Genomic DNA, 72,089 nt, shown 5'->3' on the forward strand with positions numbered 1-72,089 from the left:
TTCTCCTTCCACTGCGCTTAACGCTCTTAATGACGGCCCCGTTACTTGCCCTTTTACTTACAACTGTTTTACCTTTTCTGTACACAAATTAGTTCTTCCGAAGACTTACATTTTTCAGTTTCATCACATTTTTTTGTCATTTTACGTGACTTCCCTATACTTTCTATTTATTTCATTCCAAACTTACTGATACTGCTATGTTCTGGTCTTCCCCTGAACATTTCTGTACTTCCTTCTTTCGTCAACCAACAGAAAAATTCTTCTGCTACCCAAGGTTCTCCAGCTCCTGCGGTTCCCCTATTTAGACATGCTAATTCCTCTTCCGTTGTACCTACAAGCTCATAGACAGTACCTACAACCCCATAGATATTCATACGCATATCGCTCCTCAGCGCTTCAGTATTCCACTACCTTCCACATTCGTTCTTGATGAAAGATATTACTAGCATTTTCCCCTGTTATGAAGGTAGTATCCGTGAAGATAGTACCGCTTTGGCAGTACTTTCTTCGCAACACTGAGAAAGTTTGTAACAGCATTCGTTTTAATTCGGGAGCTCGGTTGTTCACAGTCATCTAAGTACAGATGCAGAGGTACTGTGGCCTGCTTGCCGTCACTACAGTAACAGCTCAGCAGAGCCTCGTTCTCCAGCTCTTCTATTGATTTCGCTGAACCCCTATATGAGGTGATCATCGGCCAGAACTTCGTTAGTGAACCTACTCATGCTGTCGTGTATCATTCGCAATGTACAGCTAACACTATTTGAAAAACAAACTCGAACCGGAGATATTTCTGTGTTCTGACTGTTGAGTAAAGTGAACCAAATTACTCATAAAATATCTTTAAACGAATTTAGAACTTTGGTCGTTGGAATATGGGTTCATTTTGTATATATACTGAGGGTATATGTATGTCGAAGCAGAGAGGATATAAAATGGAGACTGGCAATTTCTAAAGAAGAGAAATTTGTTAACATCGAGTATAGATTTAAGTGTCAGGAAGTCATTTCTGAAAGTATTTGTATGGAGTGTAGCCATGTATGGAGTGTAGCCATGTATGGAAGTGAAACATGGACGATAAATAGTTTGGACAAAAAGAGAATAGAAGCTTGCGAAATATGGTGCAACAGAAGAATGCTGAAGATTAGATGGGTAGATCACATAACTAATGAGGATTGGGGAGAAGAGGATTTTGTGGCACAGCTTGACGAGAAGAAGGGATCGGTTGGTAGGACATGTTCTGAGGCATCAAGGGATCACCAATTTAGTATTGGAGGGTAGTGTGGGGGGTAAAAATCGTAGAGGGAGATCAAGAGATGAATACACTAAGGAGATTCAGAAGGATGTAGGTTGCAGTTCGTACTGGGAGATGAAGAAGCTTGCACAGGATAGAGTAGCATGGAGAGCTGCTTCAAACCACTCTCAGGACTGAAGACCACAACAACAAGTGAGGGTATTTTTTGTAACATGAGATAGAAAAAGTGTACGTACTGTTTTACGTGATGTTTATGGAATTCGCCAAATCTTCCTGTGCCGATGGGGAGACGATCGAAAGTTCTTATTACCATGTCAAATGTTCAGTTGAGGGAGGTCATATTCTGTCTAAGAATTATTTGAACAACCTTGTGTCTGAATTAGGATGTTCCACCTCCGACATTTTTTAACTCTTCCGAAACATTAATAACTTTAATAAGGAGTTAAAGCAAATAGAAATATCTTGCTTGTGCTTCTTTCATTATTTTTTCGCCCTTACGTTTATACACTTGAAGGTATTTGACGTGCAGTTATAAATTTATGTAAAATGGCGTCTGTTTAGTACAACATGAAGGGAAATCAATCTCGTGATTGGAACGTAATTTTATCACAAGACGTTTCTAATATTGTGCACTCAGTGACGGCTTCTGGCATCCCAGCATTCCTTTGTTTGCTTTGTCACAGGCCTACCATGTGTCGTCGATAAGGAGAATAAACTGGCACGTCACTTGCGTCTTGTAGTGATAGTATTTTTTTGTATAATTGCTCTGTAGGACCATCATTCTAAATACGATTCTTCTGGACAAACGGAGGTCTAGTTTTATTTGTCATAAAATAATTTATGTTGCTTTCAATCAAGATTTTTTATTCATTTGTACATTGCATCATATGTTTCACGAAATAATTCCCATTTTCTGGTTCTTTAGTTGCCTGTCATGATACTTTATACGTGAATTGGAACTGTTTTCCTAGAGGTGTGGTTCAGAAAAATGGGAACAAATCGTAACTGGTAGCAGCAGACATTATTATTTTTATAATAAATTTGTCGCTGGCTTTCAAGACCCATTTGTAATCGGTAACATAAAAAGTACATCTAGCCTACCATGAATCTTGCAAGGACACGTAATATATGTGACCAAAACTCTCCAAGTTAATGGAACATTCGTGGTTATGCAGGTTTTCTGGTCACTGGTGTTCGTGTTAGATTTAAAATGTGTTCGCCGTGTCGCATTCATTAAGAACATCAGAGGCTTTTATTGATAGTTGTCCATCTGCAAGCCTTCAACGTCAGAACCGACCGTGGGGTCACGGTTGTCAAGACTCTGAAAGAGTGACCTGACGGAATGACTTCTAAGTCCCTGACAAACCTTCCTGAAGTATCTTCCGATGGACACTTAGGGTATCTTCTGATGAATGTCATGCAGTGGCGTTTTCAATATCTTTCTTCAGTTTAGTGAATCCTTCTCTGCAAACTGGCCTTGAAGCTAATGTTGAGGTAAAATCTATCGTATATCTGTTCGAAAGCAACTTGAGATCCAATCATTTATCTTCGGGCACATTAGTGTGCAGGGGACAAATTCAATAATACGTCAGATTATAGTCGTCGAACTGCTAGACGGAAACTTCGATGAAGTACTCATCTGTTAAATATGTGAAGGTAAATTCGTATCATTGTGAATTTTGTGTGTGTGTGGTTTTGTCTTCCTCTCAACGGTCGGGAGGATTGGTAGAGAACACTGAAAGACCAACAGGAGGTATAAAAATCACACTACTATCCTACTGTAATGATACACACAATGAAATACGACACTCGCTGGCATCTGTTCTTGCCTTCCTCCGGTGTGTTGTATGCATGGTGTTTTAGGAGGAATGGTCAAAATTCAGTGATATGGCCGTAACGATCATTCAAAGCAAATAAGTTTGATAAGCATGGACTGTAAAACACATACCTTGAACTATGTGCGCTCCTTCATCTTACTGTGAAACACATCTCTTCTACTGCAAGCTATTTGGTTTCAATATTTTTAGAGGAGGTAATATGGGCCGAAACAAGAAAAACTTTCAAGTAAATATGGGCTCTAATATGCGTGCCTTACGAGATATGAGCACTTGTTTAGTAAAAGAGATGTGTTTTACTACAGGGAAGATGAACAACAGGTCACAGCTCGTAACGTATACAGTTTATAGACCATGTTTACTCGACATTTTCTTCTTGTTTTGGTCCATACTACCACCTCGCAACATATGAAAAGCAAAGAGATTGCAATAGAAAAAATTTATTTCACGCTATCGGTGATGAAGAAGGGCATGCGGTATGCATTTTGTAGCCTGCGTTTAATGGAGTTTTTGGTTCTAATCATCGTTCCTATCATACCCCTGAAGGCCGACCAGTTCTCTTAGTCTCCCTGTATACACTGAGTCCTCCAGTGCATATGCAGTTTGAATAGAAACTGAATCACTACATCAGCTGTGAGCTAGTCTTTTGTTAAAATACTGGATGTGAGAGACCTATAATTGTCGTTTGTCTAGCAGAATATAATTGTATAAATATTATCCGCCGGTGTGGTAGGCCAGAATAATAACTGACGAGATGTGGTCTTAAACTCTCCACGGAATATAATTGTAGGATTTTTTTCCATAATATTTATTTTTATATCAGTTATGGTCGAACCTCGCAATACTTGTAACCACACAGTTACTTCGAAAATAAAATATCCATTTCTAATTTCAGGTAGGGCTTCGAACAGAAAACCAAAACATTTGCTCTCTCAAGAACAAATTAATTTAAGCTACGCAACATTAACAGTCCTTCCCTCTAAAATACACCAGAATGGCGGAAGGGACATATGGATATCTGTAATTAATGATATCAAATTTATCCTTAGGCAAATAACTCTAGCACGAGACAGAAAGTAGGTTCATTACATTGTTTTACTCACAGTGCATTAATTTGCAGTTGCAATAACACGTGGCCTGTAAGAAAAGTAACAGCAGGTAAGTGTTAACAGCGTAGAAGGATTTGGGGATTAATTTGTTGCTGTCACACATCTACACGTTAACACTACTGAGCAAAGAGGTATACTGATTCGTGAATATACAGAAATTTTTTGGTTGGCAACTACATTTTAAATTTAAGTAAAATTCTAAGCAAGACCTTTGTTAAAGTCCAATGTAGCAGATCGTAAGATAAACTGATCCTCATATGCCATTCGGCAGTACTAAAATTCTAAATTGAAATTCAATGCCTAATATCAACTGAATTTGTATCTACTGATCCTCAAATGCCGCTAGGCAGTAGTAAAATTCTTAATTAAAATTCAATGCCTAATATCACCTGTACTAGTGTAAAAGGTGTTTCAGTTGCATAAGTGAATATATGATCTTTTTCCAAACATAGGACATCTTCAAATGTTACGACATATCATAGCATCTTTGATACTCATGTGTTTTTAAGCACTTTCTATGTATGAATACATGTGGTGCGTAGTGGAAATATTGTCAGTGACAAATCTAAAGTTTTCAGCGAGAAAAAATTTACGTGTGCAACGATTAGAATGCAATGGGAATGTTGGACGAATGTTATGAAAACAAATACTCCAAACCGACATTTCACGTAACTCACATCCAATGAAAATTTGTAACTGTGGACTACTTATAATTATGTATTATTTATATTATAGGACAATTAATATTGTAGAACAATTAATCTGTAAAAAAACGCACCACTTGTTGTAAGAAAAGCATGTGAACCGTCTGAAGATGAATCACAATGATTCGAATCCTATAACGGTACCCTTTGAATAAAGGAACTGAAAGTAAATTTGTGACTGGTTGCTGTCCCAACACCATTAACCGAAAGTTCGCTTAGTGACACAAGGGGAGAATAAAGGAATCGAAAGTTAGCTGCCATTTCCAATTGTAATGTGCCTAACCATGAATTCCGTTGTCCTATATGGTCACATATATATTCCAACATAAAAACAAGTCGTATTTACGATGAGTTGACGAAAGTCAAGGGATACTTCCTAATATTGTGTCTGATCTCCATTTGCCTACCGCAGTGCGACAACTCGATGTGGCATCAACTCAACAAGTTGTTGAAGTGACCTGCTGAAATATTTAGCCATGCTGCCATTACAGCTGTCCATAACTGTAAAAGTGTTGCCGGTGCAGGATTTTGTACTCGGACTGACCTCTACATTACGTCCCATAAATGTTCGACGTCATGTCCGGTGGCCTTATCATTCACTCGCATAATCGAGAATGTTCTTCAAACCAATCGCGGACAACTATGGCGCCATAACATCGTGAAATGTATTCCATAAAAATTTCATCATTGTTTGGGAAGTTGAAGTCCATGAATGGCTGAAACTGGTCTTTAGATAGCCATTTCCTATCAATAATCTGTTCATTTGGACTAGAGGAACCATTCCTATAATGTGCCACCACCAGCTTTCACAATACCTTGTTGACAACTGGGGTGCACGGCTTCATGGGGTCTGCGCCATATTCAAACCCTACCATCAGGTCATACCAACTTATTCTGGACCCTTTTGGTCAAGCAACTGTTTTCCAATCGTCTGGTGTCCAACCGATATGGTCAAGAGCCAAGGAGAGTCATTGCAGGCGATATCGTGGTGTCATCAAAGGTACTGCCGTCGGTCTGATGCCATAGACCATTAACGCCAAATTTCACCACACTGTCTTAACGGATACGCCCGTAGTACGTCCCACATTGATTTCTGCATTTAATTCATAGAGTGTTGCTTGTTTCTCAGCACTGACAACACTACGCAAACGCCGCTGTGTTGCCTGTGGAGAGAGGTAATGGCTGAAATTTGGCAGTTTCGTCACACTCTTGACATTTCGGAATATTGAACGACTTCCTAAATGTAATGTCCCATGCGTCTAGCCAAAACTACCATTCCGCGTTCAGAGTCTGCGGATTCCCTTCGTGCGGCCATAATCTCGTCGAAAACCTTTTCACATGAACAACCTGAGTGCAAATGACAACTCCACCAGTACACTGCCCAATTATACGTGATGTACGCGGTAACACCGCCGTGCATATTGCTGTCCTATGACTTTGAAACTTCAGTGTGTTGGCGCGACCTAGATGTGTTTTCACACTCGAAGCAGAGAAAGTGAGGTACTAACAGTCAAGCCATTACGAAGAGAAAAATCCGGATGAGCATGTTTCAGCAAACCAAATTCATTAACTTAAAATGGTAGTCTTTGAATACGCTGAGAAGTGTTTGACGCAGGTTAGAAAGTTCGAAGTAGAATCAACAGCAAGCCGTTGAGACGACTCTGGATCTGGCCATAACTTAATGAATTTAATGAACAAAAACAAAATTTGATAATAAAAATAGTTTTAATATATCAAAAGATCTGTAGAAATGTATCTATTCTTTAGCTCACTGAAAAAAGCTCACAAAGCAATTGGTCGTCTGCCATTATTTCCATATTTTGAATTGACAGGGTCCGGATCACAAAAGCGCTGAAATCATATATCAGAAAGTAAGAAAAACACAAAATTCTAAGTAATTTTCGAAGCTGAAATTTAGAAACCTTTCATCAGCAAAACTGGCGTTGCGAGGAAACGGATGCTTACCACGCGTCCCACACCACTGGTGAAATGGTGAAATGCAAGACTCGCTTTAAAATGGTTGTCCACTGTCGCCATAAGGTCAACTCGTGCATCATCTGGCCTATACCTAGCAGCTTAATTTGCTGAAATGTTGACATAATGCGTAATCCTACGATCTAAACGGTCTATGTTGGCAAGTTTAGCGAATTTAATAAAATACAATTTGCATAATTAATAAAATATGTGAAAAAACTGTATCCCTTCCTGTAAATGCTGGTAGGTTATCCCAAAGGATTTAAATTAAACGAGTTGATGATTGATTTATGTATTAGACAAAGAAAATAATCGAAATGGTGGACTAGTAAGATTCACACACAAGCATAAAATAAAAATAACTCTATTATAAGATTGCTGTAAGGGTTGTTCATGTGTGTAACAAAGTGATAGCAGATTCCTCAAAAATTAACTAAAGACCTGTAGCGTTTGAATTACAAAATGATTGTCAGTACACAAATACTTAAAGCTCAATAAAGCGATTAATATACCTAAACTCACAAAATGTGCAAGTATTCCAAAAGGATAAACCATAATGAACCTTAAGTGTAGCCAAAGTAATTCAAATTCCAGACATGCACATCGCCAGACACTCGCGAAATACTGATAGTCCCAGTTGGCTCCTAGCTTCTAAGTTCAACCGAATGCTGAAGCATTCATGCGACCTCTCCTTGCCCAAAACCTAACTATTTAGAAGTTCCAAACCACCTGTGCATTACTGTGAAAGTGGATGACGAAACTGGGTTCGCCATAATGAAGCATGTGACGAATTGAATGGTGGACATTTTGAATACTTATTGTAGCAATGGAGTAAGAGGAAAGAAAATAGTGTGGGTTTCATTTCCGTTGTAGTGTTGTTGTACAAAATAATAATAATAATCTGAATTTAGTTTTTCTTGTAGTTTTTTTTTTGTAAGAAGAGGAAACAGTATATTACAATTAATGCACAACGAATTACGTGATAAATGCTTGATTTTGTACTAATATTTGATTTTATGTTAGCTTCTCTTTACTACCCGACTTTCCTTATGATAATGTTGTAAAGAGGAAACGTCTGGTTGTACATAATTTATTGTGTATGTAAAACGAATTACAGGTTCTTGACTACCTGGTGTCGTTGCACACGTCCAGTGTTTACATTGCTCTGTTTTGTCGCCGTTGTCTGACCACAGCCACAATGTCGCTAATACATCAAACAAGAGCGTGTAGTGTCAGCTGGCATTGTAAATAGATATGCGTCCACTATCTATCCTACAAATATCTCTTTTAGAAATACAAAAATTAAGAATGTGATACGATATTTCTATAGACTCTTTGTCAAGCACACCGAGATATACCGTCTGTATAATTTTGGCAGCTTATACCGTTTCCACCCTGTATAAAACCGTTGTGAGCGCTCACTGTTAACAGTATTTAACGTGGTACAAGTGTGCGGGCGACAGCTGAGTGTGTGTGTGTGTGTGTGTGTGTGTGTGTGTGTGTGTGTGTGTGTGTGTGCGTGTAAGTGGGGCTGGCGTTCCGTTTTTTTTTTCTTTTTTTTAATTGAGGCATTAGTCCCTGTTTTTATCTTTTAGTGTTGGCTCTTTTCCTTTTTGTCTCGATTTATTAACACTCTTTATTAACACTCAAATTTGTGCTTTTCGTCGGTTTACCTCTGGCCCCACGAAACATGTCGGGTTTGTCATTACCAGCATATGCAAACACCCTGTGGGCATGCTCGTTTGCCTGCCTGGAATGTGCCATGTAGCTGGTAAGCATGGTAAGCACGTAAGCGTACCCATGTGGGCAGACCCTGTAGGAAACATCTGAAAACAATCTTGTGTTAAGTACAGATTTTAATTTATTAATTTCCTTGCCATTTTCCAGATGTTTACTATTATCGTAGTTCGTTCTACGAAAGTTAGATGCTGAGTTTGGAAACTGATATATGTAAAAACATAAACGTGTCTACTAATTCCTTTTGCAGTTGTGCGGTTTTGGCCTCTGACCACATAAGCTCTCCTCTATTGTCTGAATATGCGCCTGCGTCTTTGCGTTTGACGTTATAACTTGCCAGTGGTGCCATCATTTGAGGGTATCACCGAAAACAGAACGTATTGCATTTAAACCACAAGCGACTGTTGTTTTCAGGGCAGCAAAACTGAACAAAAGAGATAGGAAACTGAAGACACAGATGACTCAGTAGAGCACGAAGCAGAAAAACGCCGCGCGCTCCAGAGGGCAGCCAGCTTGTGGCTCCGCTCTGTTCGTAGTTCATTGCTGCGCCGGCGGCGGCGCTGACAGCAGATGACGGGAGCTGAGCCTCTCCTTACGTCCGGCCGCTTCGTGTGCAGCGCTGCGAGCGCCAGATAAGCCACGACTTGGCTGATGCCTCATTCGCCACATTGCCCACGGATTCCGCTGTTACTCTTTTCGCCCGGAAGACTGTCGAGGGATGAACTTTGTCTTTCGCTTGTGAATCACCATCTCTCGCAACGTTTAATCCGGAGGTTTGCTACGTCGTGACACATTTCATTGTCTCCTGGTTTTACTAAGCGATAATGTCCAAGAGTTCCATGAGACGATATATATTCGGAGGTCAGTCGTGGCAGCTGGCACACGACAGAAACCTCACTTTGAAGCTTTACATGTTACCGAGGAAAGCATCTACTTTCGTAGAGTGTATCTCATATGTCATGTTTATGTATCCCACTTGGTAGAGCTTAGTCTGCGCTTTCACAGTGAGATGACGTATTAAACTGCTTTCAGATATTACCTGCGTGCAAAGCCACTCAAACAGTGTTGTTTCTGAAATATAATTACTCAGAAAACCACTGGCGTCATATGAGATTCTACAGTAGAAGTGGTCTCCTTGTCTGTTGCGTTTCTAAACAAAAATGAGGAAAAACACTAAAAACAATATAGCTATATTTAAATATGCATATGTTTTATTGATTTAGTATAAACTGCTTTTCATTATGTGAACATAGTGGTTAGAATTTTGCAGACTAAAGACCTCTGTGGGCATGGAACATTTGCTCACATTTATTAAATTTTAACTATGCATCTATAATATCAGAACGGTTTTGGGTACTTTTCTACGCTCTGTCATCTAAACACGCATCCTACTCGTTTCAACTAAATTAATTAAGACACTAGAAATTTGTTAAATTACATATTGTGAGACTAGTGTGTACTGATAAGACTGTTAGTACAGACTATCTTTATGATGTTCACTGATTTCCAAAACAATTCCACGTATGCAGAATTATGATTTTACTTGTGTTTATGTCTCAAAAATATTCAGAAATAAGTGCTTGTAACTAATTGTCTCTTTCTTAATTGATCTCACTCTTATTTGGACTACGACATATTACATGGGAAAGTTCTTAATTTGCTGCTTGGATTTGAAATTAAGAATTGTTAGGAATTACGTGGCTCCTTCCTACTGTATTTAGATCCACTTGTAATCTGTGTCTGTGATTATTGTATTTGACATTAAACAACAATCGGAATATTTTTTTTACTGCCCATTGTAATGGTAAACAATAAAGATGCTTATTGATGTGTTTTCTGATACAAAAGGAATGTCTAGAAAGATTAAAATCATTAAATAAAATGCAATGACTGAAAACGACGCATATGAATCGAGTACCTAATGAGACACAAAAAAGTCTATAAATAATCAATGAGAAGTAAGAGACAGAAATTTAGAGGCTGTTTTAGACTGTGGCAGATACCTTAAAATCCTAAACTATCGTGCCATGCAAATTCAGACGTGGAAGCACCACAGTTGCATCAGGGACAACTGCCAGAACGGTTTTTCACAAATTTATTTATTTATGCATTTATTTTACCTGGCAAGATTAGGGCCTTCAGGCCCTCTCTTACACCTAACCACGCATACTCAGACTGAACGAGTTACAGTTTCTACATAACATTAAGGACATATAGCGTATTATGCAGTATTGATGTTAAAGAAAAAAATAGATATTATAAAAGTAGTACAATGATAATTATAACAATAAAAATAATTATAACAATCAATAATAATAATAATAATAATAATAATAATAATAATAATAATAATAATAATGACTATGTATATGAAAGTAAACATACTTTTCTTTTGTGAATGTCGGTCCCATTGTTAGTTGGGAATTTTCTCGTTATGTTCGTGCAGCTTGTGAGTTATTCTCATCGAGCAGAGACAGAAGACGATAGAATGGGGTGAAAGCGATATATAAGAGGTAGATAGGTTAGAGGAAGAGAAATAGAATGGTAAAATTCGAAGCTGTGATGGAAAGAAGAAAGAAAGAGATGGGAGTGGCACTAGAATGGTGGCTATACCGTCCCTAATATGTAAGTTTTAACTTCCCTCTTGAATGTTGAGTAGTTCTGCATAAGACGCAGATCACAGGGGAGCGCATTCCATAGTCGTATGGCTGAGATGGAGAATGACACGGAGAAAGATTTTGTGTTATGCAAAGGTACAGCCAAGATGATAGATGTATCCGATCTGGTGTTGCGATTGTGGAATGATGATAGGTGTTTAATGTGAGAAGATAAGTATTGGGGGCACCAGTGGCTAAGAAATCGATGAAGTAAGCACATCGTGTGGAGATCGCGTGCCTTATGTGGGCGTATCCAACCTAGCTGGGAGTATGAAGGACTGATATGATCGTACAACCGAATATTGCACACGTATCTAACGCAAGCATTCATCACTAGCTCGAGGCATCTAGAATTTTCACTGTTTGTGCCGTGTTCAACTACATCACAGTAGTAAAGATAGTAAAGATTAGGCAAGACTAGTGTTTGGACTAATTTTTTGTTTAACATGGGTTGGAAATGTTTTTCTAAATTTTTGAATTCCATGTAGGGAGGAGAGCGATTGCTGGCAAGCTGTGACTGTTTGTTCTTCCCAGTTTAGGTGTTCATCCAATATTATTCCAAGGTCTTTTACTGTTTTTTGGAATGGTAGTTGGGTACCATTGAAGAGTATTTTAGGGACTGTTTCGCGAAAGTACCGGCTGATTAACTTTGGATGTGATATAAATATGACCTGGGATTTCTTGGGGTTTAGTTTCAGACCTATGTTCTGTGCACATCGAGAAACAGAGCAGAGATCTGCGTTCATACTCGCTACTGCGCCAGCAATGTTTTTGGGGCTTGCACTTATGTACAGTTGGATGTCGTCGGCATAAAGATGGTAGTGGCAGGAGTGAATCACTGAAGAAATATCATTAATGTACAGTGAGAAGAGTAGTGGACCAAGGACGAAGCCTTGGGGAACTCCAGAGCGCACGCCTTTCCATGATGACTTTTCCGACCCACAAATGACTTGTTGACTTCTGTTTTTGAGGTAGCTGTCGAACCAGTGTACTGCGCTGTTTGAGAAATTCAGCTGTTTCATTTTAATTAGTAATATATCGAAGTCAACTGTGTCAAAAGCCTTGCTAAAGTCAAGCAGTGTTAGGATATTACGTTCACGTCTGTCCATAGCAAGTTTAATGTCATCAGTTACTTTGATTAATGCGGTTGCTATACTATGGTGCTTTCGAAAGCCTGACTGATATTCGTCATGGATGTTATGAGTTTTGAGGTAATCTGTCAGCTGTTCATGGACGATGTATTCTAGGGCTTTAGATATTGCAGGTAGTATGCTGATCGGCCTGTAGTCACCTGGCGACTTAGGGTTGTCAGTCTTGGGTATAGTCTGAATTAAACTTTGCTTCCACTCAGTAGGATATGTACTACTGGCAAGAGACAGGTTGAAGATGTCTGTGATAACTGGAATAATAGTGTCTACGACGTTCTTAATCATACCAATGCTCACTCCATCATCTCCTACTGCCTCGGAAGAGATTCTCATAATTGCCTTGTGTACTGTGCCGGTAGTGACATGTTTTAGGAAAAACTTGTCTCTGGAGAGATTGATATCTTGGGGCTGGTAATTTGTCGCTGCGTGGCAGTTTACAGCTGTTGAGAAGAAATCGTTTAATTCTTCTGCAGACGCTTGATAAACAGCGTCAGATCTTCGCTTCCCTATACCGAAGCTGCGCAGCTTTTTCCACAGTGCAGCAGGTTTTGATATGCCGCATACGACAGAGCGGGCATGTCTGATTTTGGCATTTCTCACGCTTTGCTTGGTTCTGTTTCGGAGTTTCCTATAAGCTTCGTATGCCTCGGGAGTTGGGTTACGCTTGAAGGCCCTATGTGCAGCATCACGTTTATTCATTAGCTGGCATTATTGCAGTGGTGAACCACGGAGCGGGAGCTCTCTTTACCTTGACAGTGCGTTGAGGAGCATGTTTATCATACAGTGCAATAATTTTGCGACATAATTGCCTTCTAAAGTCGGTTCATTGCTTATATCATGCCAAGGGATGTCTGAGCAATCCTTTTGAAGAGCGTCACGCTTAACATTTTTTAAGTTTCTGTAGATTTCCAGGTGAGATTTTTCTTTGGTAGTATGCATTGAGTAATTTCAGAATATCACGTCATGAGCAGAGAGTCCCGGAGCAGATGTCTGATTGGCGCGGATTATTTTATCTGGTCGCCTTGTTGCTATTACATCTATGAGTGTGTGGCTGTGTGGCGTGTGATGAGTTGGGTCCAGCGGTGTAACTCATATCATTGGAGTGGAACAGTCGCCTTAGTTTTTCGGCAGAGGGAGATTTTAACTGTAAGTCGATGTTTGTGTCGCCCATGATGATTATGTGTTCATACTGTGTCACGAGTGAGGACAGGGCAGACTGAAAGGAGGACATGGCACAAATGGTGAAACAAGTAAGGATTTTTTTAATGATGGCCCTGTTAACAGTAAGTGAATTTACGTTTCATTTGTGATGAAACAAAGGATTACGTAAAAAGTTTGAAAATCTCCAACACAATGTAGATACCAAGAACAGGGTTGCAAGAAAATATAGTGACTTACCAGGGAAACAGAAAGAAACAGGTCGTATGAGTAAGGTACGAAGTACTTCAGGTTTTAGGGAATTTTTTTATCACTTGTGAAAATTTAGGAAACAGAGAGACGTTCAGGGCAAAAATAGTACGAGTGGTGGTTGTATCTAACGAGAAAGGAAGAACATTAAGAAGGGTATTTGTGGAAGAAGCACGAACAACATCAAGCCAAGAATGAAGAAATACTGGTGACAAAAAACGGAATTCAAGAAATGAACGCAGTTGTGTAATTGCAGCTCGCAGGTAGCTGGAACTGTCAAATAAAGCAACAAATAAGAGGGTTGTAAAATGGTAGAATTCTCAGACTTTCGCCTGTAGCCAGCCCTGTAGCAGAATAATATATATTCATATTCCATTTTTGAACTATGGCATTAGTTTTTTAAGTACTGCACTCTTCTTAAAAATTGTAAAATTACTCAGGAAAATTTTGCAAATGAGAAAACATGTTTGAAATTACAGCAAATATTGTACTGTAGTTTAAAACCGGTGCAAACGCTGACATCTTGTCAAGTCGAGTCCCTAACGGGGCACAAAAGATATTTATAATGAGAAATCAGAGACATAAATTTAGAGGCAGTTTCAGACTGTGGCAGATAACTTAAAATTCCAAACTCTAACTTTTATGTTATTACTCTAATACCCAAGAATATACAGCAAGTGAAACCAGATGAAGCAGAAGTGTTATCAAAAAGCAATTACAAGTTAAATAGATTTTGAAATTCAAGCTTTGATCAACTAACACCAATTTCCATTTTCGCCAACGACATTGCCGCAGTGGTAACCCCGGTTCCCGTCAGATCACCGAAGTTAAGCGCTGCCAGGCTGGGCTAGCATTTGGATGGGTGACCATCCGGTCTGCCGAGCGCTGATGGCAAGCGAGGTGCACCAGCCCTTGTGAGTCAGACTGAGGAACTACTTGATTCAGAAGTAGCGGCTCCGGTCTCGGAAACTGACATTCGGCTAAGGAGAACGGTGTGCTGACCACATGCTCCTCCATATCCGCGTCCAGTGACGCATGTGGGCTGAGAATGACACGGCGGTCGGTCGGTACCGTTGGGCCTTCCAAGGCCTATCCCGACAGAGACAAAGTAATTCCATTTTCAAGGCAGGTGAAACTTTTAAGACTTCATTTGCATGTATCACACATTTCAGGGTACATAAGCTTCAGTTTCCTGGTATGATGCACGACTGGCCAAATGTGGCTTAACTGTCCACATGTGATATAGATAGCTCTAAAAACAAGTAACATTTTACTCACTATAAAATCCTGTACCTTAACAATTAACAATGTTTTCCCAATAACTTTAATGTATTTCAAAGCACTTCAATATGTAGAACGCGAAATATTTACAAACGCTGCGCAAAACACAACCTCATGTCTCACAACAACAAAAACTTTACAGAATGGCGAAAATCGCTTGTGTTGGTCCCTAGTGTGTATTCCTTCATGTTATAAAAACCAGTGAATAGCTTGAACTACCGACAAAAATATCAGCGGCTGTTCGTAACTATACTATACTCCATGTACGAAAGTCTCTCCTTGTGATAAGCAGAATCTTGTAATTTCAAAGGTACGAAGTTTACTCATTTTCTCGTGGCTATTTTACTGCTATGTGACTATTCATTTGAAAGCTGCTAGGTAAACAAATTAGCTGCTGAGACATAATACCTTGCTATATGAGTCTTCACAGCAGCAAAACTTCACCGGTATCGATGACTAATGGTCAGTGAATAACTGTCCTAGCCAAATCAGTTCTCGAAGGCAGCTGTACTCAAACAACGACGTCCCTAAAATTGGGACTAAGAAACATGACGCAGTAGATGAGACACTATCTTCATACTCTGGAGGACCATGGTTCAGTTCACGGTCGTCAGTATGTACTTTTTCTGAGCTTCCCTAAATCGCTTGAGGAAAATTCAACACGGTTCTTTGAAATGGTACGTTTTGTTCCCTATTCTTCCCTAAACTGTGTCTGCTCTTGAGTTCATGGAACCCGTCGCCTAAATTACCTTCATTTGTAGACTTTAATGCATTCCTGCACCAGGTTCTAGAACTGTCCGTTGTGAATCAAATCCCCGACTCTCTCGGTGAAGTATGACCCGATGTAAGCAAACATTATGACTTTATCAAACAAGGCTCCAGGTGTGACGCCCCTAATTAAAGTGGTGTAGATGCAAATATAAATTCCAGATATTTGCTACCTCAGCGAAAGGATTCGTTTCTGCCTACATAAAGGGACTCTACAACATAAAAGGGCTCGATACAGTACCTTATTTTCAGTCCTGTGAGGCGTACTGATTTCAATGACCAACTGTACTGCTGCGCATCCCTCACACACTGTTAGGAACGAGACCTGTTTCCACACTTTATAGACCCGTCGGATTTCACTGCTCGCTGTATCAGGGAAATTTCACGAGGATGAATCGAAAGGCACGTATCGCGAGGATACCTGCTCAAAATGGGTGCCATACAGTTTCAGGTTATCTTTGTTGCGCAGAATTTCAGAAAGGAGAAGAGTTGAAAATCTGTAGTAATTGTTCTCTCTTGGAGGAGAATGGAAAATAAAAACCGACGATTTGTTTGACGACGATCGTTTTGGCTCTGGGAAAGTTAAATTTCCTTGAGAGGCAGTTCTGATGTTGTTCTAAATTATGGAAACAACATTTATGGAAAATCGAATCACCTTCGTAGGGTTTGTAGGCTTATAACAACAGTCCAAAAACATAAATTGGTTGAAGATGTTTTAGATTATCAAAAAAATAGATTTAAGCTACACGGAAAAACGGATACCAGAATAAGGTAGGTGCAAGTAAGACCAAGTGAGAAGTGGTCGGGTCAAAACAGGTGCAAGGAGCGGTCTTTCTACCCTATTCTCGAAGCTATACGTCGAAGAAGTAATGGCGGAAAAAAAGGAAACTTCAGGGGTGCCACTGAATTTCTAGATGAAAGAATATGAGAGATGAGATTCGCTGATATAAACAGAGGAAGAATTACAGAGGTTTCGTAATGGTAGGAAAAGGCTAAAGTACAGAAAATACAGCCTGGAGAGTTCGGAGTGGCCGCTGTGAAGGAATTTGCAATGTTAGAAGCAAAACAGCAATGCATGACGGTAGGTAGCATCAGACTAGTACAGATTAAGAGGGCATTGTTCTGTAAAGAAAGTGTACTACGATCACACACTGGTCTCAGCTAGAGGAAGAAATCTCTCAGAACAAAGCTTAGCACTGTATAAAAGGGAATAAGGGTCTTCGGGAAAACAGGGAAAGAAGAGAATTGAAGCGTTTCATTTGTAGTTCTATGGAAGGGTGTTGAAAATTTAAGAAATAATATAAGATATGAGAAGGTTCTTTGCAGAACTGGTGACCAGGCGATATGTAGAACAAAACCGACTACCGACAGGAAGAAGCGGTAGGATGATAGTACATGTATTAAGAAATTTGGGAACACAGATACTGCCGTATAGGGTATTCAAGAAGTAAATGAGAATGTTCAGCGTTAAGTACATCTCCGAAATAAATGATTGTCATGGAGAGGATGTTGTGGCGGCTAGCATCAAACCAGCCTCATAAGCGATGCAGAAGTGACAGTTCGTGAGGAAGCCGAATTGCCCCTGCGATATTGCTATGTTTCGGCTTCATTTCTGAGATGAAGAGGTGAAATACTGGCTTCTGCAGGTAAACCCACAGGTCACTATGCATCATAGTAGCTTTAGACCCAGTCACATTTCTAATTGTACACTGACACCACTCCAATGACACCACCACTCTACACTCATAGTTGCACTTAAACAATTATTATTTCTTCTTGCCAAGGTCATTCCAACAGTTTTGTGGGTGGTCGGCTGTTTGCAACAATCCAAACAGAGACGCAGCAGCAGAACCATTACTTACGAAAGGCATATCAATACGCATCACATGTATTCTTGGACAAAGAGGCACTTCTTCGTCAGTGTGAATGCTTGCTATTAGCTATTAACATCTCCTTCTACTGTTTCTAAAATACGCCAGACGTTTCCTATTTTTTATTTCACCAGGCAATGAAGTGAAGATTATTTTAGATACACACAGTGTGTTTCTGATATAGGCCCTTTTATGTGCGGAAAACATTTCCCACTTCTAGTAGGATCTCGACTGTTTAATGCTGCAAAATCCAAGTATGATTTACGGTAACACAATCACATTCGTATACATACAAGAGTCAATGGTTAAAATTTTTTAAAGATTCCTCCTTATCATTCCGGATCGGTGACCACTATTGTTATTCTTGCAGCTTGCTTTAGAATTTTAAATCTCTTACAATACTTAAATTTCCACAGAACATCACTGTAGCACCACATTAATAATTTATCTGCATATGCATAGAAAACTCTTGTACTAGGCAAGTTTTACAGTAATCCCTTAGCATTCTTAAGATATAACCGTATATCCTCAACCTTTTGTCAAGCAGTTCAAAATCTCTAAATCTATCGAGCACATTGCCCACTGAAGATCGCACCTGACATGGATGAGACGGTCAGGAAAGTGTCCGAGCAAGAGAGTCATTGGCATTCGCAACGTGTGAGCCGTATCGAAGTTTTGTTGGAACCAAACATCCCCCACATCAATCTCTTCAAGTTTGGTAACAAAAACTCCTTTATTATCTGGAAATAACGCTCAGAAGTAACTGTAACTGCCCTATAGTCTTTTTCGAAAAACCATGGGACCATAATAGCACTTTCAGATAATACACACCAGTCACACGTTCTGTATGCAGGAGCTCCTCATGACGTTCTCCGGGTTTCGCGCTACGCCCATATGGCATGTTTTCTTTATTCACGTATCCAGACAAATCAAAATGCGCCTCGTCTCTGAGGAACATAAGGGCGTCATGAGGCAATTTTCGATAAGGGTTTCACAAAGGTTTTAGTCATGAAACAAAATGGTGTGGATGCAATGAGCGCACCACTTCCAGTCCATATGGCTGAAACCGTAAGTCTTCGCGAAGAAGTCGTCTACTGAGCGATCAGAAAATGCAAAAAGCAACTGCGTGTTTGGGTGCAGATTGCTTGGGGCCAATTCAACATTTCCAGTCTGCTTTCTTGACTTTTTCTGGTGCCCTGGTGTCTGGTATTTAAAGGTTCGGCACAAGGTGAGGTATTGACTTCTTAAGTAATAGAACCCAGTACGTTGTCCTCGATGCTCAATGTTCATCGGAGGAGAGGGTATCATCTGGAGTGCCCCAGGGAAGTGTGGTAGATCCGCTGTTGTTTTCTATCTACATAAATGATCTTTTGGATAGGGTGGATAGCAATGTGCGGCTGTTTGCTAATGATGCTGTGGTGTACCGGAAGGTGTCGTCGTTGAGTGGCTGTAGGAGGATACAAGATAACTTGGACAGGATTTGTGATTCGTGTAAAGAATAGCAGTTAACTCTAAATATAGATAAATGTAAATTAATGCAGATGAATCGGAAAAAGAATCATGTAATGTTCGAATACTCCATTAGTAGTGTAGCGCTTGACACAGTCATGTCGATTAAATATTTGGGCGTAACATTCCAGAGCGATATGAAGTGGGACAAGCATGTATTGGCAGTTGTGGGGAAGGCGGATAGTCGTCTTCGGTTCAATGGTATAAATTTGGGAATATGTGGTTCGTCTGTAAAGGAGACCGCTAATAAAACACAAATACGACTTATTCTTGAGTACTGCTCGAGAGTTTGGGATCCCTATCAGGTCGGATTGAGGGAGGACATAGAAGCAATTCAGAGGCGGGCTGCTAGATTTGTTACTGGTACGTTTGATCATCACACGAGTGTTACGAAAATGCTTCAGGAACACGGGTGGGAGTCTCTAGAGGAAGGGAGGCGTTCGTTTCGTTAATCGCTACTGAGGAAATTTAGAGAACCAGCATTTGAGCCTGACTGCAGTACAATTTTACTGCCGCCAACTTATATTTCGCGGAAAGACCACAAAGATAAGATAAGAGAGATTAGGGCTCATACAGAGGAATATAGGCAGTTACTTCTCCCCCGTTCTGTTTGGGAGTGGAACAGGGAGAGAAGATGCTAGTTGTGGTACGAGGTACTCTCTGCCACGCATCGTGGTGGATTGTGGAGTATGTATGTAGATGTAGATGTAGAAGCGTATTCGTTTGTGTTAAGTTGTGAAAAGAAACCACAAAAAAAGAATATACAGACAACTTCCGAAGAACTGAAACTGGTATCATTCGGATACCAGTCTGGTGAGTTAAGAACTGTTCCACCTCGCTCACTAGTATTAAAAGTACATAATAATGTGTATGACGTTTGTACGAATCCTTGTTAAAAGCGAGGGACACGTTGGTACAACACTAGACACCATAAGCAGTTTAGCAACGCTATGTAAAGGACAGCGTCTGCGATTTACGTAAAAATTATCTGAGGATTAAAATCATCAAGCTTTCAGTAGAGTTATCCAACATAGAACGAGTGGGAGAGCCAGCACATATTTCCTCGCTTCATCTTTTACAAATGGTTGTGCAGCATCGATACATGCATGTGCAATTGCAGTCGACAATGGATGAAGAAATGACGTCAGATCACATTTCCACGGAAACCGCGCTTAGCATTGTTATACTTCTATATAAGGAAAGACGCTGGGAAGTTAAGGCACAGTTTCAGAGACTGGTCGCTACGTGTAGACAGCGTGCTGCAGATTCGAACGTGTTTGTACGACGCCACCACCACTTACAAGTCGCTGGAAGAGCAAACGCTGAGGGAGTGATGGCGTCCAAGCTGTTTGCGAACGATAGGAAGGTATGCCCTGGTGCCTGAGCGCGTACAAGCTCCCACGTTCTCACTATAAACTTTTCGTCATGCGCTCTCCTTTTTTTCAGAGCCTTGGATTTACTATGTGACGCCCCCACCGCCTACAAGTAACTGGAAGCGCAGAAGTTGAGGGGGTCGAGTCGACGAATATGTAGTGGCGTCATAGAAGTTGTCTGCCAACGATAAGAAGGTATGCCGTGAATTCTGAGCACGTTTGAGCCCCCATGACTCGCCGTTAACTCTTGCTCATGTACTCATGTTTTTTTTTTTTTAGCGAATTGTATTTATTTTGAGAGCGATGGTGGCTTCGTGTACAAGTCACTGGAACCGCAAAAACTGATGGGGTGGCGGCGTTGAAGCTGTTTGCCAACGATAAGGTATATAGTGTACGAGCATGTACCAGCTCCCATGACTCCCAAGCAACTTTCTGATGTACTCCTTTTTTTCAGAGTCTTGCATTAATTTGAGAGTGACGACGACTCCACCGACGTGTACAAGTCTCTGGAAGCGTAAAACCTGAGGAGGCGTCGGCATCGAAGCTGTGTGCGAAAGATTTGAAGTTATGCCATGGGGCCTGAGCATACGACTCGCAGTAAACATCTGCTGATGTATTCCCTTTTTTCCAGATTTGTGAACGACGACGACGACGACGACGACGACGACGCGGGGTACAAGTTGCTGGAAGAACAATAGGTGATGAAGTGGCAGTGTCGAAGCTGTTTTCAAACAACACCAAAGTACGCCATTACAAGACTAAGGTCACGTGAGGATGACGGAAGAGCAATCCAACCCAGCTGCAACTGACGAACGTAGAGGAGAGCGTGTGCATGCTGAATATCTGGATTCAATGTTAATGCCCTCGCCAATAAAATGAAACAGAATGAAGTAAACTGATTTTTTTCTAACTGCTGTAGTAGTAAACATAAGGAAGGTATACTGGTTTAAGGTTCATAATTTTCACCAGAGATGCAAAAGTATTTCATTTCAGACTTGAACATAATTTTCACCAGAGATGCAAAAACTCTTTCATTTCAGACTTATAAATACACTGCGTCTGTGTAAAAAAACACTAAAGATGGACGATGACCATTGGGGTTATGCTATTAGAAATAGCGATAGACGGATGGGAAAGATACGCGTTTCAGTCTCATCGAAGTTCATATAAACCTAAAGCCCATACAAAAGAAATTCATTATTACGTATTTGATACTAAATTTCACTAAATTTCCGATCCTGAAACGTACAGTACGTATTTGATGCTAAATTTCCCATCCTGAAATTTGTACAGAACGCTGCATGTTACGCAGAAGTACGTGTCGCCCATAACCAAGAGGCTATGATTCTTGCTTATATCTTCCTCACGTATAGAGCCTGTGCCTTCTACTTCGAATACTCACCTGCAATTCCTGTACGTGCTGGCGGAACGTTAACTTCGTCTCCAATGTGACACCGAGGTAATGCACGCTGTACTGTAACTGCTAACTATAGAGCCATGTCATGGGTGATGGAGCACTGTGACGTCAGACGAAATGGAAAGGTCGACGTTCTAGGACAGAGGGATAGAACCGTATCACAATGTTCCGTAAACAGGCCTGCTTAGAAGTGTGACGGTAAATCAGACTCAAAGGATAACAAGTGGCACATACTATACGAACTTTGGAGAAGAGATTATGCTGATATTGTGCAGGACATCCCTGCTCAGCAATGGTACACCTTTTAGATGAATCATAGAAAATTCATCGACAAAAATTTTCTCGTGTCCGCTTTAATAACACTTGTGTAGCTGTGCTGCGAAGGAGCGTTTCCCATAAGAAATATTGTCAATTAGAATTATTTTTATGTTCCCTTACATTACAGAAACTGCTAGCCGTTTACGCGTACTTGATTTCTTCAGGCAGTGGAGAGAACGTTATTTTATGTTGATACACTGCGGACCCTGTGTGTGTGTGTGTGTGTGTGTGTGTGTGTGTGTGTGTGTGTGTGTGTGTGTGAGTGAGTGTGAGTGTGAGAGAGAGAGAGAGAGAGAGAGAGAGTGAGTGTGTGTGTGTGTGTGTGTGTGTGTGTGTGTGTGTGTGTATGTGTGTTTGTGTGTGTGTGTGTGGGCGCGGGGGGGAGGGGAGGGAGGGGGGCGGCTGCGGCTTGGGAGTAATCCAGAACCCTCTCGTTAAATTTTAAACTCAGCTCAGAAGAGTAGATTGCCTCTATACAGCCACTCACGACTTTTAATTACATTTGGCTGACGTATTAGCCTGAGAGTAACAGCGCACTCTTCCCTCAAAATGACCAAAAATTACTTCCTGGGCACAGCATGTTTGCTTATTACAAAAGCTTACGTCGCGTTATATCTGCCCTCCGTATTAAACCGAAAGTAATCAAATTACTAGATACCATGAAAATCAATAGATAGAATCTGTATACAACAATGACGAAATACAGCTACTTTTGATCTAGTGCACCATCTACCACTTTTTCAATGCGATATTTAGTGGAAAGTCTACCCTCGAGATCATACAAACTTGTAAACTACGCACGTGAGTGAGTTGGCTAAATACAGGATTCTATGTCCTTTCCGATCTGTCGTGCGAAGAACATCACCAACAGACACATACTTTCCACCCTCCCTCTCTCCCTACCCCTCCATCCCTCCCTCCCTCCCTCCCTCCCTCCCTCCTCCCTCGCTGTCTGTCTCTGTCACTATCTCTATTCTATCTCTATATCTTTCTGTGTCACATATGTGTATGAGGTTGTGGCATTACGAAGCGGCGTGAGAAAGAATAAAATCTTTCGTTAGGGAATTGCAGTTAAAATTAGCGAGTTTTGGAAAATTTATTGAATGTGTCGGTCATATTATTAATTATTTCATCACATCAACGTTAAAATGAACCACGAGAGGCAGCAGTTTTGTAGCACAGAGACTGAAATTGTAGTTCAGTTTCTGTGTTTAGAGTACTTAAATCGGTAAATTAAGAGGTCTTAATTTTTGAACAATCCTGACATCATAGAACACAATGATAATACTTTTCCGAATTTGTATCGATTCTAGAACACCTATTTTTGAGAATTCATTGTGTAATCTACACTGCCCAACACAATTACAGGACCAACATTTAAAAACCACGTAATTGAATCCATTTGCCACGTATAAGTTTAAAATGTGGCTCAGAGTTAGCTACGACCTTCGTCTGTGATGGTACAAAAGCGCGGCGTCCTGTGGTGTCAGCCACTGGCTCGACAACGCCGCTTCAGACTGCAAGTTGTTGGCACAGGTGCAAAAAAGGCCAGAGATCGGAAGTTTATATGATGATACATTGGCACAAAATTTTGCCACACTATGCCCAACGCCACCGTGAATGCGTCGCACCATGAGAGAGTCGCCACTCCCTCTTTTACCATCGCATCACCCCTTCTTTCGAAACCCATCGTTGAATTGACGCGGTTTTCTTATGAGCGGCCAGGGAAACGTTTTCAGGCACGTCGCAGCATGGAATCGGCACGAAAAGGCCTCTGGGAGTGAAACAGAGGACGTCATTGAAAGCACTCCTTTCCTAGGGTCGTTACTGCCGTACAAATCATGGTCTAATGCCACAGTTCTCAGTGTGATGAGCAACAGGACGATTCCCTTGACAACCTTGGACGTTACCTATGGTGTTTCAGCCCTTCTCTAAGGGCAATGTCGGGCTGCATCCTCATTGAACTTCATCGCACCCCTTTGGAGTATAGCCAAACGACAATTTTTACTGTGGCGTACACGTTGTAATCAGTAGTAACCGTTCAAAATCATTCCACGAAATGTGAACGTGATACAAAGCAGCAAAAGTTGCTTACAGCTCACACGAATGTCCGTGTTGCGTCCTTTCCTCGCAGATATCGATACCTTGCTGCTAGAAGCATTGTCGAGCCCCAGGGCGACGACGCATCGTACCACGCTTTTTATCCATTACAGAGGAAAGTTGTAGGCCTCTTTAAGCCAAATTTGAAGCCGATAAGTTGCAATAAGAGACAGCAACGAAGTTTCGGAGAAGTAGTCCTTTAACTGCGGTGCGTAAGTCGAAACACAGAAGCAGCAGAAGTATTCTGAACGTAAAAGGCTTTGTTCAAGATTATGTGTGATGTATTTATTATATCTTTCTTATAATGGATAATGTCGATATGAATTACTTAAATGTTTCGTAACGCTACAGAAAATACTGCTATCCATTAGGATAAATTTGAACTATTTTCTTAAACTTCTATAACGTTGTTGTGAGTGCCGAATGATACGTCGCTTTGTGGAAAAGACTTTTAAGATAATTCTCATTTATTTTTCCGCCTCAGTTGCACATTTTTTTAATTCTATTACATGTTTGAATCACTCTGGATCATCCTCAGATCCAAAACAACGTAAAACTAAATATGTGTCATCTAATATTTTACAATAGTGGAAAAGAAAAGAATTGCATATAAATATAGAATTTACATATGTAACTGCATCAGCTACCCGTTTTATCTGTTCTGAACACATCCTCCAATCATTTCACCACCCCTCTCCTACTCCCTACCTCCAACATGTATGTACTAAAAACGTTAACCGCTAAGAGCAGTACTCCGATATTTTCTCCGTGACACTCTCCTATCGGCCAACAAACTTCTGATCATTCCTCCTCGTCTTCTTTGTGTAAGTTCAGTATCTCCCGTTTCTCCTGTTTGGTACGCATCCCACACACTACAGCAATGTTGTATGATGTGGCCCAGGCGTGTTTAGCACTCAATCTCCTTTGTAGACTGATTACATTTCTCTAGTATTCTACGAATGAACCGAAGTGTGCCATCTGCTTTACCTAAAAATGATCCTTCCCTATTATTTGGTTTCTTATCCCTGCGACTGACTATTTGACCAGCGTTTTTCAGGGAGTAATCCATTGTAGATAACTACATCATCTGCTAAAGATCTGATGACTATTAATATTGTTCAAAGCTAGAAGCTTCCCGCTGGTCCCGGCGGAGGTTCGAGTCCTACCTCGGGCATGGGTGTGTGTGTTTGTCCTTAGTATAATTTAGGTTAAGTAGTGTATAAAGAGACTGATGACCTTAGCAGTTAAGTCCCATAAGATTTCATACACATTTGAACATTTTAGAAGCTTGAGATATGTGTCTGAAAATGACCCGCGGTGGAAACTGGCCAGTGGCACGGATATTAATAAGAATACAGCTTACTTGGATCATATTTTCATCCTCAAAACACGTTGAGATTGTGGACCCCCATAAAAATAGAATTTTAAAGTGTTAATATAGCCTGACAGGTGCATATGTAAGTGCAACACGAACAACAGGGGACCCAGTACACTTTCATGGTTGTAGTGATGTACAGGGGTGGAACAAATGTGGAAACACCAATAGCACAACACATTACCATGCCTAATACGTTGTAAGGAAATCGTTGGCCCCCAAAACAGCTTCCAGTCATTTCCAAATGAATAAATACAGGTCTTGTTCAGTTTTAAATGGAATTCTGTACCGTCCTTTCTGTAAAATATGGGAAGCTGTGTTTCCGATGTTGCAGCTGGGTAGCGATCACACACCTTTATCTCCAAAGTAGAATATAAAGGCCAAATAATTTTGACATCCGGTGATTGCGATCGTCGGGCGACATGCTACAATTCACCATCGCTCTTACAAAAATGGTTCTGGTCAATACTATCTGCGTGGGCTAGGGTCCTGTAAGCTTATAACGCTGCATAATTATTCGGAAACAAACATGGTCCCATGGGATGACTCTAATCAGTTGTAATGGTCAAATAACCCTCAGCAGTGATGGGACTTTTCTGAGTAACCATGGGATCCATGGAATACTGTGGTAAGGCAGCCAAGGTGCTCACCCAGCCCTCGGCATATTTCAGTCTTGACACGAAAAGCCCGCCACAAGTTGGAAACACTGTGAAACAAGACTCATCCGACAAAATGAGTTTTTAATTACTCTACAGTACAGATTTTATGTCTTCGGCACCATGTTTTTCTGTTACAGCCATTTTCATCACTAATGAGCTGTTTTGGAATTCGAGCTCGCTCTGCAATACCCTGCTTACAGGGCTCACTTTGCGTTGTTTTAGTGCTAACAGATTTGAGGAGTACGACTTCCACTTCTGCAGTGACTTTTGCAGCTGACGCCCTCTTATTTTTCTCCACAGTCCTCTTCAAGGATCGTCTGTCATAATCAAGGAACACACACTTCGGACCATGACGTGACTTATCGGATGATGTCCTTCCGTTTTTCCTGTATGCGGTACAAATCGTCGGTACGGTTACTCTTGGAGTACCGAACAAAAATGGTTCAGATGGCTCTGAGCACTATGGGACTTAACATCTGAGGTCATCAGTCCCCAGAACTTAGAACTACTTAAACCTAACTAACCTAAGCACATCACACACATCCATTCCCGAGGCAGGATTCGAACAAGCGACCGTAAATGCCGAACATTTCGATAGCTTTGCTTACCGAAGCATCCACGATACGAATACCAACAATCTGGTCACGCTAGAATTCACTTGGCTCCAACCTAATTCGTTTATAACTACACAGAAAACTGTTCTAACCACAAGCTGCAGTTTTGTGTTGGCGGAAGAGTCAACACCGTTTACTAGTGGAGGCCGAAATTCACGAGTTTTATCTCACGCAGGCTGGCGTGAGGAGGGAAGGACTATACTGAAGTGAGGTCTGGAACATGACAAGGAATAAGAATTCCAAAAGCGGACGTAATTAGTTTGATACTTAACTTTAATCCATTAACGATGAACGTCGCCCTTGTCGGCACATGATTCACAATATTATCAGGTTCAGAATATATTCATAGTAACTGAATATGGCGCCTTGCTAAGTCGTAGCAAATGACATAGCTGAAGGCTATGCTAAACTGTCGTATCTGCAGATCAGAGCGTATGTAAACAGTGAACCATCGCTAGCAAAGTCGGCTGCACAAATGGGGCGAGTGATAGGAGAGTCTCTCTAGACTAGGCCTGCCGTGTGGCGGCGCTAGGTCTGTAATCACTGATAGTGGCGACACGCAGGACCGACGTATACTACCGGACCGCGGCCGATTTAAAGGCTACCTCCTAGCAAGTGTGGTGTCTGGCGGTGACACCACGAGCAGCATGTTGAGGACATTGCATAGGTGCCTTTAGGGCAAATACAACACAGCAGCCTGTAGCGTTGGAAAACATTTGCAAATACGTTCAAGCATGTAGTTGTCGCACAGTTTCCATATTTTGGCCCTACCCTTGCTCATCACCATGACATAAAGATCTGAGGACTGTTACCATTGGCTGCCAGATATACAGCATGAACAGCTTGGGTGCGGACTCAGTTCCCTGTTGATGGTGACTTAACACACACGGAGGCTGCGAGTTGCTGTTGGTACTCGGCCTGTTCCGCACGTGTTTCCACGCAGCTAGGCGTTTGCGTCTGCCTCACCAGCTAGCGGGCCGGCAGGCTGCAGTCCTCACAACGCCTCTGCAGTCCCCACCACGCCTCCTCAGTCCCCACAACATCGCAACGCTGCCCATCGGTCACATCCACACCATGAAGAATAACACCAGGGAGGGCACCTTCGATGTCAGCGTCCCACCTAAACGTCGGTACAAGGCAACTACACTCATGCTCAGAAATTAAGGATAATGCTGATACATGGTCAAACAAGGCTCTGGTGGGCGGTTTGCGGCTTTAAATCACCTCAGAGTATGACCACGCGGTGGATTTGACCTGCGGTTGTCGCACGGTGGCGCTGGCAGAAGCTCACATACGCAGAGATGTGTTGGTGCATGTCAGAGTACGGTGCAGCGAGTGAGTGTGCAGACGTTTTCAGAAGTGCTAATGGTGACTGTGTGTTGAAAATGGCTCAAAGAACACATACTGATGACGTTTTGAGGGGTAGGATACTAGGGCGACTGGAGGCTAGTCAGACACAGCAGGTGCCACAAAGGGTGAACTCAGGATTATGGCAACGATTCCAGCAGACAGGAAACGTGTCCAGGCGCTACATTACGGGACGTCCACAGTGTACAAGTCCGCAAGAAGACCGATATCTCACCATCAGTGCTCGCTAACGGCCACGGAGTACTGCAGTTAGCCTCTCTAGGGACCTTAACACAGCCACTGGAGCAGCTGTCTCTAGACACACAGTCTACAGGCGACTGAACAGATATGGTTTATTCACCCGCAGACGACCTAGGTGCATTCCACTGATTCCCGCTCACAGGAGAGCCCGTAAAACCTGGTGTCAAGAACACAGTACATGGTCATTGGAACAGGGGTCCCAGGTTATGTTCAGGGACGAATCCAGGTACAGTCTGAACAGAAATTCTCACCGAGTTTTCAACTGGCGTGATGCAGATACCAGATACCAACCCCTTAGTGTCCTAGAAAGTGACCTGTATGGAGGTACCCCAGTGTGTCTTTCACAAAGGAACTGTAACAGGTCCGGCTTTTCAGGGGTGCAGTGGATCCCACCTTCCTCCTGATGGGTGATAACGCACGGCCCCACCGAGCTCCAATCGTGGGGGAGTACCTGGAAACAGAAGTTATCACGCGAATGGGGTGGCCTGCCTGTTCTCCAGACCTAAACCCCATCGAGCACATCTGGGATGCTCTCAGTCGACTTATACCTGCACTTCAGGAGCTCCAACAGGCACTGGTGCAAGTATGGGAGGCTGTACCCCCGCAGCTGCTCGACCACCTGATCCAGATTATGTCAAACCGTTGTGCGGCCTGTGTACGTGTGCACCGTGATCACATCCCATACTGATGTCGGGGTACATGAGCAGGAAACAGTAGCGTTTTATAGCACATGTATTTCTGCACGATTTTTTCAACTTATTACAAATACCGTGGACTTACAGATCTGTGTCGTGTGTGTTCACTATGTGCCTATGTTATTAGCGCCAGTTTTGTGTAGTGCCACGTTGTGTGGCACCACGTACTGCAATTATCCTTAATTTATGAGTACTAGTGTAGTTTTGTATTTCCTTTAGTCAGCTGTCTACATATAAGAACAAGACAAAAATTGATCCATGTGCATATAAAACACAGTATTTAGCATAATTTCAACTGTGCAGTACAAATAGGAGCTATGGGGTTTTGGGAGAAGTATCTTCTTTAAAAAATAATACAAATAATTTCGGAACGTCTACATACCACCGTTTCACCATCTGGTGCACAGATAAAATTCATTTGCAATCCAGAAGGAACCTGCTATCGGCCTTTTATATTACGCTACATTATTGCATCACGAATGGGTAATTTCTGTTTCCAGATTACACTATGCTATACAACACTACACTCACTGCACTACACAACACTACTTTACTTGGTATTACAACGGTGTCTGGGCGGCCGGCCGCGGTGGTCTCGCGGTTAAGGCGCTCAGTCCGGAACCGCGTGACTGCTACGGTCGCAGGTTCGAATCCTGCCTCGGGCATGGATATGTGTGATGTCCTTAGGTTATTTACGTTTAAGTAGTTCTAGGTTCTAGGGGACTGATGACCACAGATGTTAAGTCCCATAGTGCTCAGAGCCAATTGAACCATTTTTTTTTTGTTGTTGTCTGGGCTGGTAGCTCGTGCTACACTAAACCTAAACTCAGAATTCACAGGGGCTATGTTGCCGTGGCACCCAAGATGTGGAGATTCTGAGATGGTTATCAGGGTCTCAGAAAATCAATCTTGGTCCGTCACAGGGATCTTGCGGGAGGTTATTGTAAGTGAATATTCTGTGGTGGTGCATCACGTTGTGATGTTGTATAGCCTCTTCCTGGTTGTCTCACAGCCATGTAGGCTTGCAGTTCGTAACAGATATTTTGGCCGCCAGCACGTTCACCTTGTCTCACATATCCTCATTCCTTATTATGTTGTAGACTAGAGTATTACCATAGACGTTCCAATACTGGTCTAGAACATCTTGCATAATGGTAGACTCACCTACTACGTGATCTGGGATGCAGATTGCTCCACATCCACTAGTATCTCTGGTGCGTTGACGTATTTTCTTTAAGTGACTGGGATTTGGACCAAGTCACGATAGGTAGAGTATGGCTCGAGACTTCAGATTGAATAACGCTGTGTCACGGTCTGGTACTCGAACGTGGGCCATCTCCCTTTTCCTCTGCCGATTGAGTCATTCAGGCACGACTCGAGAATTGTCCTGTATACTTTGAGAGACTAGCCTTCCTGGAAGGAAGTGTATTATGGAGACATGGCTAAGTCGCAGTGTGGATAGCGCAGGGGTGAGGGGGAGGGGTGGCCACTTAATCTGCCGGTAAGTTTCAAATCAGAACACACTCCAGTGCAGAATAAAAATTCATTCCGTAATCAATCACTCGGCCTATGGGTAAGCCATGTCTTCTCAGTACGCTGTCTTCCAGGTGGGCTAGTGCCGCAAAGTATGCAGGAGAAACTCTGTGGACTTGGAAAGGTGGGAGGTGGTGTACTGGTGGAAGTGAAGCTATGAGGACGGATCGCGAGCCGTGATTGAATGCCTCAGTCGGCAGAGCACTTGCCCACGACAGGCAAAGATGCCATGTTCACGTTCCGAGTTTGAAATCAACGCTCACATAGCTGCTGAGTAAAAAGTCATTATCGAGTTTATAGGTCCCTTGGTCGGAAGCAAGAAGAACGTTAAGAAGGAATGGGTAGGTTCCGCTTACCGTTTCTGCCCCGTGTCAGATTTCTTACAATTCTGTATCAAATATGCCTTTATACATTTCTTCAATGTCCCCAGTATCTCTTTTACCTTATCACGTTCACGCTTTCTAAGCCAGTAATGTTCGCCACTATTTCTTACGACTATATCCTGTGGTATTAGGCCTAATATCACCCGATCCGACGTTATTCTATTGCAGTGATAGTCAAACTACGACCCACAATCCGGATGGGCCCCGGATCGTGTATTGGTGCGGCCCGCGGTTCTCAGCCGTGTTTCATAATAACAGGCATCTAGCAACTGACAAGCGCCACTAGAAACGTCAGCTAACTTTAAGAACTCATAAAGAGTGTTGTTTTCATACTCAGTAACAAACACAAATACTTACAGAGGCAGTAATATCACAACATGTGCTTATTTTTAATTACTGATGGCCCACTTTTTCGTAAACTGAGTGAAGTTGGTCTCTCACTGGAAGGTAGTGGGATAAATATCACAGCTCCTACGGCATTAGACGGTGCGAGAGAGAGAGAATGGTTTGTTTCTCTTCCACTGCTGACAACTCACTGGCATGACGAAAGTACCACACAGTTGCTATGATAAAAATTTTGACATGGAAGAAGCTTGCATTCGTGAATGCGCGCTATGGACACGCTCATATTAACCTGTGGTTAATTCGAACCTGCGACCATAGCGGTCACGCGGTTCCAAACTGAAGTGCCTAGAACCAGACGGCCACAGAGGCCGGCTTATCTTCTGTCTTTCAGTCCGCAGGCTAACAGTAGAACCTCACGAAATGTCAGTTTCTCAGTCTTCTATTGTTTATCTGGTCTTCGAGGTCTCGTGGGATGAGGTTTGCCTTCCGCCAGATTACATTTCTGCTGCTACGTCTATGTTTCGCACGTCGTCTAAGGACGATCTTCAGGCCTTCCTGGTGAAGAGAGCCTACTACCACAAATTCGTGCCAGGGGTGGCCATATTGTCCCTCCCGTGCGACGCCTTGGTACGCAAGAACGTACCTTTTCGCTGGAGCCTGGATTGCGAACGAGCTTTCCAAATGCTGAAATCCAAATTACTGTCAACCCTTGTTTAGCTACGTTGCCTCTGGACCAGCACATAGTTTTGGTGACTGACACCTCACAGTACGGCCTCGGCGCGGTCCTAGCGCACAGGGTAACCAACAGCTGTGAATAATCTGTTGCTTTCGCTTCTGAATTTCTCAATTTCACACAGCAGCGTTACTCTCAGATGGAAAAAGAGACTCGTCCCGTAGTCTACGGTCTCCAGATTTTTTTTTCTTAGTATGGCTCCAATTTTCACCTTATTACTTATTAATGGCCATGAACCCCTGGCTTCCTTGATAATTCCTCACTCTTCCTTGCATGACAGAGCTGCACACTGCTTACAATGCTGGGCGTTGTTCTTGTCTCTCTACAATTACGAAATCCATTATCAACTTACGTCTAAACGTGGCAATGCAGACGCCTTGTCCCACCTTCCTGTGTATCCTGATCCCGGCTTTGATTGTGAAGAACTGTTTTGCTACCTTCTTGATACTGAAAGACTGGACGCAGTCGAGAGTTTTCCAAAGAGGAACGATATTAATGTTGACGGAGAAGTAGGCGCATTATTATTTTAAAGTAAATGCGAGATCTTATTACATATTACACGTTGACTGTTGATGGCTTAGCCATGACCTAGGTTCTTGAGATTTCTACACTTATTTCTCTACAGCCCACAAGACCGACGCAATCACCATGGTTCAAATGGCTCTGAGCACTATGGGACTTAACATCTGTGGTCATTAGTCCCGTAGAACATAGAACTACTTGAACCTAACTAACCTAAGGACATCACACACATCCATGCCCGAGGCAGGATTCGAACCTGCGACCGTAGCAGTCGCGTGGTTCCTGACTCAGCGTCTAGAACCGCGAGACCACAGCGGCCGGCGCAATCATCATGACTGATGCGGAACGGAGTACTTGATTCACTTAAATTATGTCTTGAGTTAGTTATCATATTATTTTCTTCCCTTCCCCATAGACTTAGAGGTTCAGTTTCGGTCAGTTGTGATAATTTTTCATATTTTATATTCCGACTATCACTCATCTGAACAGGGGGAGAAAATTAACCATTGTATTTCATAATGATATGTTCTTTCTCCAGTGAAATGATTTTATAATAAACTATGGTCAAAGTAGACCTCTCTTTAATTTCAGTACCACTGATTTCATCAAGGACAACACTCACATCTCACTTGTCAGGGCCGTAATTACAACTCGGTTTCTATTACGCACAGTCCATCACAGTACATCTGAGTCGAAGGGTTGTGAGGAAGGGGATCTGATGTCCAAGATAGTCTCTGTGAAACAAGGCGTCAAGAGAGAAATACCATTTATTCTACAAGACCTGGCCAATGTGATAACGAGAAAAAAGAAAAGAAGCTCTGGTCTAAAGCAATCCGAGGAAAGGAAAAAAAATCCTACTGCAGACAAAAGGAAAGCTCTGTGTGTCTGTGCATTAAAAACTAGGTGGGAGCGCTGGAAGTAAAATCTAAGCTTATGCACCGGAGATCGTACTGTGTTTAAACAAGGTATAGACATCCTCTTTACGAAAATATACACTATAACAATAGAATGCAGCAGCGTATAAGTCGTAGCGTACAACCGCCCACGATTAGTCCGCCATCAGACACTGACAATTCTGGTATATCGTACCATGACGGTGGTATTTTCAATGGAACATTTTTTAGTGGCAAGAATATAGGGCGCGACTGCTACGGTCGCAGGTTCGAATCCTGCTTCGGGCATGGATGTGTATGATGTCATTAGGTTAGTTAGGTGTAAGTAGTTCTAAGTTCTAGGGGACTGATGACCACAGATGTTAAGTCCCACAGTGCTCAGAGCTATTTGAAGAATATAGGGAAATGCAGTAGCACGTGGTAATACTGTAAAATGGGACCGGCAGGCACAATGTAGACTGCCTCTTTCTGGTACAGAATAGCTGCTAGTAATATTAAAAATGTTGAAATGCCACCTGAAGATGGCGGCCAGTTGGACCGCGGAAATATTGTGTCTTGAAGACGTTATGATCCGGCTTCATACCCGAGAAGAATGTTATCAATTATTACACCGGGAAAGCCTTCGTAGTCACAAACTTTGTACTACTTCCCACACTTGTGCAGCTACCACCACCATTGGAATAGGACAAGAACAATAACATCTCGGTTATAAACAAGAAAAAAATGCTCGTAGTAGTTTTCCATGCACTGCTCCACACACACCATTTTGACGCTATCTATATAGACATTACAGGGTCAGGCTGTCACCATGGCCGTCACTTCCACAGCCCTTCCACTGCCACTGGTGTGCCTGCTACGACAGCCAGTAGACGTCGCACCACTCACCACCAGTGGAAACAGATACACCTTTCTTCTGCTCCATCATGGAGGCCGCCACAGGGACCAACCGGAGGCAGCATATAAAACAAGGAACACTAATATTCTGAGAACGATATATGAGGTTTAAAAATCTGTTAGAGATTTTACTTCCATCTTAACTATGTGCAGTCAATGCTCTGCGCACTGCTAGTGGGCATAAATATTAGGTGTGTTTACCGGGAGAATAGCCTGTCCTATTCTAAAAAGAAAACCGCGATTGGGAAGGCGGAAACATGTCAGGCATTTTGTGTTTCGTTTCGAGGTACTGTAGCGTAATATTCTTTTGGAATCTGATCACGACGAATTAGTTTCCTTCTATTGTGGCATTCCTTGTTGTGGTTCGTGTTCTAAATAACATCTTCACATATACGGGAATGAGGAAAGACAATGGGAATGAATGACAAAGTGTCATCGATATGACGCGAGTCTCGGGATGGATTCACTTTGGTGGAAAAAAATCTACGCATTTCAACATTTTTAATATTACTAGCAGCTATTCTGTACCAGAAAGAGGCAGTCTACATTGTGCCTGCCGGTCCCATTTTACAGTATTACCACGTGCTACTGCATTTCCCTATATTCTTCAAATAGCTCTGAGCACTGTGGGACTTAACATCTGTGGTCATCAGTCCCCTAGAACTTAGAACTACTTACACCTAACTAACCTAATGACATCATACACATCCATGCCCGAAGCAGGATTCGAACCTGCGACCGTAGCAGTCGCGCCCTATATTCTTGCCACTAAAAAATGTTCCATTGAAAATACCACCGTCATGGTACGATATACCAGAATTGTCAGTGTCTGATGGCGGACTAATCGTGGGCGGTTGTACGCTACGACTTATACGCTGCTGCATTCTATTGTTATAGTGTATTTTTTCGTAAAGAGGATATCTATACCTTGTTTAAACAAAGTATGATCTCCGTTGCATAAGCTTAGATTTTACTTCTAGCGCTCCAACCTGGTTTTTTATGCACAGACACACAGAGCTTTTCTTTTGTCTGCAGTAGGATTTTGTTTTCCTTTCCTCGGATTGCTTTAGACCAGAGCTTCTTATAATTCTTCTCGTTATCACATTGGCCCAATCTTGTAGAATAAATGGTATTTCTCTCTTGACCCCTTGTTTCACAGAGACTATCTTGGACATCAGATCCCCTTCCCCACAACCCTTCGACTCAGATATACTGTGATGGACTGTGCGTAATAGAAACCGAGTTGTAATTACGGCCCTGACAAGTGAGTTGTGAGTGTTGTCCTTGATGAAATCAGTGGTACTGGAATTAAAGAGAGGTCTACTTTGACCATAGTTTATTATAAAATCATTCCACTGGGGAAAGAACATATCAGTATGAATTAAATGGTTAATTTTCTCCCCCTGTTCAGATGAGTGATACTCGGAATATAAAATATGAAAAATTAACACAACTGACCGAAACTGAACCCTTAAGTCTATGGGGAAGGGAAGAAAATAATATGGTAACTAACTCATGATATAATTTAAGTGAATCAAGTACTCCGTTCCGCATCAGTCATGATGATTGCGCCGGCCGCGGTGGTCTCGCGGTTCTAGGCGATGAGTCAGGAACCGTGCGACTGCTACGGTCGCTGGTTCGAATCCTGCCTCGGGCATGGATGTGTGTGATGTCCTTAGGTTAGTTAGGTTTAAGTAGTTGTAAGTTCTACGGGACTAATGACCACAGATGTTAAGTCCCATAGTGCTCAGAGCCATTTGAACCATGATGATTGCGTCGGTCTTGTGGGCTGTAGAAATATAAGTGGATAAATCTCACGAATCTAGGTCATGGCTAAGCCATCAACAGTCAACGTGTAATATGTAATAAGATCTCCCATTTACTTTAAAATAATAATGCGCCTACTTCACCGTCAACATTAATATCGTTCCTCTTTGGAAAACTCTCGACTGCGTCCAGTCTTTCAGTATCAAGAAGGTAGCAAAACAGTTCTTCACAATCAAAGCCGGGATCAGGATACACAGGAAGGTGGGACAAGTTGTCTGCATTGCCACGTTTAGACGTAAGTTGATAATGGATTTCGTAATTGTAGAGAGACAAGAACAACGCCCAGCATTGTAAGCAGTGTGCTGCTCTGTCAGGCAAGGAAGGGTGAGGAATAAACAAGGAAGCCAGGGGTTCATGGTCAGTAATAAGTAATAAGGTGAAAATTGGAGCCATACTAAAAAAAAAAAAAATCTGGAGAGCGTAGACTACGGCACGAGTCTCTTTTTCCACCTGAGAGTAACGCTGCTGTGTTAAAGTTGGACATTTTGAAGGGAAAGCAACAGATTATTCACAGCTGTTAGCAAATCTGTGCGCTAGGACCGCGCCGAGGCCGTACTGTGAGGTGTCAGTCACCAAAACTATGTGCTGGTCCAGAGGCAACGTAGCTAAACAAGGGTTGACAGTAATTTGGATTTCAGCATTTGGAAAGCTCGTTCGCAATCCAGGCTCCAGCGAAAAGGTAAGTTCTTGCGTACCAAGGCATCGAACGGGAGGGCCAATATGGCCACCCCAGGCAAGATTTTTGATAGTAGGCTCTTTTCACCAGGAAGGCCTGAAGTTCCTCCATGGACGAGGTGCAAAACATAGACGTAACAGCTGAAATGTAATCTGGCAGAGGGCAAACCTCATCCCACGAGACCTCGAAGACCAGATAAACAATAGAGGACTGAGAAACTGACATTTCGTGAGGTTCTACTGTTAGCCTGCCTACTGAAAGACAGAAGATAAGCCGGTCGCTGTGGCCGTGCGGTTCTAGGCGCTTCAGTTTGGAACCGCGTTACCTCTACGGTCGCAGGTTCAATACTGCCTTGGAAATGGATGTGTGTGATGTCCTTAGGTTAGTTAGGTTTAAGTAGTTATAGTTCTAGGGGACTTATGACCTCAGTTGTTCAGTACCATAGTGCTCAGAGCCATTTGAGCCACAGAAGTTAAAGGGTGCAAATTGTTCAAGTGGTTAGCCATGGAGGGGCCTGTGACAGTGACGCTGGGAAATAGCCGCACCAAAATGGAGGAGTAAATGCTGATACAGAAAACATGGTGTTTTTATTTACTTATTTTGTTTATTCTTCATAATTACCTCTTGTTATCTGAAAGGCTAAAATAGGCCGTAGAAATTACGTATCCTTGGACAGTTATAAGCTACGTATTAATTATTGATTTCTGATAAATTATTTAAAAAGTGATAAAGAAACAACAACTATTTCTGTTGTTGTTGTCGTCTTCAGTCCTGAGACTGGTTTGATGCAGCTCTCCACTACTACAAAAATACTTTAATACTCTTAACCAATTACCCAGCATTTAAACTATTACAAACACTACAGAATTGCCGGCCGCGCTGGTCTCGCAGTTCTAGGCGCGCAGTCCGGAACCGTGCGACTGTTACGGTCGCAGGTTCGAATCCTGCCTCGGGCATGGATGTGTGTGATGTCCTTAGGTTAGTTAGGTTTAAGTAGTTCTAAGTTCTAGGGGACTGATGACCACATCAGTTGAGTCCCATAGTGCTCAGAGCCATTTGAACCATTTGCACCACTGCAGAATTTGTTCTCTGTTTGTTCATTTATGTTGGTGCATTTAACTTGTAAATGGTTGTTGCGCTACTTTCTTCGCCCTCATACTACCGTGGCAACAGCCATCGTCTGCTGGATTCTAGCACGTCAGCAGCGCTTCCACTGAAGCAAGTAATTCCACTCAAATTTTCTCTCATCCTGCAGAGTATGCTGTCTAGTCTGAGTTGCAGCCTGATGACTTGTGACTGAATGACTCGTAAAGTCTTCCTTAGCCTCCCTGGATATTGCGTGTACAGTAGAAAGGATAGGTTGCATGCATCCGGTGGCGGCGTGTTTGTCGCTGTTAGTAGTAGTTTATCCTGTAGTAAAGTAAAAGTGGATAGTTCCTGTGAAATATTGCTTCCACTGAAGCAAGTAATTCCACCGAAATTTTCTCTCATCCTTCAGAGTATGTTGTGTAGTCTGGGTGGCAGCATGATGACTTGTGATTGAATGACTCGTAAAGTCTTCCTTAGCCTCCCTGGGCATTGCGTGTACAGTAGAAAGGATAGATTGCATGCATCCGGTGGTGGCGTGTTTGTCGCTGTTAGTAGTAGTTTATCCTGTAGTGAAGTAAAAGTGGATAGTTCCTGTGAAATATTATGGGTGGAGGTTACACTCAACAACCGAGCTAGGTTAATAACTGACTGCTTTTACCGACCTCCCGACTCTGCAGCATTAGTGGCAGAACAGCTGAGAGAAAACTTGGAATACATTTCACATCGATTTTCTCAGCATATTATAGTCTTAGGTTGAGATTTCAATTTACCAGATATAGACTGGGACACTCCGTTGTTTAGGACGGGTGGTAGGGACAGAGCATCGAGTGATATTATACTGAGTGCAATATCCGAAAATTACCTCGAGCAATTAAACAGAGAACCGACTCTTGGAGATAACATCTTGGACCTACTGATAACAAAGAGACCCGAACTTTTCGACTCTGTAAGTGCAGAACAGGGAATCAGTGATCATAAGACCGTTGCAGCATCCCTGAATATGGAACTTAAAGGGAATATGTAAAAAGGGAGGAAGGTTTATCTGTTTAGCAAGAGTAATAGAAGGCAGATTTCAGACTACCTAACAGATCAACATGAAAATTTCTGTTCCGACACTGACAGTGTTGAGTGTTTATGGAAAAAGTTTAAGGCAATTGTGAAATGCGTTTTAGACAGGTACGTGCCGAGTAAAACTGTGAGAGATTGGAAAAACCCCACCGTGGTTCAACAACAAAGTTAGGAAACTACTACGAAAGCAAAGACAGCTTCACTCCAAGTTTAAACGCAACCAAAACCTCTCAGACAAACAGAAGCTAAACGGTGTCAAAGTTAGCGTAAGGAGGGCTATGCGTGAAGCGTTCAGTGAACTCGAAAGTAAAATTCTATGTACCGACTTGACAGAAAACCCTAGGAAGTTCTGGTCTTACGTTAAATCAGTAAGTGGCTCGAAAGAGCATATCCGGACACTCCGGGGTGATGATGGCATTGAAACGGAGGATGACACGCGTAAAGCTGAAATACTAAACAACCTTTTCCAAAGATGTTTCACAGAGGAAGACCGCACCGCAGTTCCTTCTCTAAATCCTCGCACAAACGAAAAAATGGCTGACATAGAAATAAGCATCCAAGGAATAGAAAAGCAACTGGAATCACTCATCAGAGGAGAGTCCACTGGACCTGACGGGATACCAGTTCGATTCTACACAGAGTACGCGAATTAACATGCCCCCCTTCTAACAGCCGTGTACCGAACGTCTCTAGAGGAACGGAAAATTCCAAATGATTGGAAAAGAGCACAGAAAGTCCCAGTCTTCAAGAAGGGTCGTCGAACAGATGCGCAAAACTATAGACCTATATCTCTGACGTCAAACTGTTGTAGAATTTTAGAACATGTTTTTTGCTCGAGTATCGTATCCTTTTTGGAAACCCAGAATCTACTCTGTAGGAATCAACATGGATTCCGGAAACAGCGATCGTGTGAGACCCAACTCGCTTTTATTTGTTCATGAGACCCAGAAAATATTAAATACAGGCTCCCAGGTAGATGCCATTTTCCTTGACTTCTGGAAGGCGTTCGATACAGTTTCGCACTGTCGCCTGATAAACAAAGTACGATCCGATGGAATATCAGACCAGCTGTGTGGCTGGATTGAAGAGTTTTTAGCAAACAGAGCACAGCATGTTGTTATCAATGGAGAGACGTCTACAGACGTTAAAGTAACCTCTGGCGTGCCACAGGGGAGTGTTATGGGACCATTGCTTTTCACAATATATATAAATGACCTTGTAGATAGTGTCGGAAGTTCCATGCGGCTTTTCGCGAATGATGCTGTAGTATACAGAGAAATTGCACCATTAGAAAATTGTAGCGAAATGCAGGAAGATCTGTAGCGGATAGGCACTTCGTGCTGCGAGTGGCAACTGACCCTTAACATAGACAAATATAATGTATTGCGAATACATAGAAAGAAGGATACTTTATTGTATGATTATATGATATCGAAACAAACACTGGTAGCAGTTACATCTGAAAAATATCTGGGAGTATGCGTGCGCAACGATTTGAAGTGGAATGATCATATAAAATTTATTGTTGGTAAGGCGGGTACCAGGTTGAGATTCATTGGGAGAGTCCTTAGAAAATGTAGTCCATCAACAAAAGAGGTGGCTCACAAAACACTCGTTCGACCTATACTTGAGTATTGCTCATTAGTGTGGGTTCCGTACCAAGTCGGGTTGACGGAGGAGATAGAGAAGATCCAAAGAAGAGCGGCGCGTTTCGTCACAGGGTTATTTGGTAACAGTGATAGCGTTACGGAGATGTTTAGCAAACTCAAGAGAGGCACTCTGCATCGCGGTGTAGCTTGCTCGCCAGGTTTCGAGAGGGTGCGTTTCTGGATGAGGTATCGAATATATAGCATCCCCCTACTTACACCTCCCGTGGAGATCACGAATGTAAAATTAGAGAGATTCGAGCTCGTACGAAGGCTTTCAGACAATAGTTCTTCCCGCGAATCATACGCGACTGGAACAGAAAAAAGAGGCAATGACAGTGGCACGTAAAGTGCCCTCCGCCACACACCGTTGGGTGGCTTGCGGAGTATAAATGTAGATGTAGATTTCGTCCGAGATGCACCAGGTTGCCTCTCTCCTTAGTGCTGCTTTGGGATCCCATATCGTTAATATCCCCCCCCCCCCCTTCCCCTGAACAATGGACCTTCCCGTTAGTGGGGAGGCTTGCGTGCGTCAGCGATACAGATAGCCGTACCATACGTTCAACCACAACGGAGGGGTATCTGTTGAGAGGCCAGACAAACGTGTGGTTCCTGAAGAGGGGCAGCAGCCTTTTCTGTAGTTGGAAATGCAACAGTCTGGATGATTGACTGATTTGGCATTGTAACACTAACCAAAACGGCCTTGCTGCGCTGGTACTGCCAACGGCTGAAAGCAAAGGGAATCTACGGCCGTAATTTTTCCCGAGGCATGCAGCTTTACTGTATGGTTATATGATGATGGCGTCCTCTTGGGTAAAATATTCCTTAGGTACAATAGTCCCTCATTCGGATCTCCGGGCGGGGTCTACTCTAGATGATGTCGTTATCAGGAGAAATAAAACTGGCATTCTACGGATCGGGGAGTGTAATGTCAGATCCCTTAATTGGGCAGGTAGGTTAGAAAATTTAAAAAAGGAAATGGATAGGTTAAAGTTAGATATAGTGGGAATTAGTGAAGTTCGGTTGCATGAGGAACAAACTTCTGGTCAGGTGACTACAGGGTTATAAACACAAAATCAAATAGGGGTAATGCAGGAGTAGGTGTAATAATGAATAGGAAAATAGGAATGCGGGTAAGCTGCTACATACAGCATAGTGAACGCATTATTGTGCCAAAGATAGATTCGAAGCCCACGCCTACTACAGTAGTACAAGTTTATATGCCAACTAGCTCTGTAGATGACGAAGAAATTGAAGAAATGTATGATGAAATAAAAGAAATTATTCAGATAGTGAAGGGTGACGAAAATTTAATAGTCATGGGTGACTGGAATTCGGTAGCAGGAAAAGGGAGAGAAGGAAACGTAGTAGGTGAATATAGACTGGGGCAAAGAAACGAAAGAGGAAGCCGCCTGGTAGAATTTTTCACAGAGCATAACTTAATCATAGGTAACACTTTGTTCAAGAATCATAAAAGAAGGTTGTATACATGGAAGAGTCCTGGAGATACTGACAGGTTTCAGATAGATTATATAATGGTAAGACAGAGATTTAGGAACCACTTTTTAAATTGTAAGACATTTCCAGGGGTTGATGTGGACTCTGACCACAATCTATTGGTTATGATCTGTAGATTAAAACTGAAGAAACAGCAAAAAGGTGGTAATGTAAGGAGATGGGACCTGGATAAACTGAAAGAACCAGAGGTAGTACAGAGTTTCAGGGAGAGCATAAGGGAACAATTGACAGTAATGGAGGAAAGAAATACAATAGAAGAATAATGGGTGGCTCTGAGGAATGAAGTAGTGAAGGCAGCAGAGGATCAAGTAGGTGTAAAGACGAGGGCTGGTAGAAATCCCTGGGTAACAGAAGATATATTGAATTTAATTGATGAAACGAGAAAATATAAAAATGCAGTAAATGAAGCAGGCAGAAAGGAATACAAACGTCTAAAAAACGAGATCGTCAGGAAGTGCAAAATGGCGAAGCAGAGATGGCTAGAGGACATATGTAAGGATGTAGAGGCCTATTGCACTAGGGGTAAGATAGATACTGCCTACAGGAAAATTAAAGACACCTTTGGAGATAAGAGAACCACTTGCATGAACATCAAGAGCTCAGATGGAAATCCAGTTCAAGCAAAGAAGCGAAAGCCGAAAGGTGGAAGGAGTATATAGAGGGTCTATACAAGGGCGATGTACTTGAGGACAACATTATGGAAATGGAAGAGGATGTAGATGAAGATGAAATGGGAGACACGATACTGCGTGAAAAGTTTGACAGAGCACTGAAAGATCTGAGTCGAAACAATGCCCCCGGAGTAGACAACATTCCATTAGAGCTACTGACGGCCTTGGGAGAGCCAGTCCTGACAAACCTCTACCATCTGGTGAGAAAGATGTATGAAACACCCTCAGACTTCAAGAAGAATATACTAATTCCAATCCCAAAGAAAGCAGGTGTTGACAGATTTGAAAATTACCCAACTATCAGTTTGATAAGTCACAGCTGCAAAATACTAACCCGAATTCTTTACAGGCGAATGGAAAAACTAGTAGAAGCCGATCTCGGGGAAGATCAGTTAGGACTCCGAAGAAATATTGGAACACGTGAGGCAATACTGACCCTACGACCTATCTTAGAAGAAAGATTAAGGAAGGGCAAACCTACGTTTCTAGCATTTGTAGACTTAGAGAAAGCTTTTGACAGTGTTGACTGGAATACTCTCTTTCAAATTCTGAAGGTTGCAGGGGTAAAATACATGGAGCGAAAGGCTATTTACAATTTGTACAGAAACCAGATGGCAGTTATAAGAGTCGAGGGACATGAAAGGGAAGCAGTGGTTGGGAAGGGAGTGAGACAGCGTTGAAGTCTCTCCCGATGTTATTCAATCTGTATATTGAGCAAGCAGTGAAGAAAACAAAAGAAAAATTCGGAGTAGGTATTAAAATCCATGGCGAAGAAATAAAAACTTTGAGGTTTGCCGATGACATTGTAATTCTTTCAGAGACAGTAAAGGACTTGAAAGAGCAGTTAAACGGAATGGATAGTGTCTTGAAAGGAGGATATAAGATGAACATCAACAAAAGCAAATGGAATGTAGGAGGACAATGGAATGTAGTCGAATTAAGTCGGGTGATGTTGGGCGAATTAGATTAGGAAATGAGACACTTAAAGTAGTAAAGGAGCTTTGCTATTTGGGGAGCAAAATAACTGATGACGGTCGAAGTAGACAGGATATAAAATGTAGACTGGCAATGGCAAGGAAAGCGTTTCTGAAGAAGAGAAATTTGTTAACATCGAGTATGGATTTATGTGTCAGGAAGTCATTTTCGAAAGTATTTGTATGGAGTGTAGCCATGTATGGAAGTGAAACATGGACGATAAATAGTTTGACAAGAAGAGAATAGAAGCTTTCGAAATGTGGTGCTACAGAATGATGCTGAAGATTAGATGGGTAGATCACATAACTAATGAGGAAGTATTGAACAGGATTCGGGAGAAGAGACGTTTGTGCCACAACTTCACTAGAAGAAGGGATCGGTTGGTAGGACATGTTCTGAGGGCTCAAGGGACCAACAATTTAGTATTGGAGTGCAGCAGGGTGTAGGTTGCAGTAGGTATTGGGAGATGAAGAATCTTGCACAGGATAGAGTAGCATGGAGAACTGCATAAAACAGTCTCAGGACTAAAGACCACAACAAAACACCACATCGTTAATATCTGACGTCCGTTACCTGTTGCATCTTCATAGAGCATGCAGTCCCACAATGCGTGTTCTGGAGTGCGCACACTGCCACAGGCGCAGCTGTCTTTCATCTGTCTTCAGAGTTTGTACAGATACGTGGCATAAAGACCATGGCCAGTCAGGTAATGTATCAGATTACTGGATGGGTTAAGAAATATCATTTTAATTCCTTCTTGATATTAGGGAGAAATTCGTTTGTTCTCCAGCCAGAGCCTCATGTGTTCTACTGTTTTTGCCACGGCTGTAATTTGTGATCTTTTACAGCTTTTTTCGCACTGACCTCATTTACAAACTCCTTTTGTACATTTTATCGCCTTTCTTTAACCAGTAAAAGGCTCCATTTGCCTTAATTTCTAAGTCCAGTGGGCAAATTTCTAAAGTTATTAACAAAGCATCATTCGGGGTAGTGCGATAGGCGCTAGTTAATCTCAGTAGCACACCTCGTTGAACTCTTCTCACTTTAGAGGCTAGCTTCATTAGCTGCAGTCTACGAGCCCAGACACTAGCACCATATCCTACGACTGTTGCTAATATAGATTGTTTGTGTACTCTGATTGACTTCAAGGAAGCCGAAGTTGCCTATCTGCAATGGTTATAATTTTATTCATGACATTGGTACTTTTCCTGCCTGCTTTTTCTACACGATGTGCAAAGTTACGACGTTCGTCCAGAAATAGCCCTATGTATCTCGTTACTGCTGTTCTCCTAACAACTACTCCACGTAATTATATTTCCCTTTCAGCTGGAGTTGCTTGGTTTTGTGAGGTACTAGAAACAATTTACACTTCGACATCAGTCCGCAGGTTCATGGAGGGCAGCATTACATTTATCTTCCAAAATTCCTCTGGAGTCACCACTTAGAATGAACAGCACGTCATCTACGAAAACCTGCAGTCCGCCTGTTACCGCTACCATGTAACTTCTGTAATGTGGGCTCTAATGCTACATCCCAAAACCCCGGACCAGCCACTGAACCCTGCGGACAGACTTTGGTTATTGTCTTCTCTATTTTCTTTCTTGGGTATGTTAAAGAACCATGCCGCCCGTGGCAGCAATCTCTCAAGCAGTTATACAGCGCTTCTGGACACTCCCAGTCCCGAAGGCGACCAAAGAAAGACGGCCGCAATAGGTTATCGAAAGTTCCAGCAAAATCAACGATCATCGCTAAAGTGTACTTAGAGTGAGTATCTATCGCTAGCGAAATCGCCTTATTAATTGCGCCCTCAGCTGAATTGCCCCTTCTAAACCCGTACTGGTGAGGGCTCATCACTTGAAACTGTCTGTAATATTGTAATCTTCTGCGTAATATTTTTTCAAATACCTTACAGATTAAGTTCAAAAGAAGAATTGGTCTCTAGGATTTGTTTATCCTTGGATCCTTATCTTTCCCTTTATTAATAACGTTTCAGCATTCTTCCATGGGGCAAGGACCCTTCTCTGCAAGTCTCTCTCGCGGTTCTAGACACGCAGTCCGGAACCGTGCGACTGCTACGGTCGCAGGTTCGAATCCTGCCTCGGGCATGGATGTGTGTGATGTCCTTAGGTTAGTTAGGTTTAAGTAGGGGACTGATGACCACAGCAGGTTAGTCCCATAGTGCTCAGAGCCATTTGTACCATTTTGCAAGTCTCTACAAGTCGCACAAGTAACCATCTAAGTGGTCACATAAGGCTTGTATTATCTGGGCAGGTATCCCGTCCGGCCCTGAAGATATTTTTCTTTTTCAGTCTTAAGACTATACGCCTAATTTCTTCTTGCACCGAGGGGTGCACAAGTTTACTGTTCCTATATTCTTCCCATAACGTTTCCCGTAATCTACGGTGATCATCCGTCTCGCCTTCTTCTCCTCCGTCAGGAAGTAGTATTCCCATTAGCAGGGCAGCCGACTGCTCCCAACTTTCTGTTACCGTCCCATCATTCCTTCTGAGCGTGGAGAAGACTGTTGGTAATCGTATTTTCTCGCAGGCTATTTTATAAGGCACACCCTAGGGACCGGATTTTAATTTAGCCTCCACGAATTGCTTCCATTGTTCCATTTTTGTTTTCCACAGTCTTCCTTAAAAAGTTGTTTTACTTACCTGTATCAATACACATTGCAGGTTCCCTTAGTCACATCACGTGGGGAGCAGACAGGACTTGTCTGTTCCGGTTTTACAGAGCCTTCGTGCGGTCCCGGCTTGATTATGGATGCACGGTGTATGGGTCTGCAAGACCCTCTTATTTGAAGCTGTTGGATGTGGTGCACCATGAGGGGATTCGGTTGGCCACTGGGGCGTTCAGAACGAGCCCCATACCGAGCCTCTGTGCAGAGGCAGGTGAACCGCCACTGCACCTCCGGCGGGGTCTACTAATGGTGCGCCACGCCTATCAAACATTATCCACACCATCCACACCTGCATACCACACTGTTGCTCGGCCTCCACTGGAAAGGCTTTTTCGCAACCGGCAACAAACAACAAGGCCCTATGGGATTCGTACAAAGGATTGCAATTCAGAGACGGGTGTGGCCGGTTTTAATGTTTCACGTCGAGGTTGGAGCAGATATCCACCTTGGCTCCTCCAGAGGCCCAGACTGATTTTAGATTTGGCAAATTTTACGAAAGACAGTACATCAAATTTTACTTTAAAATCTTTATTTTTTAACATTTTAGATAGGCATCATGATTTTACAGTAGTATACACTGATGGATCCCAACAGGGGGATTTTCTTGGCTGTTCAGTAGTGTTCCCCGAACGTGTCATCAGGATTCGCCTTCCCCAGGAATACACTGTTTTTTCCGCAGAACGTAGCGCGATCCTGAAGGCATTGGAGCAGATACGGTGTACTCAGGGCTAAAACGTCCTAATTTCCTCTGACTCACTGAGCGCATTACAGTCACTGCAGAATCTGTACCCAGCGGAGAAGTTGGAACAGCTGATTTGCGACCAGCTGTACATCCTCCAACGACAGGGCAAGTAAGTGTCCTTTTGCTGGGTGCCAGGGCATGTGGGCATACGGGGAAATGAACAAGCTGATAGAGCTGCAAAGAACGCCTGCAGATTACCGGAGGTGACTCAATGTTCTATTCGTTTGCAAGGTGTTGTTTCTGTGCTGCGGCGGAAGTATATGCAATTGTGGGAGGAGGAATGGCTGGCAGTGAGGGAAAATAAGCTGAGGTTGGTGAAACCCACCATCCAGCCGTTGTGTTCCTCCTGCCGGTCACCTAGGCGTGACGAAGTGACCCTTACACGTCTTCGCATAGGGCACTGTCCTCTTACGCATGCCTTCTTACTATGGCGAGAGGAACCCCCGCTGTGTGATACGAATCACTGTACGCCACATTTTAGTTGAGTGTGATTTATATCGTTCTGTCAGGGCGGAAGTTAATATTAGTGGGGATCTGCCCTCGATTTTAGCCGATGACGAGGCAAGTGTCAAGAAAGTTTTAAGGTACTGTGATGTTTCTGGGCTTCAGCCTAAAATTTTAGGTTGGAATTTTTACTGTGTTGCCGAGTAGCTTACCACTCCTGTTTATTCTTGTAATAGTCCAGTTCCAAACATGTGCTATGTGTTTCATTTTAACCCATTCCCCTACGTTCTCTTGCAGTTCTCCTCTTTATGTGCTGCTTTCCACTTTGCAACTGTTGACGTGCAAACTGCCTAAGTAGCCTTTCACCTTTAATGTTAGTCCTATTTTTGCACTTGCTACATTTTAGTGACACTCGTCCGTTGTTGTTTCCGTTCGGGTGCTAAAGACTACACTGTTGAGCGCCCATAACACCATATCCACCACCACCACCATGCTGCTCTGTTATAGCTTCCTAGCTCTTCTTGTTTCAATTCGTAAGTTTTTCAGCGCCTCGGTACAAATACAAGGTACTATTTTGGAATAATCTCTGCTGATAGGTATCGAAGCCTCCATTGCTCTGTGTATAGACACTGTCAGTTCTTGCTCATTAACATCTATATTATCAGCCAACGATGGACTTCCTGGACACTGAAACCCAAATGGCGTATTAAATATCTGAAGTCGCAGAGACTCTTCGTCCACAGGAACCCGCGGATACGTTTAAGGTAAATCAGTTTCAGAAAAGTACCGGCCACTCTCTATTTTCGCCAACAGTTCCTCCGGGGGTTGGAAGAGGTTACGTATCCAGGATCGACTGCTCATTGACAGTAGTACTGAAGTCGCCACAGAGGCGAAATTTCCCCGACGGCGTCCACCTACAACCAGCGGAGACAGCCGTGACAGGTTGGACCGCCTGTTGATATGGAAGTCAGTCCAACTCTGTATTCACTTGATCCTTCAGGCCGACAGGGAAAGGACGCACACGATAAGACGAAGCCGAGGAGTGGATTTCAAAGAAATATGAGCAGGAAAATGCGTAGGGCACCCTATACCTTCCGCAAACATGTCCTAAAGCTTCTCGCACAGTGTTTCTAATAGAGAATACGGTACCCAGCCTGACACAAGGTGAACTGTGTCGGTGATAGAAAATCCAAATGTCTAAAATGCATCCATCCCGAAAAAGTTCTCAATACAGGAATCAGCAGCCACCAAAAATTTTATGGAACAGTCTGGAACTGCGCGACCGCTACGGTCGAAGGTTAGAATCCTGCCTCTGGCTAGGATGTGTGTGATGTCCTTAGGTTAGTTAGGTTTAGGTAGTTCTAAGTTCTAGGGGACTGATGACCTCAGATGTGAAGAGCCTTCGAACCACAATGACTGAACCTGATTAAACCCTCCTTCAAGACTGCACACATGGAAACCTTTCCAATCTTGCGGCCAATCGTCTATGAACCAAGTAATACACGGAACCGACCCAACCAACCCAAACATGGCTTTATTCCTGAATCTCTGAGCAACTACGGAAGTAAGCGTCTCGTGACTACTTGAAAATAAACTGAAGTCATATCTCCTTGACAACTTTTTCTATACCATAGATGAATGCTCGAATAGGAATAAATAAATCTGAAGGTATAATATATGCATTTTGTGTCATTTATGGGAATGGGGTAGGTAATACAAATTTTAAGCTCAAAGAAAAATCCTTGATTCATATCTTCATTTCTTATGCACTTGATACGTTCCACATCGTATGAGTTACGTTGAGATTGATCAGTGGAACACGTACCTAACTATCAAGACAAAAGAATCATACAGAGCGTGCAAAGATAAGCGATACACAGAATAACTGATGAGAGCTATACAGACTAAAAGAACATAGTGAGTGTTATTCAACGCCGTTGCGGGGGTGTATAGGTGGAAGTCGACAGGAGACGGCGCAGAGGAGACCGTGCTGTGTGACCACTTCCTCTGGTGGCCGGCCCGCGTTGATGCGGTTGGTAGTTCATTTAAGTATACGCTCGCGCAGCGACACTACACTCGGCGGACTCACACTCACACACACTAGTAGCAGGATACAGCACAGGCAAATAACCGAGCAAAAATACACTCCTGGCCATTAAAATAGCTACACCAAGAAGAAACACAGTTAATAAACGGGTATTCATTGGACAAATATATTATACTAGAATTGACATGTGATTACATTTTCAAGCAATTTGGGTGCATAGATCCTGAGAAATCAGTACCCGGAACAACAACCTCTGGCCGTAATAACGGCCTTCATACGCCTGGGCATTGAGTCAAACAGAGCTTGCATGGCGTGTACAGGTACAGCTGCCTATGAAGCTTCAACACTATACCACAGTTCATCAAGAATAGTGACTGGCGTATTGTGACGAGCCAGTTGCTCGGCCACCATTGACCAGACGTTTTCAATTGGTGAGAGATCTGGAGAATGTGCAGGCCAGGGCAGCAGTCGAAAATTTTCTGTATCCAGAAAGGCCAGTACAGGACCTATAACACGCGGTCGTGCACTACCCTGTTGAAATGTAGAGTTTCGCAGAGATCGAATGGAGGGTAGAGCCACGGGTCGTAACACATATGAAATGTAACTTCCACTGTTCAAAGTGCCGTCAATGCGAAGAAGAGGTGACCGAGACGTGTAACCAATGGCACCCTATACCATCACACAGGGTGAAACGCCAGTATGGCGATGACGAATACAAGCTTCCAAAGTGCGTTCACCGCGATGTCGCCAAACACGGTTGCGACCATCATGATGCTGTAAACAGAGCCTGGATTCATCCGAAAAAATGACGTTTTGCCATTCGTGCATCCAGGTCCATCGTTAAGTACACCATCACAGGCGCTCCTGTCTGTGATGCAGCGTCAAGGGTAACCGCAGCCATGGTCTCCGAGCTGATAGTCCATGCTGCTACAAACGTCGTCGAACTGTTCGTGCAAATGGTTGTTGTCTTGCAAACGTCCCCATCTGTTGACTCAGGGATCGAGACGTGGCTGCACGATCCGTTACGGCCATGCCTGTCATCTCGACTGCAAGTGATACGAGGCGTTCCGTATTACCCTCCTGAACACACCGATTCCATATTCTGCTAACAGTCATTGGATCTCGACCAATGGCACCCTATACCATCACACAGAGTGAAACGCCAGTATGGCGATGACGAATGCACGCTTCCAAAGTGCGTTCACCGCAGTGTCGCGATACGATAAACAACAATCGCGGTAGGCTAAAATCCGCCCCTTATGAAAGTCGGAAACGTGTTGGTACCCATTTGTCCTCCTTACACGAGGCATCACAACAACGTTTCACCAGGCAACGCCGGTCAACTGCTGTTTGTGTATGAGAAATCGGTTGGAAACTTTCCTCATGTCAGCACGTTGTAGGTGTCGCCAGCGGCGCCAACTTTGTTTGAATGCTCTGAGAAGCTAATCATTTGCATATCACAGCATCTTCTTCGTGTCGGTTAAATTGCGCGTCTGTAGCACGTCATCTTCGTGGTGTAGCAGTTTTAATGGCCACTGGTGTAAAGTATTCAAAACGTAAGACAGCTGTTATCAATGATTCCCCTAAATCTTATACTATATTCTACCCTTAATCATCAAATCTTCTACGTGACTATCTCGTGTAAATCCCTTTATGATTACCACGCACAAAATGTTTAGAGGCACTACATCACTGTCTCCTGGGTTTCCATCAGTTCGCTATGGCACATAGCAAAATCACTATGAAACTAAGGAATCTACAGCGTAACCTAATAAACATTGTAACCATGGCAAAAAGCCTCTACTCTCATAAATCACAAAAGGTGTATACCCAAATCACAATAAAGTAGCCTGTGATTAACAGAGTCATCAAAAAATTCACGTAGATGAAATATAGAACTGTAGTATACAAAGTTCTTAATAATGAATGCACTCAGGCTCTCAACAAAATGAACCAATTCTACCGTCTAGAATGCTGGAGGCTGGAGAAGCTGCTCAGGAAAAGGAATCTGCCATCACTCCTCCTCCCCTCTTCAGAAGAAGCGTTGTCTGTGACCCATAGGACACAAACCTTCGTTACTATTGCCAGTCTTTCCATTTTTGTCATTATTATTAGATTTTTTAACTGTTATTATTATTACTTTTATCATAATCCGTATGTATAGCACCTGTTGTAAAAATACTGCCAGCATTTACTTTATTGTGTCTTAGTCATGTTTATTCCTTATTATTTGATTTTTTTACTTTTGTTATTTTTGCTTTTATCATAATCTATATGTATAGCACCTGTTGTAAAAATACTGCCGCATTTACTTTATTAGGTCTTAGTCACTACTCTTTATTCATATTGTCACTAGAGTAAGCTAATTTTCTCATTTAAACTATTTCATGATGTAACTCTGATGTGTGAAATGCTGCATGTGTGAAACACTGGTCCGATGTAAGAGAGGGCCTGATGGCCCCAATCTGATCAGGTTAAATAAATAAATAAATACTCTACCAGTTATCTACTACACTCCAGTACCGTCACCGTAAGTCAGTTGCTTATGTCACCCAACCAACAAACGTAAAAGTGAAATACCTTATTATACTCCGTTGTTTCCTAAAACCTTACTGCACATTGACTTTCGCACGTGACTCGCAGAAGCCCTAGTTTGCTAATATTCTTACCGCCTTCGTCCTGGTATGGCAACGAATTAGTTGCACCCTTGAAGTGACGATGACGCGCAACCCTCACGATAGTCACACAAATAGGAAATCGTAATTTGATATTCACAAGCGATGTCATTTCAGCAACTTGGTATGCACCCTGGTATCGAGTGACGAACCTCTCAACTTTCGGAGTATTCAATCTCGTCAGCATCACAAATTGCCCTATCCGATATTATGGTAGCTTTGAATTGTGATGCCCTATTATTCCCTAGCATTCAAGGACCTTAAAGTTCACGTTTTGGGTCCGCTTCCTGACAACCTTCAACATCCCAGTGAGGCCCGCACAGGTTCCCCGTTCTTTCCCATCTTCACTTTGATAACCCCAAATGCTGAAGGTATTTTCCTCCAAAACACTACCGCGACTGGTGACAGACCGGTGCTGTCACGTATCTTCGAATCTTTCCTCGGAGTCCCCAGAATGTCTTTCGCTGGCCGCCACAGATCGAAACGATCTCCGCCTCGATCGCAGGAATGGCTTCAACCTCAGTGCGGGCAGTAACACGGCTTGCCACGGTTGTGAAACAATCAGGGACAAGCGGGCATGCTAGATGTTCCTTGGCCCCTCATGTCCGGCTTGTCACGGCCTCAAGGTGCGTGACTGGAACCAGCAACAGCTAGAGCTTTGGCCAGAGATCCACCAGCTTAGTTCACATCCGAACACAGCTTCCATTGTCGCTATCCGTACAAAAACCATCGAGACACTTACGATTACATTAAAAAAGCCAAACACAAGTCCAAATAAGTAACTCGTTTCCACTTACAAGCGCAAGAAATGAACACACGAGGAAACTATTGCCTTAGGGCTACTTGTACAGAAGTTAGCGACTGGCGGTTCACTCTACGATGGCCTCTGGCTGTTTAAATAAAAACGATCGACAGCGGCGATACAGATGACGTAGGTCTACACTATACAGTTACTAAAACGGAAGGTTATATCTCGTACATTCACAAACACGCAATAAATTTACGCTTAAATCACAGCGGCGCATAGGTTAGCCAATTCCAAATAAGTAACTTGTTTCTACTAAGAAGATCGTAAAACGAACACACGAACGAGCTACTCCCCTGGTGCTGCAGAATGACAAGCTGTCTTCAGCCGCAGTCTGTGGACGATAAAGATCTTGAGCCTCCTGCAAATGTTTGCCCCATTTCTTTAGACGCCTCTCAGTCTGCAACATCCGCGCATAGAAAATATTGGGATTGATTGTAGTTGAGAGCTTCAATGTTAGGTGTTTGATGGATGTGGCTGCCAAGAAGGGAAGAGATGTAGTTTGAACTCGGTGTGCGCACCAACAGGAGTCATCTCACATGTGTAACGGGTCCTTTCGGATACCGTGAAGAGCACATGGCATAGCAAACTGCAGAGGGTGGCCCCTTAAGTACTAATGACGTCTGTTGTTTTCTCTCTGGCTTTCGGCTGCAATCTAAAGTGAGACAGACAGTTATTCTTTCTTCCGACATGAAGGGACGCCTCTCCATCTGTAGGATCGTTGAGAGGACTGATTGCGGATCTGTGGTACAGAGCAAAGTGGAGGGTCTGAATGAGAGGTTCAGATGGTTCTGCGGCTGTGTTCGCTGAACTGCGGCCGTGTTCCTTGAACTGCGCCATTGGGAAGAGAGCTGTCGGCATCCGCTTGATAGCTGGGGGGTCCATTGCACACAGGAGGCGGCTGGACGGGTAAGAGTGGTAGTGTGGAGTGGATTGGGCAGTTTTTTTTAAGGTTATTGAGTCTGGGGATAACAAAAACAGGGCTTCAGTTTCAAAAGATGCATCTATAACACAGGTCGACGGTAGAACCCAGGAACCAACGGTCTGGTTGCTGTAAATTGTGGTAGCTGAATTGGTAAAAAACCAGAGCTTTAAGCGCTAATAGGAAATACTGAGGCGCTAAAGGTTATAGATATCGTACTGAAAGCTGGCTGAAGCCAGAATAAGTTCAGCCAAAGTTTCTTCCAAGGACCTAGCTGTGTCAAGAAAGGGTAGATTACGAAGGGCGCTCATTAAATAATGCAACAAAGTTTTTTCTCGGCAGAATTCTATTGAAAAAATGCGGAATTTGTTGTTAGCCATCGTGAGATTTCCCACTTCAGCTCCTGTGGTTTTAATAAGTTCCGATAGGTGGCGGCACTATACATAGCCTTCAAAATGGCGTCTGTAATGGAGATGAGACCCAAGCATAAAACTTTCATACACTTTCTTGTGGTGGATAACCAGAACATCATAGATATTCATATGCCCTTGCAAGAGATCTAGGGAGATCTGTCAGTGAACAAATGCCCGGTGAGTCGTTGGGCGAGGCACATGTCATCGTCGCAAGAAGGACACAAAAATCTGTCCGACCTCCTGAGTGTCTGTCACTTGTAATGCTGTAACGCACGGACGTTCTCATTAGAGGTGATCGACGGATCCCAAAAACACCTCTTTCCACAGTTTTACATCCCTGTTGGTGGTGCTAACACACTCGTCCCTCGGTTTGGATACACAGAAGTGTGTTCCCGCTGGGTTCTTCCTCATCCACACTACAACCCGGATGTCGCATTTTCCGACTTCCGTGTGTTTGGCCCAACGAAGGACGGACTCCTCGGGAAGCATTACGTGGATAATTGGGAGCTTACTGATCCAGCAAGACCTGGCTCCGATGTCGGCCACTAGAGCAGTATATTGTGGGCATACAGACCCTCTCAGTAAGGTGGCATAGGGTTGTGGCTTTGCATGGAGATTATGTTGAAAAATACACTTTTGTGGCTAATAGAGTGGAGAATAGTATGATTTATGGGAACACTGAGTAAAAGAAACCTGCTTTCAGGAACAAATGTGTTCAATTACTTACTGAACGGCCTTCCTAAATTCAGTTGGTGAATGCTATATTTGTTGCTGTTGGAAGTAGATTATCTTGTAGTGGAATTGAATAGTTGTTGTGTGTTAGTGATGTTATACTTCATAACTGAAATAAATTAATAATTTTTACCCTTTACCGCCCAACCGACTAAGAAACTATAGTTGCTCAAAGTTTCAAAGGAAACTTAAGTCTCATGTCGAATACGCACTTCGCTGTACAACTACAGCTGGTGTGACTTCTGTTTACTTTCAATACGTTGGCGAATATTTAATGTCGGTAACATCATACAACATCACCCGAAACTGTAGAATATGCTTTCTCCGAAAATTAATTACACTCTAAGTGTAAATGGTTGCGATGAACGTACTTGACCTCTAACAAATAAATTATCCTAAGTAAAGAAGGGACAACATGGCAGAAAAAGAAAGGCCGTTGTAGGGACAATTGTACCGTAACAACCAAATCCGCCAAAAATGAAAGAGAATTATTTATGTTTAAGAAATCAGATAAGAATTTGCTTGACATCTTTGGCACGGACAATCTCCTTCCTTCTGGTCTAACAATGTAAAAGTAGACCAGATGTGGTTCGGATTCAGGGAAACGTCACGGGGAGTTGTGAGTTTTATATCAAGTAAATTAATAAGAGACGAACACATAACATATTAAACACTGTTGCACCGGCAACGAAAAAACACGTCAAATTCAAAGGAACGCAAAATCAAATGTTCTGTAGAAGCTCGCAAATTAGAGCAGTTTCAATGTAAGGTGCTTGTCATGGTTTCCGTAACGAAATTCTATCTCAAATTCAGAAACAGTCTCGTCGTATGTAAATTACACCAACTACAGCACAGTCAATACTTTCATTGCGTCCAGAATGAGATTTTCACTCTGCAGCGGAGTGTGCACTGATATGAAACTTCCTGGCAGATTAAAACTGTGTGCCGGACCGAGACTCGAACTCGGGTTCGCAAGGTTAGTAGGAGAGCTTCTGTAAAGTTTCGAAGGTAGGAGACGAGTTACTGGCAGAAGTAAAGCTGTGAGGACGGGGCGTGCTTGGGTAGCTCAGTTGGTAGAGCACTTGCCGGCGAAAGGCAAAGGTCCCGAGTTAGAGTCTCAGTCCGACACACAGTTTTAATCTTCCAGCTAGTTTCACTTTCATTGCGTGATGGCAAAAGATAATGTAACCGATGACAGAGCCACTAGAGTGATTTCACTAAATTCCGGTTTTCCAATATTCTTTCACCAAAGAAGGCGAGGTAAATATCCCAGAATTCGAATGAGGAACACATGCCGACATGAGTGACAGCAGCAGATACCATTTGTGTCACGAATCAACTGAAATCGTTCAATAACGGCAATTCTTCCGGTCCGAACTGTATAAGAGTTACGTCCCTTTGTCAGTATGCTGATATAATATCTACATATTCATCGGTCATCTACAGCTGCTCGTTCGACAGAAGATCCATACCAAAGAACTGGAAATCTGCAGTGGTCACACGAATGTACATGAAAGAAATAGAAGTAACCCGCTTAATTACGGACTCAAATCACTGATATCGGCTTGCAATAGGATTTTATAACATATACTGTGTTACAACATTATGACGTACTTCGAAGAAATCTATATATTGCTACATAGTATTGTTCTTTTGAAACACAACTGGATCTTCAAGAGTGCTGTTGACCGGGGACCTACAATTGATTCCATGTTTATAGATTTCCAGGTTTTGGACATCGTTCCTCACAAAAGGTTTCTAATCAAATTGCGTACCTGTGGAATACTGGCGCAGTTGTGCATATCTATTCGTTATTTCCGATCACAAAGGTCAAAATTCATAGTAATTGACGGAAAGTCCATCGTGTAAAACAGAAGTCATATGTGGCGTTTCTCAAGGAAGTGTTATTCGCACCTTGATTGCTCTTTCTAATGCAATATGAACGTTTTAGAGGACAATCTAAGCAGCATTTTTAAACTGAACGCAGATGATGCTGTAGCTTATCGTCGAGTAAAGTCGTCAGAAGATCAGAACCAATTGCAAAATAATTTAGATGAGGTATGTAAATGATGCGAAAAGTGGAAATTGACTCTATGCAACACAAAGTGTGAGGCCGGAGTTCAGAAAGAAATCTGTTAACTTCCGGTTACACGATATATCACACTAAGGCTGTCAATATATCTAACTACCTAGAGACTACACGATATATCACACTAAGGCTGTCAATATATCTAACTACCTAGAGACTACAATTCCGAACAACTTAAACTGGCGCGGTTACATAGAAACTGTAGCGGAGAAGGCGAACTAAAAGTGCGTTTTATTTGTTGTAAAAATGTAAATGTCGTGTGACTAGGGCCTCCTGTCGGATAGACCGTTCGCAGGTTGCAAGTCTCGATTTGACGCCACTTCGGCGACTTGCGTGTCAATGGGGATGAAATGATGATCATTAGGACAATACAACACTCAGTCCCTGAGCGGATAAAATCTCCAACCCAGCCGGGAATCGAATCCCGGCCCTTAGGATAGACGTTCTGTCGCATTGACCACTTTTTTTATTTAGTTGATCTCATTTTGTTCTATATTGTTCTTAGAATCTGTTCGGGGCGGACATCCGAGGACACCTGTCAGGTTCTTCGTTGATCCGTTCACTCAGTTTTTTATTACAGAGGGTAGGTAAACCTCTGACCGAACACGCTGAGCTACCGTGCCGGCACACCTCAGCTACCCGAGACGGAAATTTGTAAAATACTTGGAAGATGAAGGAAGTCTGCCACAGAGACTGGTTACATTACGCCTGTCTGTCCCTTTCCGCAGTGTCTTTACTAGGTGGGATCGACAGAGGACAACGAAAACGATCAAAGAAGGGTGAAGAATGTCGTTAATATGATACGCAAGTTGGGGTGGGAATAATTAAAACAAGAGCCATTTTTGCTGTGACGAGATCTTATCACGACATTTCAATTACTGTCTTTCAGTATGAAGGCCAAAATTAGCTTGTTCACTGCATAGGGAGAAATGAGATCTCACAAGAGAAGATTTAAGTGTCCGTTTTTGCCATGTGCTGTTCGAGAGTATAATGCTCGAGAAATAGTCTGGAAGTGGTTCATTGAACTGTCAGGCAAGTACTTAGGCGTGAATTGATGTAGATTTCCCAAAATTAACGTTTTGGATGCGGTATACAGCGAAGGCATTAATGACGCTTTTCTTCGTGCGACAAGCGATGGCTAGTGAACTGTAGTTCCGGAAGGCTTGTCGCCCAACAGGTAGCCTTGAAGGATCAAAAATGGCTTTGAGCCCTATGGGACTCAACAGCTGACGTCATCAGTCCCCTAGAACTAAGGATTACTTAAGCCTACCTAACCTAAGGACATCGCACACATCCACGCCCGAGGCAGGATTCGAACCTGCGACCGTAGCGGTCACGCGGTTCCAGACTGAAGCGCCTAGAACCACTCGGCCACAACGGCCGGCTCTTTGAGGCAGGCACCAACTAGAACGTGCAATATGGAGGTCGACCACCTGGCATCGAGCAGACGTTTAGATTGATGAATACTTCGGGAATAGAGACATTGCGTTGGATTATCCAAAATTTAATGGTGCATGTACGAACTGGCCTCCACATGCGTCCTATCTAACTTCTTGTGACTTCTTTTTGAGGGAAACGTTGATAGATACTGATTGCTGGAGTTAATCTATCGCTATCGACGACCTTGAATCATAGATATGTGTGGCAACTGAATCCATTTCAGTTCAATTGAGACACTGCAAGCAAGATGTGATGGCAAAAGTAACAGTTCGTTTGCACTATCTCGCTATTACGAGCGCTGGATGTTTTGAAAAAACTGACGTGATGTAAGGACTGCTTGTAGAGAACGAGTTTTTTAATGCATGCTGATACGATCTGTAAAGTTTACAGCGCCATCTACTAGCAGATTTTGTAATTAGTATTTCGGAAATGCTGTATAATATCGTTACAGCCTTCATGAAAACTTGCTGCTGGTTCCACTTCTCTATCTATCATTATTTTCATGTTATGTACCAGTAGTAAGGCACTCTCCACAGTAAAATGTCCGCGAATAGCGGTACTTTTGAAAGCTATGCTTTATCTTTTCAGGTGACAGAATACACTCTGATCGAAGGTGAGCAATCTACTGTTAATTAAATTTATAAAGAAAACCGCATTGAAAAACAAATTTCAATTTAATGGGTTCCATGTAACAGTGTAGCTTGGAATGAAATGTCTTCACCACATTTCAACATTTCCACTATAATGTTAATGCCTTCTGGAATGTAGTATGAAACGTCCCCTTTAAACAATTATACAAGACTGTGCTTAAAGTGACACATAATAGTTTTTTAGCGCAACGCAATCTGACTTTCAATAATCCCTACAAAAGAATGGCCCTGACTAACAATAACCTATACGTTTCACAAATCACTTACCTCACAAAAATCTTCGTTACTCGAACTACTGCAATACAGCGAGCGCCACTACTGCCAGCTAAATAAAAGATTCAAACTACGGAAAGCACTAACTGCTGATAGGTATAATTAACAAATGAAAGTTTTTAATAGAGAACAAACAGTGTATTTACTTTAATGGTCAAAATATATATGGTAGTTCATGACATCCAGTCTTACAAATTACAAAACTCCGCCATCTCTCTCCCCACGTCCACCACTGCTGGCGGCTCACCTCCAACTGCGCGACGCTACGCGCTATTAGCATCCAGCTGCCGCTGCCCAACACTACAATGGCAGACAACAATGCAAACTAAACACAGACTGCGCACAGCACAGCCAGTGACTTTTTTACAGAGCGCTACGTGGCGGCGGCGTTACCAATAAAAAAACCTAAACAGCCTACTTACTAAGCCCCCATGCTTCCCACAAAAAATTTTTACAAATTGTTTTGGGCGGTGGCCAATAATGATTTGATAAAATTTTTCATAATTACTATAACAAAGATATCAAATGCACACACTTATTGATACAATGTTGGTCAAAAGCTAAAATTTTGTCACAGTCCATAAAGACAGTCCTGATCGTTCATCACAGTAAAATTGCAGTGTTTTTTTTCAAAGTCTGAGCAATAAAAGAAATTGCACTTGGAAGTAGTGGATTTCTAAGCAGTCTTGAAGAAGTAGTGTTGTCCTTCCAATGAAAGACAGTGCTGACTCTTGACATGCAGACAGGTAATGGGCCACAGAAGAGTCAGTCGACGCTGAAGACTACCGGTAGGTAGGTCATCACAGAGCAGACCCACTGTAGTCCTGGTAGAGATTACTATTGGTGGGCCACCAGAGGTGCAGACCCACTGCAGTCCTTGTAGAAATAATGGTGTTGGTGGGTCACCAAAGGTGTAGACCTACTGTAGTCCTTGTAGAGATAGCCAGCAGCCATCTGTTTGACTGTGCAGGCGCACAGTCACCATTGAAGAGTCTTGCGGATAATATAACAAGTCCATAACCACCACTTGTGCACTCAGAAAAATTGTTTTTGAAATGTCCTTAGAACCAGCAATACTGTTATCCAGTCCCTTACTGAGTTATTAACACATGTGCAAACACTATCAGTCCCTACTTCTCACATATTGTCCATATACTATGACCAACAGAAACGTGTGCAGTGAAATGTAATTTACAAGTTATTTAATTTGATGAACTGGTGTCAATTACAATTTTATAACATAAGAATACAATAACAAAGGTACAAAATATATCATTAAAGAACAAAACAATACAGATAACATTTGCAGTAATACAGGCTTTACAAAAGAATCGAAATAACATATACATCTGGCAGGGTCGCCATATGAAACGTCCCCTTAAAATAATTATATAAGACTGTGCTTAAAGTGACACACAATAGTTTTTTAGCGCAACGCAATTTGACTTTCAATAATCCCTACAAAAGAATGGCCCTGACTAACACTAACCTATATGTTTCACAAATCACTTACCTCACAAAAATCTTCGTTACTCGAACTACTGCAATACAGCGAGCGGACCTACTACTGCCAGCTAAATAAAAGATTCAAACTACGGAAGGCACTAACTACTGATAGGTATAATTAGCAAATGAAAGATTTTAATAGAGAACAAACAGTGTATTTACTTTAATAGTCAAAATATATATGGTAGTTCATGACATCCAGTCTTACAAATTACAAAACTCCGCCATCTCTCTCCCCACGTCCACCACTGCTGGCGGCTCACCTCCAACTGCGCGACGCTACGCGCTGTTAGCATCCAGCTGCCGCTGCCCAACACTACAATGGCAGACAACAATGCAAACTAAACACAGACTGCGCACAGCACAGCCAGTGACTTTTTTACAGAGCGCTACGTTGCGGCGGCGTTACCAATAAAAAAACCTAAACAGCCTACTTACACAGTGTAGCTTGGAATGGAATGTCTTCACCACATTTCAACAATTCCACTATAATGTTAATGCCTTCTGGAATGTGGCAGCCTCTTCGTATCTAGATCTATTGCATACAAGTTTTTATGCGTCAGATTTCAGAGACACAGCGCGAAAACCGTATGAAGTTATTTCGTGTGGTTCCAAATGGTTAGTGTAGTACAGTGAAGAGATTTTTTTTTAGAAGCCATTATTCAGTTCTTATACATTGCTGCTATCGTAATGTTAGTAATGCTATTTGAGTTTTCCCCTCAAAATGATTGCCTGCTGCTTCCAAATGTCGCTTTTGTCAGTTGAAGCTCTGCACACATGCACCCGGTTGTTACGTACGCTCTTTGCTACGAAGTGAATTATTTACGCGAATTGCAGGCAACGAAATTCCCAGAACTGCGTCGTACTCCGCTCGAAACATTAGGGCATGAATAACCGAATTGCGATCCAGATCCCAAGCGAGATGAAAATCCGTTTTGTCAACACGGTTCTGCGTTTGGTGCAATGTTGGTGACATCAATGTGATTTTCCTCCATACTGTTCACACTAAACGTGAAGTCGTTATGGAGGCTTATCAGAGGTGAACGAGGTATTACTTTACGGTAATCACCTCCTGTCAACAAATGTGTAGCTACTGTAAGCCGTTACCTCATTTTAGAACTGGACGGTAAAAATACAGGCAATGTAGACTAGCTATAAAATTTCTTACACAACTGGTGACTGCAAGGGCGCCTGTACAGTAGTTTGATATGGGCGGGGGGGGGGGGGGGCTAGACCTAAGGGTATGGAGTATTGTCAGTATTTTGGAACACGAATGGGGACTTATTAGTAGCCTTAAAAAGTTCTAATTCCCATCCTTTTAAAAATCTGAGTAACGTCGATTTTTAAAATAATTTTCTTGAAAGGAAAGCACCTGATTACACTACATTTTTTTCTCTTCCCTGAGAGCTAGGGGGAAGAGGGAGGGCGGGAACACACTTGGATGAAAGCGTGTTTTATTAAAAAAGTGTCGATGGTGATCAAATAGCAACAATAGATGACACTTATCATTCTTGTTCAGCTGACAAGGGATGGATGGTTGAACAACTGCAAGAAGTATACAAAGGCGTATCGCAAATCAAACTTCATTCCTTAAGACATTCGTATAACGCTAACAATGCAGTTTTTCCTTATAAAGGATTGGGGACAAATGCCATGAAAGAAGATGGTGTTAACATCTGGGTCGAAACTAGTGTATGTATCTTGTGGCACGAAAAGAGTTTTATTGCATACAGAAGATCTAATTAACACTCAAAGGAACATTACAGGCAATACGTAAAGTCATTCCTCATGTCGTCAGAGTGCAAAGTTCATGCACTAAGCACACTAAAACTTCTAAAGACAAAGCAAAGGCAGTTTGGCGCAGTATTCAACACTACTATATAACGAAAGTCTGTTATCGACTACGAGTCTTTTCATTTCACAAATTGTTATGTTCAGCGCATATTTTGTCACGGGAGTTCTTAAAAATTTGAAATGTAACCCGACACTGTGGAAGAGTACCGTTGGAATTTGTTCACTGAGGAATACCACTGGGAATAGCAACAATAGATGACACTTATCATTCTTGTTCAGCTGACAAGGGATGGATGGTAGAAGGATACCCTGAGGGACAACTTTCAGGTCTCGGCTCAAATACTTGAAACTCTAAGATATGGGGTCAAAAACTGGTGTAAATACTCAACTGTCATTGTAAAACTGGGGCTACATCTACATCTACATGACTACTCTGCAATTCACATTTAAGTGCTTGGCAGAGGGTTCATCGAACCACAATCATACTATCTCTCTACTATTCCACTCCCGAACAGCGAGCGGGAAAAACGAACACCTAAACCTTTCTGTTCGAGCTCTGATTTCTCTTACTTTATTTTGATGATCATTCCTACCTATGTAGGTTGGGCTCAACAAAATATTTTCGCATTCTGAAGAGAAAGTTGGTGACTGAAATTTCGTAAAAAGGTCTCGCCGCGACGAAAAACGTCTATGCTGTAATGACTTCCATCCCAACTCGTGTATCATATCTACCACACTCTCTCCCCTATAACGCGATAATACAAAACGAGCTGCCCTTTTTTGCACCCTTTCGATGTCCTCCGTCAATCCCACCTGGTAAGGATCCCACACCGCGCAGCAATATTCTAACAGAGGACGAACGAGTGTAGTGTAAGCTGTCTCTTTAGTGGACTTGTTGCATCTGCTAAGTGTCCTGCCAATGAAACGCAACCTTTGGCTCGCCTTCCCGACAATATTATCTATGTGGTCCTTCCAACTGAAGTTGTTCGTAATTTTAACACCCAGGTACTTAGTTGAATTGACAGCCTTGAGAATTGTACTATTTATCGAGTAATCGAATTCCAACGGATTTCTTTTGGAACTCATGTGGATCATCTCACACTTTTCGTTATTTAGCGTCAACTGCCACCTGACACACCATACAGCAATCTTTTCTAAATCGCTTTGCAGCTGATACTGGTCTTCGGATGACCTTACTAGACGGTAAATTACAGCATCATCTGCGAACAACCTAAGAGAACTGCTCAGATTGTCACCCAGGTCATTTATATAGATCAGGAACAGTAGAGGTCCCAGGACGCTTCCCTGGGGAACACCTGATATCACTTCAGTTTTACTCGATGATTTGCCGCCTATTACTACGAACTGCGACCTTCCTGACAGGAAATCACGAATCCAGTCGCACAACTGAGACGATACCCCATAGCTCCGCAGCTTGATTAGAAGTCGCTTGTGAGGAACGGTGTCAAAAGCTTTCCGGAAATCTAGAAATACGGAATCAACTTGAGATCCCCTGTCGATAGCGGCCATTACTTCGTGCGAATAAAGAGCTAGTTGCGTTGCACAAGAGCGATGTTTTCTGAAGCCATGCTGATTACGTGTCAATAGATCGTTCCCTTTGAGGTGATTCATAATGTTTGAATACAGTATATGCTCCAAAACTCTGTAGTTAAATGGATTACTCCTACTACCCTTCTTGAACACTGGTGCGACCTGCGCAATTTTCCAATCTGTAGGTACAGATCTATCGGTGAGCGAGCGGTTGTATATGAGTGCTAAGTAGGGAGCTATAGTGTCAGCGTAATCTGAAAGGAACCTAATCGGTATACAATCTGGACCTGAAAACTTGCCCGTATCAAGCGATTTGAGTTGCTTCGCAACCCCTAAGGAATCTACTTCTAAGAAACTCATGCTAGCAGATGTTCGTGTTTCAAATTCTGGAATATTCCATTCGTCTTCCCTGGTGAAGGAATTTCGGAAAACTGCGTTCAATAACTCCGCTTTAGCGGCACAGTCGTCGATAACAGTACCATCGGCACTGCGCAGCGAAGGTATTGACTGCGTCTTGCCGCTTGTGTACTTTACATACGACCAGAATTTCTTCGGATTTTCTACCAAATTTCGAGACAATGTTTCGTTGTGGAACCTATTAAAGGCATCTCGCATCGAAGTACGTGCCAAATTTCGCGCGTCTGTAAATTTTAGCCCATCTTCGGGATTTCGCGTTCTTCTGAACTTCGCATGCTTTTTCCGTTGCCTCTGCAACAGCGTTCGGACCTTTTTTGTGTACCACGGGGGATCCGTTCCATCTCTTACCAATTTATGAGGTATGAATATCTCAATTGCTGTTGCTACTATATCTTTGAATTTGAGCCACATCTCGTCTACATTCGCATAGTCAGTTCGGAAGGAATGGAAATTGTCTTTTAGGAAGGCTTCTAGTGGCACTTTATCCGCTTTTTTAAATAAAATTATTTTGCGTTTGTTTCTGATGGATTTGGAAGAAATGGTATTGAGCCTAGCTACAATGACCATGTGATCACTAATCCCTGTATCAGTCATGATGCTCTCTATCAGCTCTGGATTGTTTGTGGCCAAGAGGTCAAGTGTGTTTTCGCAACCATTTACAATTCGCGTGGGTTTGTGGACTAACTGCTCTAAATAATTTTCGGAGAATGCATTTAGGACAATCTCGGAAGACGTTTTCTGCCTACCACCGGTTTTGAACAAGTATTTTTGCCAACATACCGAGGGTAGGTTGAAGTTCCCACCAACTATAACCGTATGAGTGGGGTATTTATTTGTTACGAGACTCATACTTTCTCTGAACTGTTCCGCAACTGTATCATCGGAGTCTGGGGGTCGGTAGAAGGAGCCAATTATTAACTTAATTCGGCTGTTAAGTATAACCTCCACCCACACCAATTCGCACGGAGTATCTACTTCGACTTCACTACAAGATAAACCACTACTGACAGACACCAACACTCCACCACCAATTCTGCCTAATCTGTCTTTCCTGAACACCGTCTGAGACTTCGTAAAAATTTCTGCAGAACTTATTTCGAGCTTTAGCCAGCTTTCTGTACCTATAACGATATCAGCTTCTGTGCTTTCTATTAGCGCTTGAAGCTCAGGGACTTTTCCAGCGCAACTACAACAGTTTACAACTATAATTCCGACTGTTCCTTGATCCAAGCACGTCCTGTAATTGCCAAGCACCCTTTGACATTGCAGCCCATCCCGCACTTTCCCGAGGCCTTCTAACCTAAAAAACCGCCCAGTCCATGGCACACAGCCTCCGCTACCCGTGTAGCCGCCAGCTGAGTGTAGTGAACTCCTGACCTATTCAGCGGAACCCGAAACCCCACCACCCTATGGCGCAAGTCAAGGAATCTGCAGCCAATACGGTCGCAAAACCGTCTGAGCCTCTGATTCAGACCCTCCACCCGGCTCTGCACCAAAGGTCCGCTGTCGGTTCTGTCAACGATGCTGCAGATGGTGAGCTCTGCCTTCATCTCGTAAGCAAGACCGGCAGCCTTCACCAAATCAGATAGCCGCTGGAATCCAGAGAGAATTTCCTCAGATCCAAAGCGACACACGTCATTAGTGCCGACATGTGCCACCACCTGCAGCTGGCTGCACCCTGTGCTCTTCGTGGCATCCGGAAGGACCCTTTCCACATCAGGAATGACTCCTCCCGGAATGCACACGGAGTGCACACTGGATTTCTTCCCCTCCTTAGCCGCCATATCCCTAAGGGGCCCCATTACGCGCCTAACATTGGAGCTCCCAACTACTTTACAACTCCTCGAAGACGTTGTTAGTTCTTCACCATTCCACAGAGCTTGTTTAGTACTGACTGGGAAAAAAGGATCATTAAATACAGGGTGTTTCAAAAAGAATATACGTATTTCGAAAGCATGTATTTATTACATTTTAAGACACACGAATATGAAACTTTACACACACATTTACGAACCTCTCAAGTTCAGTTTACAGATGTTCAATATGTCCTCCATCAGCGACACGAATAATATCACATCCATACTCAAATTCCTCAAGGGACCGATGACTACAGGAGTCTGGTCCCTTTAATCCCACAAATCAACCAACCAAATTCCTGCCATACTCGGGCAAACATGTCCTGCTTCACTGATGTTATGGCGGTATGGATCCCGTTCTTCAACTCTTCCACGTTCTGTGTGAGTGTTGGTACAAAAACGTTGTCTTTAACGAAACCGCACAGGAAGAAGTTAGGGGGTGTTAAATACGGTGACCGTCGATCCCCGCTGAGATATGCTAAGTCGCCATCTCCTTGACGACCAATCCAACGGCTCGGTAGAGTTTCATTCAGATATCCACGCAATTGGCGACCGCAGTGAGGGGGTGCCCCGTCTTGTTAAAAAAATGGAATTATCTTCGTGCAGACTCGGAAACAACCAGTTTTGTAAAGTAGCGAGACACTGCTGACAACCGTGTTTCCGTCAAAGAAAAATTGGCCGTAAACAGATGATCGGGATATCGCACAAAACACATTGACTTTGGGTGAATCTTGTACATGATCAATGGCTGCATGTGGTTTCTGCAGGTCCCAAATTCGAACATTGTGTTTGTTTTCCTGACCACTAACATGGAAAGTAGCTTTATCACTGAACACGCTCCGTTGTGCGAAAGTGCTATCATTGTCAATAACATCAAGAATCTCGTTACAAAATGCTACACGTTTGTATTTGTCATCAGGTTGCAGAGCTTGTAACAGCTGTAACTTGTATGGCTTCATAAGCAGCCGACGTCTCAAAACACGCCAAATTGTTGTTGTAGGCAGCTTTAACTGCCGACTGGCACAACTAGTTGATTTTGAAGGACTACGTTGGAAAGCAGATTGAATTCGTTCAACATTTTCTTCAGGAATACGAGGGCGGTCAGGCTTCTTTCCTTTACATACACATCCGGTATCTATAAACTGTCGATACCGTCTGCGAATGTTCCATCCATTCGGAGGATCAATTTGGTACCTCGATCTGAAACGTCTTTGCACTGTAATAAAGGAATTGCAGTTCGCAAACTCGAGAACACAAAATGATTTCTGCTGCGGAGTAGTAATTTTAAACATATGACGGTTACCAAGAAAACTGACATCTAGCGGCTATTAATATAAACTAAACTATGTACTCGTTTCTGCTATAGCCGAGCCGAGGCGCAGCGATCGATAGTTTGGAGCCGGCCTATGTGGCCGAACGGTTCTAGGCGCTTCAGTCTGGAACCGCATGACCGCTACTGTCGCAGGTTCGAATCCTGCCTCGGGCATGGATGTGTGTGATGTCCTTAGGTTAGTTAGGTTTAAGTAGTTCTAAGTTCTAGGGGACTGATGACCACAGATGTTATGTCCCAAAGTGCTCACAACCATTTGAACCATTTTGATAGTTTGGACAAAATAACACTTTGTAATACGTATATTCTTTTTGAACCACTCTGTATTTAATTTCAGCATACCCACCCTCTTGGTAAATAGAAGAAGAGAGCCTCAGCAAAATAGAAATATTACAAATCTCAACAGTACTGTCAGCTGTAATTTCACTATCAATTCATTGGCAACAGGTTTCGACGATACACCTCGTCACCATCAGGCCCTCTAAATATGTGGTGACTAAATTTTCCCGAAAGAAATCCGTCAGATGGTTCCACGTTAAAATAACCGGTACCCGCATCATTTCTTGTAGTAGATAACTACACACAGTGACTTCTGTTTGCAATAACACAGTGTGTGTTGCTTACTACAAGCGCTGACTGATGTCTTGGGAAAAGTCAGCCTCTATATATTCAGAGGGACTGATGATAACAAAGTGTATCGTCTAAACCGGTTGCCGGCAAATTGATAATTAGAGCTGTCGGTAGTGTTGCAAATCGTAACATTAAATATTATGTTTGTCAAAATAGCACTTGTTAAACCATCTTCAATTCGAAGGTTAATAATTTGAGACGTACAGTTTCATTTTAGCTGTAAGAGAGGCATAAACTTTAATATTTTCATTTATAAACACCTCGTTGCTGGCAGAAATTAATCATTTCACAAGGTATAAGTTTTCAGTCTTTAGATACTTTTCGTCCATAGATGTATTACAAGTATAGAACACTGCATGAAACTATAATCCGGACGATCCTAAGCCTACTGGCAGTTTCTGTTGAGCAATAATTTCAGTGTTTGACGAAGCTTCCTGCTTATACTCGTACAAAACAGTCCGTCAATAGAAACTCTCTAGACGTGTGGTACATCATCATTGGGAAACAGTGCTCCACCGATATTCCCTCCACATCTCATCCTTAGACAACGATGCTGTCACCAGAAACAGACTGGGCAACACCCGTGGCATAATACCCCAAACATGCTCAGTTGAGGAACTGGTTTGTCAGTCAAAATGATCTGCAGTAACCACGTTATGGGAGGACGAATCCAGTTTCGTCCCTCTAATTGTCTCTTGCGTTTTAGGTGGAAAAGTGAAGTTCAGTACTAAGCCATTGTTATTTTGGAAACATCGAGGGGAGCCACCAAAATTCTGGAGCACATGGTGTCTTTATTTCACGAAGTGTCACTATTGTCATTGTTGAATACAGATAGCTGCTATTAATGCACGTGGAGTTTTAGAGTAGTGATTGAAGTGAGCGGGTGATATTGTTGCCAAACGTACTCGTGCGCCATCGGTACGGTGCGTGGGTTCTGAGATCTTTATCTGAGCTCTTTATCTGGGAATGAAAGGAATGAGAGAACACAAGTTCCGAGAAATTATTATAATATAGTTAACTTGTGTACAATGAGTGCTAGATGAGTTCCAGATACGAGCCCTTGACAAAGCCAGTCAAACAGTTCAGCCGTTCAGAACGAAGATGTAAACATAAGTCTTGAGGCCAGTCCTGAAGTATTACTTTCATAAAGAAAGACTGATTTAGATTAGATCTACACAAACCAATTATATCTCGCCTACTACTACGTAAAAACTGAGGCGGAATAAAAAGAATAAGAGAGCACAAGCTCTAAGAAATTATTGCATCACACTTAACTTCAAGACAGTGAATCCTTTATGAATACCTCTTACAAGTCCTTCACAAAGCTAGGATAAGTTAAACGCTTCAGCTGTTCGCTTTGAAGACATAAAAGTAAGTCTTGAGGCCAAGTATGAAGTATTACCTTTGTAAAGAAAGTTGCGACCGCACTACGTCGATATTAGACTCATCAAGACTGGAGCTACACTAAAACTAGCAAGATCTTATCTACCACCCCATAAGAACTGGGCAAAAGTGCACTTGGATGGTCACTGTATTTTCGTGACCGATGGCACCGCTGGCGCCTCAGCTCAGGCAGTGTGGCATTCGTATGGCCAGTACTTGGTCGGCACCGATCGCTGTCGCAGCCGGTATCTGTCGACCGCGGACCTTCCAATGTAAACCGCTGTTTCCTGTTGTTCAATGACCTAGTGCAATTTTCTCAATTTGATACTACGTGGGTGAGCTATGTGTCTCTAGCCTATCCCAGTAAACCTGCCAGGGAAGAGGGGACTGAAGTATAACTTGGAATCCGAATCACATGTCGTTTCTCGCGAATCTTCAAATCTGTGAGATGTGATTGCTAGAATAATGTCAAAATGAAAATTCCATAGTCCTCCCAGAAGCCGGGAGTGCTGTCAGCACGGCCTCTTGCTCATAATATGGCCCGCAGGTGCCCAGATTGAACCGATGCAGGATCTGTCACTTCAGATCATATAAAATGATAGATTATTCCCCAGAAGCCATTAATCAATCATAAAATATTATTTGATAAGTTTCTCAACTCGTCAGGGGCCTCGCCTATTGATTACGGCCGGAAGAACTGGATATTTCAAATGAATAATTTGATTAATGGTTGCTGAATGACAGAATATGACCTGGAAAAATAATACTTATTCAAACAGTTTGTAAAAATTACTCAGGACACATAAACGTCGAGGTTTTAAGACACTTTAAGAATGAATTTACATAACTCAAGTAGAATAATGGTGAGGACACGAATGGTTACTACTGTCGCCACCAGCATGATGCTGGACGATTTGCGGCTGAGATGATGCACAGACGCATGAGGAACATGATCTCGCTTTCAACGGCGATTGAAAAATTTGAAAATTATGCAAAAAATGTGCGAAGTTGAATAGAGCATACAACAGATCAATGAATAAAGGGAAAATGTGAACGAAACATGACTAGGTGGGTTTACTAAATGAGATAACTCGACATGTGATTCGGGTTCCACGTTAAAATTCATGTCCCCCTTCCATTTTGGTTTACTGGGGTCACGTCCCACTTCTATTGCAGGTTTACCGGGGTAGGCTGAAGACACGTAACTCACCGATGAGGTGTCCAGTGGAGACACTTGCACTAGACCGTTGAACCACACGAAACTCTGTACAGAGATCCCCTCTGAAGCAGGAATTTGATGGCAGAAAAGTTCCATACCAGCGCGTGAAGTGCATGGACTAAGTCAGGAAGACTAAAAAGCAGAAACCAGGACTGAGCTCCTCTTCCCTCAGTTTAGAGAGACTGTTGATACAACAGCGTCCGCTGCTGTCTGCTGGGCTGAGCCCATGTGATGAGTTTGCGAATCGCGGATTTCATCATCTTCTTGATTACTCGTCGCAATGCGCGTAAGTTCAAAGTGA

Source organism: Schistocerca gregaria, chromosome 2, assembly GCF_023897955.1.
Source record: "Schistocerca gregaria isolate iqSchGreg1 chromosome 2, iqSchGreg1.2, whole genome shotgun sequence".
NCBI lineage: Eukaryota > Metazoa > Arthropoda > Insecta > Orthoptera > Acrididae > Schistocerca > Schistocerca gregaria.